General features: G+C 37.1%; 1 protein-coding gene across 2 annotated transcripts; it reads right to left on the bottom strand.

Annotated features, from left to right (window-relative positions):
- Positions 1-16,605: 16,605 nt before the first annotated feature.
- LOC129042574 (carbonic anhydrase 1) lies at positions 16,606-67,412 on the bottom strand. 2 transcript variants are annotated; one of them, XM_054498777.2, is made up of 8 exons: positions 67,356-67,412; positions 30,537-30,597; positions 27,162-27,359; positions 25,856-25,974; positions 22,431-22,526; positions 21,402-21,464; positions 18,603-18,758; positions 17,256-17,665 (listed from the first exon to the last, which is right to left on the bottom strand). In XM_054498777.2, exons 2-8 carry the CDS (start codon positions 30,571-30,573, stop codon positions 17,549-17,551), a joined length of 786 nt encoding a protein of 261 aa, XP_054354752.1. In that variant the 5' UTR covers positions 30,574-30,597; positions 67,356-67,412; the 3' UTR covers positions 17,256-17,548. The 2 variants fall into 2 exon arrangements, with proteins under 2 accessions (XP_063525529.1, XP_054354752.1); XM_063669459.1 differs by lacking the exons at positions 25,856-25,974; positions 27,162-27,359 and having other exon boundaries at positions 16,606-17,665.
- Between the last annotated feature and the right edge of the window lie 4,677 nt (positions 67,413-72,089).

The following is a 72,089-nucleotide window of genomic DNA, read 5'->3' as shown; positions in this document are numbered from 1 at the left end:
TATCTTTTAAGTGGGTTCTTGAAGTTTCCTATACCCTAGTTCTCATCTAAACCTGAAACAACTTTCTCGTTTTCTCTTAAAAGTACCTCTTCTAAAAGACAATATTTTTTTCTTTTCTTTCCTTCTTTCTTTCTTTTTCTTTCTTTCTCTCTTTCTTTCTTTTTTTTTTTTTTTTTTGATGGAGTCTCGTTCTGTTGCCCATGCTGAAGTACAGTGGCATGGTCTTGGCTCACTGCAACCTCTGCATTCTGGGTTCAAGTGATTCTCTTGCCTCAGCCTCCCGAGTAGCTGTTACTACAGGTGTGCACCACCACTACCTGGCTGATTTTTGTATTTTTCGTAGAGACAAGGTTTCACCATGTTGGCCAGGCTGGTCTCAAACTCCTGACCTCAAGTGATCCACCTGTCTCGGCCTTCTAAAATGCTGGGATTACAGTCATGAGTCACTGTGCCTGGCCAGACAATATTTCTATTTAATAGATTCAACAAACATTTGTTGGATATAAACTCTGCATCTGGTCTTTTATATGTGGTCCCTCAAAATATTCTGTAAAAAACAATGTTGCTCCAGAATACTTCAAAAAGTATCACCAATTTGCACATAGGAAAATGATGTTCAGAACGCACTAACCTTTAAAACTGGTCAGCCTTTGCACTAACCAGTTTTTCCTCCTCCCATCTTGTCCAACTCTTATCTATCCTTTTCTTTGCTGGTCATGTTACTTTAAGTGGACTTGTTCCACAAATACAGGTTAGGAAGTGGAAGATTTTATAAGTTAATAATAATAAAAAATCCAGTGCATTGTCTATGTAAGCCTTGCATTCTGATTTTATAATTCTGGTTGACATTGTTTATATTATTCTCATAAGTCTGCTTCTTTTTCCTTCCTCTAAGAACAACAAAATTTCACTCAGAACAAAAACAAAACAAGCTTGTCTTATTGACAAATGAATTGTCTGTATCAGTGAACAAATGTTTATTGAGTAGCTACTATATGTAAAGCAGTTAGAATATGATAATAAAATGATGAAGTCCCTGACCTCATGGGAATCTCAAACATCAATTAGTAATTATTAGTGTTATACATGCTGGGAAGCAGAGTAACATAGGAACATCTATTGCTTTCTTTTTTTCTTTTTCTTTTTAATAGCTCACCCTAAAAGTTAATGTTTCTATTTGTGCTTATGTGCATCAAATGAATTATTAAGAACTATATAATGCATTTATATAAAGAGTACAAAGTATGTGCAGAGAATACAAAGGCAACAGCTTGAGGCAGGAAGAATATATTACATTTCAGGAACTGTGATCTTGGAATCTCTCTGTCCATGTTATCTATTCTTTGAATGCTAGCAGCCCGTTGCCTGTTTAATTTTTTTCTTTTCTTTTCTTTTTCTTTCTTTTTTTTTTTTTGGAACAGAGTTTGGCTCTTGTTGCCTAGGCTAGAGTGTAATGGCCTGATCTTGGCTCACTGCAACGTCTGCCTCCTGAGTTCAAGCGATTCTGCTGCCTCAGCCTCCTGAGTAGCTGGAATTACTGGCGCCCACCAGCATGCCCAGCTGATTTTTGTATTTTTAGTAGAGACGGGGTTTTACCATGTTGGCCAGGCTGGTCTCGAACTCCTGACCTCAGGTGATCTGCTCGCCTTGGCCTTCCAAAGTGCTGGGATTACAGGCGTGAGCCACCACACCTGGCCTTGTTTCATTTTTTCCTGTTGGTTAATTATCTCTGTATGGATTTAGTAGAGATCTATGACATTTCTAGTATGACATTGCCGTCTTGATCAAATTTACTTATAAGTACTGTTCTTGCTTCAGCAGAGCAAGAGATTTACCATCTTTCTTTACATGCTGATTCCTCCATTACCATTTAATCTATTTCTTAGTATGTTTTTCTGACTATACTGTCGAGTTTAAGCTGCCTAGGTAAACACAGAATTACACAACATCCCGAGGTTTGTAAACTTAAATCTCTGTCATTTCTGGCCTTGTTAACAGTGTGGCTTATGAAACTGTGCTTGTTAATTTTATTTTATTAGATTACACAGTTCTTGAAGGTAGAGATCATCTCATGAAACATTGATAAACTTGATAACATAAAATACAGTGGAAATACCCTCAAGTCCTGTGAAGTCATTTAGTAATATTTTATTCCAGGAAGAAAGAAGTATTATTGTTTCTGCTCCAAAAATGACCAGAGATAAGTGATTTAATTTCAATATTTAAAATCAGGCAGGTATCTATAATTCTCATGTACTTTCTGTACCATAGAATAAATATGAGTGCTTATAAAATGCTGCAATATCTGAGGAGCATATTGTATTTCTAACAGCTAGTGACATACATATTTATGCTCATTGCTTTTAGACATATTAAGCAATCAAATATATACTCTTTATTGACTTATTGCTCATCTACAGTTTTGCTGTTTAGATGCAAAACACATTTTTCTTCAAAATTTTAGAACATTATGACAACTTCGGAAAAATTAAACATAATTTGGCTCTAGGAAAGAGTACTATGTTTTAATAATTTATTTATTTTTGAGACTGAGTCTTGCTGTTTTGCTCAAGCTGGAGTGCAGTCACCCAATCTTTGTGCATTGCAACCTCTGCCTCCCAGGTTCAAGCTATTCTCCTGCCTCAGCCTCCTGAGTAGCTGGAATTACAGGCACATACCACCACATCCAGCTAATTTTTGTCATTTTAGTGGAGACGGGGTTTCACCATGTTGGCCAGGCTAATCTCGAACTCCTGACCTCAAGTGATCCACGCACCTCAGCCTCCCAAAGTGCTGGGATTACAGGCATGAGCCACTGTGCCTGTTTTAATAATTTATAGATACATATATATCTTTAAAGTGTATCTTGAAAGAAAGTTTTTTTGGCAGTTAAGGGTTCAAACACCACCTCCACAAATATTGGAATTCTCATTCTGGCTTTGCTACTCTCCAGCTATGTGGCCTTCTACAGAAGCAGCTAGAGCTCTCTGAACCTCAATTTTCTCATCTGTAAAATAAGGATAAGAATTGTACATAATTCACAGGGTTGGTGTGATGATGAAATAAGATATGATTTCTAGTTAAGCCTAAACAAATATTGCTTGATTTCATTTAGGTATTTATTTAGAAAATACTACCCAATGTGCAGTCACAGTTCTAAGTCTTTGTAAATATTAATTAACTAATTTTTTCATTTAATACTTCAATCTTCATAACCTTGTAAGGTAGGCAATTTTATTACATCTCTTTTATAGATGAGGAAACCAAGGGGCTGAGAGTTTAAGATAACTATTCGAGGTTAAAAGACAATACCAGAGCCAGGCTAGCAACCTGAGCCATTAGGCTCAATAACTCATTTTTAATTTTTTGAGACGGAGTTTTGCTCTTGTTTCTCAGGCTGGAGTGTAATGGCATAATCTCAGCTCACTGGAACCTCCGCCTCCTGGGTTCAAGTGATTATCCTGCCTCAGCCTCCCGAGTAGCTAGGATTACAAGCAGGCGTCACCAAGCCTGGCTAATTTTGTATTTTTGGTAGAGATGGGGTTTCTCCATTTTGGTCAGGCTGGTCTTGAACTCCTGACCTCAGGTAATCTGCCTGTCTCAGCCTACCAAAGTGCTGAGATTACAGGCATGAGCCACCGTGCCCAGCCAATAATTCATATTCTTAAACAATGCTCCTTGTTTTATTTATATATTAATTCAACCAATGTATTTAACTCCTACCATGTGTCAGAAAATGTCCTAGGCACTTGTATTATAAAGATAAAGATGTCTCCACCCTTGACAAGATCATAGTTTAGTGGTAAAAAAAAAACTTGTGAACAAATAACTATAATACAATGTAGAAGACATGTGCAGTGGGCTATGTAAGCACAGTGGAGAGAAAGTTTATTGGAAGTTCTAACCTCCACATTTGAGGGACTGTGGGAGAGGTACACATGGACACACGCATTACATATGCCCAATAACTTAAACATTATAAATCAACTTTTACACAGCTACTCTTATAATGACAAAATTAAAAGTACATGTAAAGTTATGTTTTTTTGTGACCAAAAGTCAGTACAGTGTCAAATACAACTGATTTAAATATTCGTGGATAAATCTGTGTATTCAATTGAATATTTGGTAATGTTTAGGTGAGTAATAAAATAATTCATAAATAAATTTTATTTATTTCACAAATATATTTTTCTGGCCTTAATTTTAGCAAAATAGTGAATTATAATTTATAATCGAGATTTTTACATAATTTGTGTACTGTTGACAGTAATAATGTAAATACCTAAAATATACTTGTGTTCACAATGCATATAATTTTAACATTTTAAAATCAAATTTTGCCAGATGTGGTGGCTCACGCCTATAATCACAGCACTTTGGAAGGCTGAGGAGGGCAGATCACTTGAGGACAGGAGTTCGAGGCCAGCCTGGCCAACATGGTGAAACCCTGTTTCAACTAAAAATACAAAAATTAGCTGGGCGTGGTGGTTGCATACCTGTTATCCCAGCTACTCAGGAGGCTGAGGCACGAGACTTGCTTGAACATGGGAGACAGAGGTTGCAGTGAGCCAAGATCATGCCAGTGGAACCCAGCCTGGGCAACAGAGACTTTGTCTCAATAAATATATAAAGTAAAATAAAACAATACACAAAATTAAAAATTTGTCATTTTCATATTTTTTAAAAAATTTATTTTTATATCATCTATTAAAAATAAAATGTATGATATAAAAGTATTAAATAAGAAATTTAGAAAAATTAGTTAAACCTGAAATTTATAATTCAATTTTTTGAAAATTTAATTCCTTAGTATTTTTATAAAAATAAAACAATTCCTAATTCTAGCAATCAATGTCCATCTAGTTGCCAATTGGATTGATGTGTCACACATGTTACATCTAGACCAACTTACATGCACATTTAAGAGTAATACGAATTGCTTAAAATTTCAAAATATTCCTCAGCTGCCATATGCAACTGCTATGAATACTCATTCATTTTTGAGTATCTCTGGAACCATAAATTTGAGCACATAGACAAGAAAATGTGTACTTGGCTCTCTCTTCTGAGAACTGGGAATAACAGTTTATTTTGTAAGAATCTATTGCACATATGCTGTTTGAGGAAAATGATTACTGTGTCCTCTCTCTTGCCTAAGTGCTATTACTGCTTAAATCCTCCCCATACCCTGCAGCAGTCTCCATCTCCAGTATTGGCAGTGGCAGAACCCACAAAACCTTGCCTTGTTCAGACACAGTGGCCTTTTGTTTCAAGGACATAGGACTAAAGACTTGGAGAGAGGTATTTCCTTGGGACTGAATCATTTTAGTCATGACAACAGATATTTAGGGTTATGAGTTCTGCTGTGCCAGTCTGAGCATCAGATCCAAAAAGACAGTTATGTTTATATGTTCCTCAAGAAATTTATTTTTGTTTGTTTATGATGTGTGAGGTCCTCTGAAGTGCAGGGTTAGGTCTAAGGGTCTGTGTAACTATTTCTTATGGGACCAAGGAATTTTTTAGAATGAGACAGATATTTAGTTGCGTCTTGAAGAAGATATAGCACCGTGAGACATGTTACTGACTGTGCAAAGGCACTGAGGTATGTAGTGATGTAATCTGTTAAAGGAACTGCAGACATATCTGTGTGGCTGGAGCACAGGTTGCTTGAGGGAAGTACTGCGAGGTGAAGCAGGAGAGATAAGTTAGGACACATCCCAGAGGTCTCAAGAGCCATTTTAAGGAACTCGGAGTTTGTCCTAAATCAAAGAGGAACATAAAGGGTTTTATACAGGGAAATAGTTGATTATATTGAACCCTGGATGGGGGAGTATAATTAAGAGAAGGGCAACCATAGAGGCAGAGGCACCAATTAGGGTGGTGATTATCCCTGCAAGAAGCAAGGATGACTTTAATAATGATGTGTTAGTGGACTTGGAAATGATGAGGGAAGTTAAGAGGGATCCGGGATAAGTTGAGAGGCTGGGTGTCTGCATGAGGGTGGCACATTTTAGTTGTTTAATAAATGTTGTTTGGGTGAAGTTTGCTCGTTTCCAGTGCCTCCAGCATTTTAACTACACTATCACATACCCTTGTTAACTGTGGTTGATTTGCATACATTGTTTCAATACTTTGAATTGCAAAGTGGGTACATTCTTACCACTAAGAAAAGATTCATTCCAACAGAGTGGTGCCACAAAGTTCTCAGTGAAGCTGGTCTGTTACTGTTACACAGCTGTGTTCATTCCCATTATGAGCTCCTCGGGTCCAAGTTCATCTCACGGGTCCGTCAGGTCATAGATAACTGTGATATAATGTACAATGCTCATCAACAAGTTTTCTGTACACAGAAAAAAACCTGCCGTTCAGTTACCTTTCATAAGATTCTTTGTCCACATTGCCCAGTGGGGAACATTTGGAATCCTTTTAAAATTTTCCAAATAGACTGTAACTTCACAGAATGTTTCCTTTGTTCTTTAAAGTGCTGAATCATTTATTTTAAAATCAGGTTTAACCTAACACAACTTTAGATTTGGTTTGCTCTATTTGATTTCAAATAACCTTTCAAAACAGGTTGGGGGCAGATTTATAATAAATGTAGCTTGAACTTGGCTTGGAAATCTGATAATGGAAGGAAAAGGGACTATGTGGTTCTTATATCTCTTTTTAAAAGCCCTCCTTATTTACGCCTTTTCATAGCTGGGTCGACTACACTACTTGATGCAAACTCAATCCAAAATATAACCTGAGCTTAAACAAAGGGATTTGAGAAGCCTACCCTAACAACTAGGAACTCCACACCTAGCCAACCCTCCTACTGCTATTGACCATGTGATCTGGTTCTAATAACTGCTTCTGTCCAATTCTGTGTATCTGAGTCCAGGAATTGTTAACCAAGGTTGTCTAAAATATGGACAATAACACACTTTTATCTATTTTTTTTTAAATACAGCAATTGAAGTCTGGTTCCTCAATCCCAACTTTGGGACTGGGACTCGATTTTGTGTCTACATTCTGTATTATCCAGCTGGTCTTGGCTTTTTTTCCAGGGCACACCATTATCTTGTGTCTGAATTTTTAACATGGACTTACCACTTTTTGTCTGTTGCATTATCTTTTACATATTTTAGTTTGTATGACAAGATGGTTTTTCTTCAATGGTATCTAATCTTCTTAAGTTAGGCCTATTCTTCTTGTGTATTCCTCATCCCAGGAGAAACGGCTGACAACAGCTTTCAAACCCTTCTATAGCATTCCAATTTGTTGAGCAGATTGATTGTATCCTGGAAGAGAGGCAAATTTGTAGCTCATACACCAGTAGAAAAACCTTGCTGGATAAATAGCAACAGGAAGTCGAAGTTAAATAATTATTCCTCTGCCTTCCTAGCATTTGGTTGTGTACATATTATAGTATGCATTTAATTCCAATTTGACTTACAGTTATTTAAGTCTCCCCCAATAGGATTGTAAGGTCCTTTATGACAGGGTCTATTCTTATTTGTTGCTGTATGCCCTGCAGCATGAGGGTAGTGCTTTCTAGGTGGTAAATGCATAGTAAATGGTTGAAAAAATAAAGACATAGAATAAAATTAGAATGTGTAAGATTCTCATTAGTAGGATCAGGGTCTTATTCATTTACCTGCTATATATTAATGTAATGTTTTCCACATGGTGAAATACCTAGTAAATGTTTGAATAGTAAAGATAGAATTAGAGTATCACTTTTCTAATGCATATTTACTCTTAAATTTTTTTCCTGCATAGAAATCAGCTGTCATATTGGCTTTCTGTGCTTGTTTCTTCACACAATGTATTATTCTGTTTTTTTTCTTGAAACGGAGTGTCACTCCGTCACCCGGGCTGGAGTGCAGTGGCACGATCTCCGCTCACTGCAACCTCTGCCTCCTGGATTCAAGTGATTCTCCTGCCTCAGCCTCCTGAGTAACTGGGATAACAGGCACCCACCATCACACCCAGCTTTTTTTTTTGTATTTTTTAGTAGAGACAGGGTTTCACCATGTTGGCCAGGCTGGTCTTGAACTCCTGACCTCGTGATCCGCCTGCCTTGGCCTCCCAAAGTGTTGAGATTACAGTCATGAGCCACCGTGCCCAGCCCGTATTATTCTTTTTTTATGGTGAGAACAGCTACATCTCTGTTCAAGTCAAATACATTGAGTGCCCACTGTATGCTTTAACTTCTCAAGTTCTTCAAGAGATACAAACATGAATGATAAGATGAATCACTGCCTTCCTTAATTTTTTCCTCTCATCTGCTCTTTTTGCATTCTATTATCTAAAAGAAGAGATATAGCTATTTGGGAAGTAGTGGCAGGAGGATCTCTTGAACCCAGGTTTGATGCTGCAGTGAGCTACGATCGCACCACTGCATTCCAGCCTGGGTGACAGAGTGAGACCCTATCTCTAAAAGAAGATAGGGTCTTTTTATATGTTTATCATATGCCTTATTATAGCTAGATCAACTACACTGCTTGATGCAAATTCAATCCTGCTGGTCTCCAAAACAAGAAAAAAAGAAGAGAGAAATCAAGTGCATCAAAATTATGAAACATGAGAAAGGGAAAAAGCTTAGGTAGATGCTCATCTGATGTCCTGGGGGGAGTGCTATGCTGGGAAAGGCTTTTATCCAGCTGTGGGAACTTTCTAGAGGAGTGGCATTTGAAATCAACATGAAAGTATGGCCAGGATTTTGACTGAAGAAGTAAGAGACCATTGGAGAAGAGAAGAACATGAGTAGAGACAGAGAAGCAAAATATGTCTAGAGAATGTCAAATGGGTTTGTCAGGCTTAATGTACAAATAGCAAATAAGTGGGAGATTAGTCTTACAAGGTCAAGGTAGATGGAATACATATTATGAAATTTAGGGAACCTGTACTTAACTTGGGAAGACAGTGGAGAGCCATAACCATGTGTGCGTGCATGCATGAGAGTATGTGTATGTGTGTGTGTATGTGTGTGAGTAAGGAGAGAAAGAGAAAGATGGGGGTGAGGGGAGGGCTCCAAACCATAGCAGGTTATTAAAATCACTTGAGTATCTTGGAGAAAGATACCGAATCAGCCCAGATCTCTAGAGTGAGAATATTAAGGTGACTTCGGAAACTGTACTTAACAAAACCCCCAAAATTCCTCAGGTAATTTTTATTTCCCAGGTTTGGGAGTCAATTGTGGATTATAGATTACTGGCCAGGAGATTCTGTTCACTCATTTGTCAAAAGTCTATTGAGGCCAGGCTTGCAGTGGCTCATGCCTGTAATCCCAGCAATTTGGGAGGCCGAGGCAAGTGGATCACCTGAGGTCAGGAGTTCGAGACCAGCCTGGCCAATATGGAGAAACCCTGTTTCTACTAAATATACAAAAATTAGCTTGGCATGGTGGTGAGCACCTGTAGTCTCAGCTACTCCAGAGGCTGAGGCAGGAGAATTGCTTGAACCCGAGAGGCGGAGGTTGTCCTGAGCTGAGATTGCACCACTACACTCCAGCCTAGCGACAGGGTGAGACTTTGTCTCAAAAAATTAAAATTAAAATTAAAAAAAGTCTGTTGAACACCTACTGTGTATCAGACATTGTGTAATTACTGGAAATATAGAAAGGAAGACAACAGGCACCATCACTGATCTCATAGAATTTACAGCCTAGCAGGATTAACCAACACTAAATGAGTAATTACACAAATTATAACTGTACTAAGTACCATTGAGGAGAAGCACAGGGTACTGTGAGAAAACATAATGATGGGCCTGACAACTCTGGTTAGGGGAGATGACCCTGAGGAGGTAAAATTTTAATCAAAAGCTCAGGGGCTCAGTTAGGTGAAAGGTTTCAGAGTCACTGTAAGTAATTCAGAGTGAAATAATGACTTGAAATAGGGATGAGAGTGAATGGGGAGATGGATGAGCTTCCGTTTCTGTTTGCTTTGTCCAGTAAAATCAAGGGGAAAAATATGCCAAAGAAAATCATCAGAAAGTAAAGCAAAACGTGAGCTATCCTTTTGGCAGAACTATGGATTTCCCAAGTTTTTAATAAAATTGGTGCCATTTCCCAAGCACTTAATGCTTGGCTTGTGGGTGGTCTCTGGAATTGAGTCTTTGTTAACTTCTCCTTCAGTGCAACAGAAAATTATATTTCTGCTGAAATAAGGAATTTAAAGTTTATATACTCTTCTTGAACATTGCCAATGTACAAAAATACAAAAAAAAAAAATCTTTTCTCAATTTTAGAAAGAAAATAAATACCTGAGAGATCTCTCAACTCTAAAATATTTCTCTAGGTACAACTTCTTTATCTCTTGTTGAATCTTAGCTATCTAAGGAAGCAATAAATGTTTCCAGGAACTTCCATTTATATTCTTTTACATGTTATTTAAGCTGCAGAGCTTTCTGAGACTCTTCGTTTCTGCAGAAGTAACAAATGCTGCTGTTTAATCCATGTTCCACCTGAAAGCTTAGATTTCTTTTTGAGTTGATTTTCTGACTAACACAGTTAATTTTCTGATTAGTATAGGGATTTATTTTCCTGGAAATGGCTTAATGATTAGCTCTAGTATTTACAAAATAAAAATAACTTCCTGACCTGCTATTCAGTTCATATGGTGGGTGGAAGGAAAATGCTGTTTTTGATATTCAATTGACATACTAGGGTTCTACCATTAGAAATTTCAGGGAAAATTCAGATTTCAGAATTGGAAGTGTGTTTCTCAAATGAGCCCAGTTCTAAACTTTATCTAGATTCACCTAACTTTACTCCTAGCCCAATCTTTTTCCTCTCTCATCTTTAAAGAAGTGGTAACACATTTTAAAGTTTCCACCTGGTTCACAATGGCCTGTAAGCTGCATCTGCTCCTGCAACCTATCTTCCTAAATGTCAGTGAATTCAGTGGGATCTCCACCCCATTTCCAACCACAGTTGATAGGACCATAGCTGGGTCCCATCCAAGCCAGCTGGGGTCCTTTTCCTGGGAATATGGAACTGGGACTAGAAATACATCTGTTTCTTCATGTGGTAGGTATCATCATTGCTGTAAAAGAAAAATGTAGGAGGTAGCTTGTGACATAGGAAGTTTAGTCCAAGAACACTGCTCTTGATAATACAAAAAATGAGGAGGATAATGATAAGAAAAATATTATGTTTGAAAAATTAGAAGGAAGGGGTCACATCAGTCTCAGTGGTGACATTGATTAGGGCCATGGTTTATGGATTTCCACCATGACAAGCAGTCCCTGAGTTACAGGAAGCTCCTCCTGCCTCATCATTTCTGTGCACAGTGGGGCTGGTGGGAACCAGCTTTGAGAGAGCATCATGACCCGTGTTTTGAATAGTTTGAGATGTTCTTGTGCCATCTAAATGGAAATATCAAATAGGCATTGGACGTGGGCATTTGAAACAGTCTTGCATAAAAATGTAAATTTAAGATCATAAACCTGATAAAAGGTTACATAGCCTTTGAAGCCAAAGTTATGGATAAGCAAACCTTATTATAGCAAGTTTAAAATTTTGCCACTTAACTCTTTTTTTTTTTACATTGAACCTATGGTTTTTTGTTACATGATTTTTTATAATAAGACTTCTTCTGGAACACACCCTTTGTATTAATAGTGAACAGATGGTACCAATTTATGCTCTTCTCAGCAACTTATGACAGTTCTTATTTCTTTGCATCATTGACAGCACTGTGTATTATTTAAAAATCTTTAGTGATTTAAAGAATGTAAAGATTGATAGAGCATTATTTTAATCTGTACTTCTTTAAGTTGGGTCATTTAAAAATGTATTTATTTATTATTTGTATTTCTTCTTTACTAAATTGCCTCTTTATGTCTTCTTGACATTTTCTCTTGGAAATTCAATTTTTATGTTAAAACTTGTGAAAGCTTTTTACATAGTGAGGACATTGTTCCTGTAGATGCCATTTATATTGAAACATTATTCCCAGTTGTCATTTTCCTTTTTATTGAATTTTTTTATTGTTGCTGCTTTTACCAACATATTTAATTTTTCACAGTTAAATCAATTATTCTGCCATTTCCTGGGTTTGCCTTTGGTGTTTTTGAATAAAATTCTCCTACCAGATATTATTTAAATATTTATGTATTTTCTAGCATATTAATGATTTCCTTGAAAAATTTAACCCGTCTTGGACATATTTTGATATATGAGATCAGGTTCTAACTATTTTTTTTAAGTAGATAAATGTTATTCTAGCAGAGTATGATTCTGTTATGCATGTTTGCTTCTGCTGGTGATTTAGATAATCTAATAACATAGTAGAAGGTAACATACCCAAATAGCATAACATGCTTCTACCTGTAAGGGGTATTAAAATATTTATTAATGACTTGGGATAGATATACTCTAGTTTTTGAGAGAAAAAAATAAAGCCATTTAAAGTTTGTTCCTCTGTAACATAACTGCTATTTCTGTCTTCTCATAGTTAGGGGATTAGCATACAAGATGCCATTGTGAGAAAACTCTAGTTATTGGGGGAACCTGCCCCCAATATTTCAACGTAGGTTCTTTCTATTTTCCATAAGTGTCAGCTGGCTGAGAAACAAAGAGAAAGAGTACAAAGAGAGGAATTTTAGGGCTGGGCTGCTGGAGGTGACATCACATATTGGTAGGACTGCAATGCCCACCTGAGCCTCAAACCAGCAAGTTTTTTTATTAAGGGTTTCAAAAGGGGAGGGGATGTAAGAACAGGTAGTAGGTACAAAGATCACATGCTTCAAAGGGCAAAAAGCAGAACTACTAATAAAGGTCTAACAAAGATCACAGGCTTCTGAGGGAACGGGACAAAGGGCAAAAGCACTGATAAGGGTCCAACAAAGATCACAAGGCAAAGGGCAAAAGCAGAACTACTGTTAAGGGTCTATGTTCAGCAGTGCACATATTGTCTTGATAAACATCTTAAACAACAGAAAATAGGGTTTGAGAGAAGAGAACCGGTCTGACCACAAATTTACCAGGGTGGAGATTTTCCCCACCCTAGTAAGCCTGAGGGTACTGCAGTATCTCAGTCCTTATCTCAACTGCACAAGACAGACATTCCCAGAGTGGTCATTTATAGACCTCCCCCCAGGAATGCATTCCTTTCCCAGGGTATTAATATTAATATTCTTTGCTAGGAAAATAGTTTTACGATACCTTCCCTACTTGCACGTCCATTTATAGGCTGTCTGCAAGAAGAAAAATATGGCTCTTTTTGCCCGATCCTGCAGGCAGTCAGACCTTATGGTTGTCTTCCCTTGTTCCCTAAAAATCGCTGTTATTCTGTTCTTTTTCAAGGTGCACGGATTTCATATTGTTCAAACACACATGTTTTACAATCAGTTTGTACAGTTAACACAATTATCACAGTGGTCATGAGGTGATGTACATCCTCAGTTTATGAAGATAACAGGATTAAGAGATTAAAGTAAAACAAGCGTAAGAAATTATAAAAGTATTATTTGGGAACTGATAAATGTCTGTATTAAAATGAAATCTTCACAATTTATGTTCCTCTGTCATGGCTCCAGCTGGTCCCTCCGTTCGGGGTCCCTGACTTCCCACAACATCTAGGAAGTGCACCTGTGATCTGAGCATTCTAAAGTCTTCAAACACAATCCCTTTGTTCACCAGTTCACTGTTTTGGTACATGGTGATAGTGTGCACATATTTTTAAGACTCTAAGGTAACTCCTTATAACTTACTTCTTTATTGAAAGCAAGATTTTGTACAAGAATCCTATGGCTACTTCTCCACATTTCTTTCAAGCATGTTATATTTCTATTAAAATATTTTTTATTCTGTTTATTTTTTTCCTTAGCTTTAAGTCTAGGAACACAAAATCAGCTACCTTTTGTTAATTGGTTAAATACCCACATCCATAGTTCCATTTTGCTGAAGTAGATATACTCATGTATACAGTAGCTATGTCTGTCTGTCTGCCTATCTCTTTGTGTATCTACTGAGATTAAGAATTGGTAAATCTATTAAGAGTAATAAGAAAATCTGTGCAGTGTCTCATGAAGATGAGTGGGTAAATAAACATTTGGGGTTTACAGATAATCAAGAAGATAATGCTTATAAAATAAGTATTTCCTTATGCTTTCATGGTCTTGGATGCAGAGAATATTGATGGCTTTTAAAATGATTTTGGCCCTTTATTTATCCAATGATATCTTCCTCAATCAAACTTTCTCTTCTATGCCCTTTTATTCTCATTTGTAATCTTTTATTACCTACTAATAAACAATTCACTAAGGTTTGGGTTCTCTTTCTGAAAAAAATCTTTTTATATCTCTTCTACAATGAAACCTTATATTAACCCAAAGTAATATTTTTAGAGGAAAAAGAAAAAAAAAGATAATTCATGAATGATATCAGAAATATACTGTCACTCCATTTGTAGGTATGTGTTATGAAGGATGACACAGAAAAGCAAAAATAAATATTACACTAGGATGCAAGATCAAGAGAGACTTGGAGTCCATTTTTAACTTTTTAAATAGTTTAGAGCAGGTGTCTTTTCCTGAGGTCCAGGAATGACTTTGTGATGGGGAAGGAAGCAAAAGGCTGAGTTTCTAAACATTCTAAGACTCAGTGCAAAATTTTGGCTATATTTGATTATGTAACATTTTTGGTAAGGGAGAGAAGTTTCATAGCTTTAATCACATATTGGTAGGAATCTGCCACCACAAAACAGAGAAGGACCAAGGATAGGGAGTTCCTAGAGTTATAATAAATAGATATCTGCTCTTTTGAGTCATGTAAGGAAATTAAATTTAATGAAAATATTTCTTTTTCTTTCTTTCCTTTGCCCTAATTCCTATTATGATGAATTTAATGTATTTTGAGTCATTTTGCTAAACTTTACTTAAATGAACAAAGTAGAAAATATTTTGGTCTACTTGGACTCACAATTCAGCAGAAGGGTGCCATAGTGATAAGGGTACATCAGGGTGTTTCTGAAGGGCAAGTGAAAAGACAGAAAACAGCATGGAGTAGGAGCACTCTTTATCCTTGAGCCCACGCTGGGCCTCACCAGCTGGCTTATCATTCTAGATGCCAATAGATGTGGTATAAAGAAGGTCAGCTGCCAAACATCATGGAAAAACCAGAGAATCCTTGCAGGATGTTTAAATTCTTTACGTAAGTTGACAAAGGATGAGGACATACAAGAGGAGGGTGAGTCAGTGACACATATGAGTTACACTCTCAGATGATCCAGTGCCTAGTTTTCATACCTTCTCTCAAGAGCTGTTTTTATCAGCTACTTCAGAGAAATTAATAATGCATCTCATGAGTTCTGCCAAATATATGAAATTCTGGCAGAGGCAGTAAGGAGAAACATGCTCCCCATTTGGCATTTGCGTTAGGGATAATGTTTGATGGTCATCATGTATTTTTTGTCACATCTTTGCCCTGTCCATAATAAGACTTACAGACTTATATCTAAATGCTGGAATCCATTTTAACCTTCTTAAAAAATATATGGACCATCAGGTCAATTGTTTTTCAGATCCTTCCTGTGAAACTTATTTCTAAATTGTTTAATTTCTTTTCAGAAAATGTTTTCAAATGAACATCTTTTGCAAATGTGTTTCTCAACTTCAACTCATATCTCTCTTTCTTTGGGTCTCACCTTTTGAGAGACTTTTATAACTTTGTAATTAAAATCCTATCAATACAACTCATGTGAAGTAATAGGATCCTAGGCCAGGTATAAGTGTTGCAGGCTTTCTCAGTATTTGACAATTACAGAGTATCATACACAGTTGGATTCCTTTGCAAATAAAGTATTTTATATTTAGAGATTGCATTTGGGGGCAGAGCTAATGTGTTAGTTGACTCCATTATATTTGTATTTATTTTTTTCAATTAATAAATTCTATATTTCCCATCTTTGTGTAGAAAAACAAATCAATTTTGATTAAAAATAAAATAAAAACAAATTACATTTTAATAAAGAGGATTCACCTAAATTCTAGGCCCCAAGTCAAATATTTCAAAAGAAGTCTCTTAGTATGGTTTTTAGGTGTAAAACAAACACAGCCTTTGCAGAAAGGCTTATTAGGGCAGTGAAGAATCTGCTTAATGTTTTTAAAGTAATTTTACTAAAACGTACAGAAATGAACAACTGGGCTTGGTCTCTACTAGTTCAAATGAGATAACTAAAGTAAATCACAAGATTAAACACCGGACACAGGATTTGTAGAATTCTGGATGTAGATATGGCTTCGGCAAAATAGGAGGAATAAGTTCTAGTGTTTTACAGCATAATAGGGTGACTATAATAAACAATACTTTATTGTATATTTTAAAATAGCTGGAGGAAAGGATTTTGAATATTCTCAACACAAAGAAATGATAAATGTTTAAGGTGATGGATATGCTAATTACCCTGATTTGATCATTACACATTGTATACATGAATCAAAATATCACACTTCTAGCCTGGGCAACATAGAGAGACCATGTCTCTACAAAAAAAATTTAAAAATTAGGCTGGCATGGTGACATGCATCTCTAGTCCCAGCTACTCAAGAGGCTGAGGTGAGAGGATCCCTTGAGCCCAGGGGTTTGAGGCTGCAGTGAGCTATGATCCCACCATCGCATTCCCCCTGACTGGCAGAGTGAGACCTTGTCTCAAAAAACAAACAAACAAAAAACACCACACTGTACTCCATAAACATGTACAATTATTGTGTGTCAATTAAAGATAAAAATAGCATAAGGTGAAGTGCACATCTGACTAAAAGATTGCATGATGTTTCTATAGGATTCTAAGCACAAATGACTTCTTTAGCATTTTTATAAACCATTCACTTGTGACTTTTCTTCCAATTTTAAAGTAAGGATTCTCCATGCAATCTAACTAGTTGTAATAATGGCAGAGAAGCATTGTCCTTGCTAACGTGGGGAGAAGAAGTGAAAGCAATATCTAGAAGCATCATCTTCCTATATAAAAGATAATCATTTTGATCACAGACAACACAAATGGTGGCAATGTTGGGCCAGCATAACGATATTAAATCCAGTTGTCATCTCAGCTGTATTTTTGTCTTCAGGGGTAAGCAAACTAATTTCTCAATATTTCATCTCCAGCTGCTCCTAGGTTGTTATATTTGAGGCAAAATACTCTTGCAAGTAAAGTATTTAAGATTTTTGAATGTAAATGGAGTAGAAACTTAATGGTTTTAGAAACTGCACAATAGAAAGAAAGAGATAAAATTATTTTATTGGTTCAAATAAACTGGAAAAAATAGACATACAAATCACTTAGTTGTAATTTTAAAGAATTCCTCAAACTAAACTTGAATTTAAGCATAAGCTTATGCTTACAGATTACTATTTGCTAGCTTACTAATTATTATTTGAATTAAGCAGTAAGAACTAAAATTTAAGTTTCTTAGTTTTACAGATTGATTTGAAGGCATGCTGTCTTGCTAATATTGAAATAAATTTATTTCTTAAAAATTATTATTTTACTGGATTATGTCAGAAGCAGGGCTGTGTTCTTGAGGAAGGACAAGCTTCTTCTCAGACTCATCAAAATGAAGCTCTCACTGTTCTGCCCTTCAGAGGTTGGGTTGGGCGGTTGTTGTGCTGAATGGGGACAGCATTATCACCTTCAACATTTGATAGAAGACTGCGGAATTGTGCCAGCTGGAAGGATAAAATATTTTTAAAATACAAAGTTTTTAAAGTTACATAAAGCATTTTATTTACAGGATTACCAACCACTGATATTTAGAAAACTGAGTTAGAAATTGCAGTAATATCACTAATAGGAAGAGAGTAAGCCCCAAATCCTTTATATTCATTCCTTTGAACCAGGCATTTTGCTTTAATTATTGATAACTGGGTTAAAGTATCAACTTTTCAATTTCAGCTGGGGGTACATTGGGTGAGTGACTTATTAGCTTGGTACCTTAGTTTCCATATAGTACTTACTTCACTGTGTTGTTGTGAAGATTAAATGGGTTAATACACGCAAAGCCCTTAGAATGTTGCTTGACATATAGCATGTGCTCATTAAATGTCAGTTAGCAACAGGCTGCAATGCTTGTCCTGTAGGTTTGTTATGAGAATCGGCTAATAAAATATATGTAAGGCACCTAATAAACGTGGTTGAGCAATGAATGACACTATAATCACCATTATAAACAACAGTTAATGAGATATTTTGTTGAATATTTAAAAGTTTAAACTCCACAAAAGGAATAAAAATATTTTGCCAACTATCAAGGTATGCCAGCTGGGAGCCACAATTCCCCAAAGTCTTATTGAAATGTCCAGTCACAGTTTTTCCTTTATTTCTGAAATGCTTAAGAAGATATTTAACAAGGTTGGACTTTTCCTTATTAAGGAGGAAAGAGTGGTGGGAGTCATTTTTTTTTTTCTGCCAAAGGCAAAAAAAAGTATTATAATGCATTTTTGGATAGTTTAATAAACCTATGTCCCCAAATTAATATTTTTAAGTTGGGAGGAAAAATGAACTTCTCACAAAGCTGACTGAAATAATAATCTCTCTCACTGATACTATCAATTAAAGTAATATTCCTGCTACGCATTCCCAGTTCCCATTCATTCATAGCTCTACCTGCTCTGAGCTGACACTGATGCTCTCCTTAAAGATGATCCAAGTTACACTCTCATAAAGAGGAGGATGAGTCAGAGAGCCAGGGTAGGTCCAGAAATCCAGGGATGAAGGAAGGAGAGTAGAGGGGTCAAAATTTGTGAATGGGGCTCGTTTGCCCTGGAAGAAAAGAATACATCATTACAGCATGATATAAAATACTTAATATGAATATATGTGACATATATATGCTATATTATCTTGTTATACATTATTTAGAGATTTTAGCTAAGAGTCATTGATTTTTCTACTATTTAGTATTTAATGACTGGTGTGTTTGTGGATATAAACAACAATATCAACAGAAGAAAAAAAGATGAAAAATGTGTTATATGTAAGTTTTTGACCAAGACGTTTCCTTCTTCATTTGGTTGCAGATAAGCAAAGATTCAAAAACCTTTTTTACAATCTATATCTTTAAAACATATTTAATTTCTAGTATAAAGCTTTTGTTTTTTCTCTAGGAATGATGCCAGATTCTATTTCAATGGCAAAAATCTTTATTGACATGCATATTGGTTGTTTTAGTTTTATTCTATTTATTCCTATCATCTTTTCTGATTATTACTGGTGTATAGGAAATATACTGATATTTGTATGCTAATCTTTTATGCATTCTGTATTTTAGATGATTCTTCTGGAGTTTTCAGGTGGATGTTAGTGATGATATCAACTGCACACAATGATAGTTTTTTTTTGCTATTTCAATATCTATCATAATATGTACTCTTTCATTATTTTGTTGCACTGACTAGGACCCTTATTATAATTTTCAATTGTGATGGTCACAGTGGCACCTTGGTCTTGTCCCTGATTGAAATGAAAATGCTTAAGTGTTTCACTATGAATTTAAATGTTGATACAAGTTTCTAGGTAAATTCTTTATCAAATTCAATAAGTTTTCAGACAGTTTTCTTTCATTTTGTTTCATCCTAAAGAAAGGGCATTAACATTTATCAAATGATTTTAAGCATTTGACAAGTTGATCATGAGGTTTTCTTCATCTTTAACTAGTTAATATAATGAATTAATTTAAGATTTTCTAATATTGAGTCATTCTTGTATTTTCCCAAAAATACTAGTTCAGAAACTCTACGAGTTCAGAAACTACTCTTTTAATACACTGTTGAATTTGATTTGTTATAATAAATTTTAGGATTTCCTTTAGCTACATTCCTAAGAAAGTTTATCCTATGTTTTTTGTTTTGTCTGTTTTGTAGTTTTCATACCCGGTTTTGGTATCAGATTCCATTAAATTGATGGGAAGTTTTCTGTCTGTTCCTTCATCTGGGCAGTTTAGTTAACACTGGCATGATTGTTTCTTAAAAGTTGAGTAACCCTTTTCCATGAAGTGGTCTGGGCCTAGTCTTTTTGTTTAATAGATACATTTTGACTACTGTTTAAATTTACTTTTAGGTTCTCAGTCTATTTAGGTATTCTAACTCCTTTTGAGTCAATGCCTTTACTTCACATTTTCTTGGAAAATTATCCATTTTATCTAAATTTTAAAATTTACTGCCATAATGTTATAAAAAATTTTGTCTCTTAAAATTCTCTTCTATATCTTTAGTCACAACCTATTTATTTCTAATAATGTTTCATATGTACTGCTTTTTTTCTCTTTATCCAGCTTCCCCAAAGTCTGACTTTTTTGTTGTTCTTCCAAAGAATCAACTTTTCAATTTATTGATAAAATTTTACCCCTTACTTAGTCATCATTTTTCTTTTTAAAATTTATTTATTTATTTATTTAAGATGAAGTCTTACTCTGTTACCCAGGCTGGAGTGCAGTGGCACAATCTTGGCCCACTGCAACCTCCACCTCCTGGGTTCAAGCGATTCTCCTGCCTCAATCTCCTGAGTAGCTAGGACTACATGTGTGCACCACCACGCCCAGCGAATTTTTTGTATTTTTAGTAGAGACAGGATTTCACTATGTTGGCCAGGCTGGTCTTGAGCTCCTGACCTCAAGCAATCTACCCGCCTCGGCCTCCCAAAGTGCAGGGATTACAGGCATGAGCCACCACACCCAGCCATCATTTTTCTTTCTTATTTTATTCTTTTCTGCTTTTATCTTCACTAATTATTTCCTTATATTTTCTTTTCATTTTTTTTTGATAACTCTTGAGTTGAGGGCTTATTTTTTATCTTCTGTCATTTATACTTTATAAGACACTCATTTAAGTTTAATCTTTTCTAGAATCAGCATAAATCAGATTTATTTTACATAAATATATGACAGTTCTCCATGCTGCAAAACATGACAAATCTCTGATTTATGGTTTAACTGCTTACCATTAAAACAATAAAGCTGTTTGTGTATATCAAAAAATCCATGTTTTTTTGAGTTGACAAGACTTACGGTTATCAAAGATTGTATATCAATCATATCTCAAAAGAATGCCCTTTACTTCTGAATTTTTGTACTGCTAAAAAACTAGAGATATCTTTATTTATGAAATGGAAAATTACAATTTTGTTAGATATAGTTTTTCAAGCAAATTTAAATGGCTATGTAATCTGGTTTTCTACAGGCCATATTCTGCTGAAATAAAGAAACCATAACTATGAAAAACAAAAAACCAAAACAATTCTCTGCATTAGAGACTTTCTCAGAGGTAGGCAGTATTGAAGTAGCACCTTGATTTTCAGCTGGTAGCTTTTGCTATGGCCTTCCTACTCCCCAGTTTTAATACTTCATTAAATGATTTCCATAGATCTGTAAATTCTTGATCTCTGATTTAAACTACTTAGTGTGTTTACCTTGGTTTTAATTGCTTGGAGGGCATCAAGTACTTTCTGCAGCTTTGGGTTGGCCTCACCAACCTGGAGATTTAAGAAAATAAAGTATGCGATAAAGATTATTATCAATCGAACACTGCTTAACTAAGTTTTGAATTTTTTTTCAATTAACAACTGACAAGAGGTAAGGTATTTTCTCTCTGCTTTAGAAGGGGAAATTTTTCAAGCTGTATGTCTTTGAGGGCCTTTGTACTCTATAAATTGTTTATAATATGTACCTACAGATAAAGTAGCAAACTAAAAGCTTGATTTAAACTTAATTATTGGCAATATGTTCAAAGTTATACAGGGCAAAATCTAGTAATTTATCAAAACTGACACAAAAACAAATCTCTTATTTTGGTCTGTTATATTAGTTTTCATTACTACAGTATTTGGCATATTGTAAGTGCTCAGTAAAGGTTAAGTAGAGGTGCTATAATTTCAAGAGTTACTTGGTTACCCAGGCATACCCAATTTAATAATAACTTTTTCGTGGAACTTTTCAGGGATTCTTCTATAGAGGATTTGAACAACATCTGCCATTTAAAAAATCAATTGAATGTTCTTTGCAAGAAAAAATTCTCTTACTATTTCTTTCCTAATGAGATATTAAATTGTTAAATTTCTGAATCTATGATTTCAGGTTTCCTTATTAATATTTAATAATATTTCTTTCCTGATGAGATATTAAATTAATAAATTTCAGAATATATGATGTAGGAAGTTTAGAGGAAGAGGAATTTGGAAGAGATGGAAAATAGAAATTCCTTTTTCCCTATGAACACCGTTCTATCTCACCTCCACCTGAAACTCATTTCTCTCTTTAAGAGGGCAGAGATAAAACCAAGCAATAAAATACTAGGGAACTATTTGTTCACCTGTAGTCATCAGTTAAATGGAAACTTTAAAATAAGAAATTCTAAAATATATGTTACCTTATATCCTTCTATTTTGAGGTCTAATTGGTAAGACAGTGGAAGCAGAGCTGTGTAATTATCTGTAACTCACCTTCATCAAAACACCAATAACTGCCAAACCATCAGCCTTTGAGACAGCTTCAGCAAGGCTGGAGTACTTTGCAGAATTCCAGTGAGCTACGTGAAGCTAAAAATGATACTATGGTTAATTAATTATTTATACCAGTGTGATGAAAAAAGGTAAGTTATAAGTTAACTTGTTACCATATGATGATGTATCTTGGCTTAGACACATAAAACTTATGTGAACCTTTATCCACTGGATTAGAAGAGTTATGTTCTCACTCGTAGGAAGGGTTATCTGTGTGCCAAGTAGAGATTACAAAACCTGGAAGCAGTAAGCAAAATGTCCTTTCCTATGATACTGTTATTGGATATTACGCCTTTAAATGTATCTCTCTTTGTTATGAAAAGATCAGGAAATATGACTAACTAGTTTTTGAGAAAATAATTGAAGTAATTTTCTCTCACATGAGGTACTTTATAGTAAATTTATGAGAAAGGGTTCCTGGAGTACCTGGGAGTCTTGGCCAAGAACAGATTCTTTCGGGCACATTAGTGCCCTTTCCAAACACCTCTCAAATAAATATCTCCAGCTTAATGTCTCTGCAAACTCTAGATTTGTACATCCAAGTATGTATATACGTATTCTTGATTTATTCTTGATATATCTACATGGATGTCTAATAGATATTTCAGACTTAATCTGGCCAAAATAGAACTCTAGATTTTCTTCTTGCCATACCTGCTTAATTTTACCTTCTTAGGATAAGGTTTTTAAATTGCTCAATCAATAAGTACAACAATTATCATTCATTTCTTACTTTCCCCACCTATTAACATTCACATCTTACAGATTATACTTCGTCACATGTTCACAACTTTGAGCCTTTGCATTAGCTTCTAACTTTCTCTGGAATTTCCTTCCCCATGATCTTCAAATGGCAGACTTTTGTCTTGAATTAGGGTTGAACTCAAATGCCACTCCTTAATTCTTTTCTGATCATCCAATATAAAGTAACCACCACAAATAAAAACAGTTCTAGCCATATCACTTATTTAATCTCTCTCCTTCCTGTTCTCCTTCCTCCCTTCCTCCCTCCCTCCCTTCCTTCCTCCCTCCTTCCCTTTCTTCCTCCCTCACTTCCTTCCTCCCTCCCTCCCTTCTTTCCTGCCTTCCTGCCTCTGAAATTTTTATTTTCCCTATCAAATGCAAGTACTGATAGCAAGTACTTTTTAAAAACAGTATCTCCCGCCTGTAATTCCAGCACTGTGGGAGGCCGAGGCGGGCAGATTATGAGGTCAGGAGTTTGAGATCAGCCTGACCAACGTGGTGAAACTCCATCTCTACTAAAAATACAAAATTAGCCGGGTGTGGTGGCACATGCCTGTAATCTCAGCTACTCAGGAGGCCGAGGTAGGAGAATCACTTGAACCTGAGAAGAGGAGGTTGCAGTGAGCCAAGATCGTGCCTCTGGACTCCAGCCTGGGCAAGAGAGCAAGATTCTTTCTCAAAAATAAATAAATAAATAACAACAAAAAATAAATAAAGACGGTATCTGGCATATTGCAGGTGTTCAATGAATATCTGATGAATGAAAAAAGAATGATTAAGACAATATATTAAGAGGGATCACTTATTGCAATTTCCTCTGACCATGCCAGTGTAGATTCTGTCCCTTCTTGTAATTAATTATTCTTACATCTGTATTCCCATGCTTCTTTGTGAATAGTCATACTGCCATTTACTGCTATATTTAATCACAATAATTTATGCCTATACTTCCCTGCTTGAAAAGCGTTTGCTTGTGTCTCTATGGAAATGTTAAGTAACATTATTCAGCACATGCAACATGAAAGGTGCTGGTCTAAGTGTGCTCTGTATGGGTTGACTCTTTTCATGCTGTCAACAATTATTAAGATAGATACTAATGCTATATTATCTAGATTCTCTATATAGGAATATTGGAGTGTAGAGTGATTTGTTCGAAGTTGTACAGCTAGTAAGTGGTCGAGCTTTGATTCAAACCCTGGCAGTCAGCTGGGTACTTGCAATCTTAAGCAACAGGCTGCACTGCCACTCAAACCTATTGTCTTATAGGTATCCCAAGAGGGTTTATTGAACTGAATTTAATCATATGCTAAACTTTGTGGCTGTCTCTCATATCTAGCATGGATTATATTGATTTTTCTCAATTTAGATGAGAGAGTCACTAATTTAATTTTCTTGGATACTACCAACAATCCTTCCAAAAAGATAATTCTAATTTAGGCTCTTAGTCCATTTCATTTTAATCTGCATTCAATTTTATGGAGGGGAAAACCCAATTAACAGATTTCTGTGCATTGAAAGGTGTTAGTCATGCTTTACAACACAAGGTAAAGCAAGTTTTATTTGTATACAATCTGCTGATATTCTATCATAATAAAAGATACACATACTTTGTAACGTAGCAGTCTTCCCTGTAAAAATCTATCCTACATAATTACTTTCACTAGTGCACAAGATATATGTACCGATATATTCACTGAAGCATTTTTAAATAAAAGCAAAAGAAACCAATATAACAAAAATCATATGTTGTGATTGTTCATCAATAGAAGGCAGTTAAATAAATTCTGATGCATTCACCCAAATGAAATACTATGGTGACAGTAAAAAAGGTGGAATTCAATCTTCTGATTTTTAAAAATTGTCATGATAATTGAGTAAATAGAAAAAAAGCAGATTGCAAAATTATATATATTATAGAATTCATCTGATGAAAATAAAACTAAAAAGTCAACCTGCATATATGGGTACACATGTATTATATAATTCATACATCTAAAGTAAAGAGCAAAATTTCTCCAATTTTAATCTCCCAGACCCTCTGTTGACAGTTTGGTGTACATGTCTCCATTTTTCTTTGGATATACTGATAATAATGTCCTGAAATAAATCACAAGCTTCCATGTGAGAGCAAGTTAAGAGCCAGGGAAGCTCAGACCCTCATCTAGGTGTATGCTGTTCGGTGACCATTGCTATGACCATTGCTCTTAGTAGAGTCTCATTGAATTGTCCTGGCTTGACCACAACGATACTGCTGGTGTATCCAAACTTGAACATTTAAATAAAGAGGAAATGGTGGTGTGTTCCATTTGGGGTTACAGCTTTAAAGGAGAGCAGTGCCACCCTTTGAAGCTAGCTTTGATATCAAGGTAACAGTTTTTGAGGCATTCTCAGGGAAAGGTGAATCTTGGGCTCAGTAGTTTAGCTGCCTCTTTCCACATGAAAATTTTCCCTCTCTTGCCAAACATTATGTGTCTGTGCTTGATTTTAATGGAACCTGGGAGTTCCTTACTGGAATACCCATTCCTTTGGAGTCATTATGATGTTGTCTTAGAAGAGAAGGGAGAAGCTGCTTCTGGGAGTACTCTCAGGGTAATTATCTCTCACTTACTAAATTACATTACCTCGGCAGAATATTTGACTCCATCCACTGTATGTTCTGAACCATGCTCATTTGTACTGCCCCAGTGAAAATGGAACTGAAAAAGCCTATAGCTGTCGGAGAGAGATCCACCTTTCAGCACTGGAAGTAAAGGGAACCGATTGTTAGCCTGATGCTCCACAAACTCTAGCTTATCTTTGCATTTAATATAAACTAACACTAAATTGTGTTGAGTAGAAGTGAAAACAAACATTAGTGCCTAGACTTTCATCTTGTTTTCCCCCACATCCATGAGGATGACAGTCATATGTATGGTGCACCCTTGACTGTGGCATTGATGAGATATTCCATGAATTATACACATTTCCCAGCACACGAGCTACAATTTTACCTGTTTCTAACTCCTAGAAAGCATATTGCCATGTGAGTGAATTACATCATTACAGGGCTGTCCTTGAATCTCCTTTAATTTGCAAGTTTATTCCTTCATTCTTTCAACAAAGACAGTATGCATCAAAAATCTTTAGTAGTTTATTTTGAGTAATGAACCATTCATCACCTACTATGTAACTGATGAAGACACAACAGTATATCTTGACAGCTTTGTTGAGAATCCCTGCCCAGGTACCAAGAGAGAGTACCAGTGGGGCAGTGGGGCACTTATAAAACTTTGTTTGGAGAGACTATCCAATGATAATATTAGTTAAATGCACATAATACCAGACCTAATCTAATATTAATAATGGACATAGCCCCAAGGTGCCTAAAATATAGGCCTCAGAAACTAGTAAACAAATTTAGCATTTTAAATCTGTAGAACTCTTTTATGGAATTGTCATTTAATAAAATATTCAATAAAACTTCATGAAAAGCTAACTCTGTAGCAAAATTTGTTCCAGATTCTGGAGTATAAGGATAATTCAGTTACTGCTTTGTTTTTCTTTTCTACTGTGCTCATTCATACTCATCCCAATTAGAAAATATTTTTCTTTTTAGTTGTTCTATTTGTAATGACTGGTTCACAAGACCTTTCTGGATAAATGCTGTTTATTCAGAGACAGTGAAGTGAGCATACAGATACTGGAATGACGAGAAGAGATGTGATGGTGACTTTGAAAAGAAAGACTGAAAATAGAGAGCTGGGAGTTCCAAAAATTTTCTTTACCACCTGGGAGTTTTCCAGAAGTCCAAGATGCCTCAGTAGATTACAGAATGCTGCACACAAGCACAAAAGACTTAGAATGGGTGTCATATTTTTCGAGTACTGTTTTTTAAATTTCCCCAGTAGACTGTAAGAAAAAAAATATCAGAAGGGTCCTTCAGCTCACCTGATCGGTTATCGTTGTCCTCAAAATTTACATGGAAGGAATGTCCCACATTGATAATTTCTTTGGCTGTGGCTGGGTTGTAGGAGACACTAATAGGTTTCAGAGAGGTGTCATGTTTGGCTTCACTGGTTTTAATGTCAACAGGGGACTGGTTATTTCCATTGGCAATGGGATACAGCTTGCTCCATTGTTCAGGACCTACCAGGACAAACACGTGTAAAATCAATGCTTTATCAAATGCTTGATTCCAAGTTTTAGGAGTATAGTTACCTGTTTCCTTATTAGATTAGTGTTTATTTAAGTGTATTAAATGATATTCTCTTAAGATTAATAGAAATTCTGTGTTTGAAAATGTCCCTTTTCTTTCTTTCTTACTCTCTCTCTTTTTCTCTTTCTTTCTTTTGCTTTCTTTCTTTCTTTCTTTCTTTTCTTTCTTTCTTTCTCTCTCTCTCTTTCTTTCATTCTTTCTTTCTTTCTTTCTCTCTCTCTCTTTCTTTTTTTTTTTTTGACAGAGCCTTGCTCTGTCACCCAGGCTGGAGTGCAGTGATGCGCTCTCGGCTCACTGCAAACTCCGCCTCCCAAGCTCAAGCGATTCTCATGCCTCAGTTTTCCAAGTAGCTGGGATTACAGGCACATGCCACCATGCCTGGCCATTTTTTTTTGTATTTTTAGTAGAAATGGGATTTCATTAAGTTTTCCAGGCTTGTCTTGAATTCCTGACTTCAAGTGATCCACCTGCCTCGGTCTCCCAAAGTGCTGGGATTACAAGCATGAGCCACTGCACCAGGCACCTTTTCTATGTTGTACTATAAAATAGTGTATTTGTCAATACTACTAATATAGATGTATACTTATAGTCTATAGAATCAGACCATACATATTTTATTATTAGCAATAGATTTCTAATACAAGCTTACCTCATTTTGTTGTACTTCACTTTATTGTGCTTTGCAGATATTGCATTTTTTACAAACTGAAGATTTGTAGCAACCTTGCATCAAGCAAGCTTATTAGGGGCATATTTTCAACAGCATGTGTTTATTTCATGTCTCTGTGTCACATTTTGTAATTCTCACAATATTTTAAACTTTTTAATTGTTCATATATCAATCATGGAGATCTTTGATGTTACTATTATAATAGTGTTGTGGCACCATAAACCATGTCCAAGTAAGATGATGAACTTAATCTGTAAATGTTGTGTGTGTTTTAACTACTTTACTGACTGGCTATTCCCCATCTATCTCCCTCTCTATAAGTCTCCCTATTCCCTGAGACAAGAATATGGAAATTAATCTGTTTAATAACCCTACAAAGACCTGTAAGTAAGTACTCCAGTGAGAGGAAGAGTCACATGTTTCTCACTTTAAATCAAAAGCTAGAAATGATTAAGCTCAGTGAGGAAGGCATGTCAAGAGTTGAGACAGGCCAAAAACTAGACCTCTTGTGCCAGTTAGCCAAGTCATGAATGCAAAAGAAAAGTTCTTGGAGAAAATTAAAGGTGCTACACCAGTGCACACACAAATGATAAGAAAGCAAAGCAGCATTATTGCTGATATAGAGAAAGTTTGAGTAGTTTGGATAGAAGATCAAACCAACAACCACATTCCCTTAAGCCAAATCCTAATCAGAGCAAGGCTATAGCTCTCTTTAATTCTGTGAAGGCTGAGAAAGGCAAAGAAGCTGCAGAAGAAAAGTTAGAAGCTAGTGGAGGTTTGTTCATGAGATTTAAAGAAAAATGCCATCTCCATAACATGAAAGTGTGAGGTGATGTTGCAAGTGCTGATACAGAAGCCACAGACAGTTATACAGAAGATCTAGCTAAGATAACCAATGAAGGTGACTACACTAAACAACAGGTTTTCAGAGTAGAAAAAACAGCCTTCTTTTGGAAAAAGATAGCATCTAGGACTTTCATAGCTAGAGAGGAGAAGTCAACGCATGGTTTCAAAATTTTTAAAAACAGCCTGACTCTTTTGTTAGGGTCAAATGCAGCTGTTGACTTTAAGTTGAAGCCAACACTCATTTAACATTCTGAAAATCCTAGGACCCTTAAGAATTATGCTCAATCTACTCTGCCTGTGCTCTATAAATGGAACAACAAAGCCTGAATGACAGCACATCTGTTTACAGCCTGGCTTACTGACTATTTTCAAGTCCACTGTTGAGCTCTACTCCTCAGTAAAAGAAGATTCCTTTCAAAATATCACTGCTCATTGACAAAGCACGTGGTCACCCAGGAGCTCTGATGGAGATGTACAAGGAGATTGATGTTATGTGCATGCCTGCTAACACAGCATCTATTCTGCAGTCTATGGATCAAGGAGTAATTTCAACTTTCAAATCTTATTTAAGAATATACTTTGTAAGGCTGTAGTTCCCATAGATAATAATTTTTTTTTATGATGGATCTGAGTAAAGGAAATGGAAGTTGTCTGGAAAGGATTCACCATTCTGCATGAACATTTGTAATTCATGGGAGAAGGTCAAGTTATCAACACTAACAGGAGTTTGGAAGAAGTTGATTCCAAAGACATGGATAACTTTGAGCCTTCCCAACCTTCAGCAACCACTATCCTGATCAGTCAGCAGTCATCCACATTGAGGCAAGACCCTCCACCATCAAAAAGATTAATACTTGGCTGAGTGCAGTGGCTCATGCCTGTAATCCCAGCACATTGGGAGGCCAAGGAGGGCAGATCATGAAGTCAGGAGATTGAGAGCATCCTGGCTAACATGGTGGAACCCCATCTCTACTAAAAATACAAAAAAATTAGCTAGGCGTGGTGGTGGGCACCTGTAGTCCCAGCTACTCTGGAGGCTGAGGCAGGAGAATCACTTGAACCTGGGAGGCAGAGGTTGCAGTGAGCCTAGATCATGCCATTGCACTCTAGCCTGGGCGACAGAGCAAGACTCTGTGTCAAAGAAAAAAAATTAATACTTCTGAAGGCTGAGATGATCACTAGCATACTTCAGCAATAAAGTATTTTTAATTAGAGTATGTAGATTTTTTAAACATGCTATTGCACACTTAATAGACAACAGCATAGTGTAAACATAACTTGTAAATGCCCTGGGAAACTCCAAATTTTATGTGACTTGCTTTCTTGTGATATTTGCTTAATGATAGAGGTCTGCAATTGCAACTTCAGTATCTCTGAGGTATGCCTGTATATACATATCAAACATGTTTTGTAGTCAGCCATGCCCCAAAAGACAATGCTAAGAATACGTGCAAAGATAGTATAATTATTTAAGGCAGACAGTTCAACAATTAACCTATGGCTGTACAATTACTTTAAATGCTTAATATCTCTTCTGTTGGAAATGGGAACAAGCTATCATTTTGATCTATATAAACAGGAGAACTCTTACCATTTTTGTCATCATATCCCCAGTCTGGACTTGCCATTATCTTCTACTGAGTTTTCTTTTCCTGAAAACAAAAATAATACCTGGAATAATTAACTGCAACTGTGCATGCAGGAGATGCCTTAAATCCATGCTTGGGCATTTTTATAGAAACTTATTTGCTTTTAATAGGCCATTATTTCATCATCTCTGCTTATCAGGAAGTACACATATCTAAAAAAAGGTGTTGTAAAAAATTCTACAAGGGCTATGTTAGTTTCAATTGCTTAATTTTCTTATATTGTAAAAGAGAATTATCAAATCCTAGATTTTATAAAGCCAAGTCCTGTTTCACTCATGTTAGCAGAAGATATGGCTTAATATTATAATATGTAATTCTTTAGATTTTCTAAACGAAAAATATTTTGTACACTCAAGATTTCCAACTCTACCTTTGTTAGTTACTTAAGCAGTATAAGCAAAAGTAATTTATCAGGAGAATAATTTGTGTGTTTACAGGCTGATCTGAACTAGTATCTTAATGTTAATTTAAAATCAGATAATTAAATTACTAATCATTTGTAATATATGTTATTTATAATGGCACATTTTATAGATATGCAGGGTAAGAATAAAGTCCATTTTGGAGTAATATTGGAATTCATAAATGGAGAAGATTTTATTAATATTAAAGTTAAATATAACACAATATTTATTTTATAAATCAAATAGGTCTACTAGAATAAAAGTCTTATTTTTAAATAGCTCTATATAATTTATAAACCCCTTTCTTATTATTTTATTTCACATCACACGTACATACAAATGCTATATAGTAAGAATTAGCATTTGTAATTGAGAAATGTTGAGGTACTTTGCCACAACTGGCAACAAGCCAAGAAGCCAAGACTTCAGCCTCCTAATCCAGTTCCCTTCTTCACTATACCTCCACCAAATGCCACACTAATTCCCCTCCTATGCTCACAATACTCTTAAGTCCAAGTTAATCCTGGACCAAGATGAGAACTGATGCCAACTGAATGATGAGAAGGTACACAGGACTTTTCAGGAAGGCAAAGAAAACTGATTAGGATGTGCCAGACTCTGGCCAGTTCTACATGTTCAAAGCTCTAAACATGCTCAAAGAAAAGAAAACCAGAAAAATAAGCTTCCATAGTGATGCTTTTTTCATGCCATGACAGTATTCCTCCTTTCACACGGTAAGGATTGTCTGAGCTGCTGCAACCCCTGAAAGAAGAGAGGGATCATGAGCAATTTTCACCAAGGCTGACTGGAGACATGTTGTTTGCTCCTTTGCAGTTAGTGATGGTTCATTATCTCATATGCAGAGTGGGCTGTGGTCATGAACATCCACAGAGTGGGAAGAGGCTCAAGCTCCCATTCTATGGCTTTAGTAAGCATAAGAAGGTATTGTTTAAAAGGGAATTCCTTTTTTTTTCAAAGTACTGTTTATTGAAGGCCCAATAGGGATCAACTGCTGTGCTAAAAACTTTACGTGCATTAATTTATTTAATTCTTATTGTACCAAAATTGGGCATTAAAATCTGTGTTTTAGGCTGAGGTGGGAGGATCTCTTGAGCCTAGGAGGTCCAGACCAGCTTGGGCAACATAGTGACACTCTGTTTCTGAAAAAAGAAAAAAAATTGAGTTTTACATTAAAAAAAAATTGAGGCTTAGAGAGGTGAAGACACCTCAGGGTTACAAAACTTGCAAGTGGCTGCTTATATCCCATAAGCCTAGGGTTTAAACCTAGATCTGTGTAATTCCAAAGCTAATACATTTGCTTAGCCTTCCACTGTCAACAATTGTCCACTGACCTCCAGTTGATTCTATTTTCTGGAGGATTGGATTAGGTGATGTAGCTTGGTTTGGCTCAAGATGACCAAGAGTCAGCTTCATCCTTGGGCTTTCTTCACTCCAGAAGCTCATGGAATGACAGAAGCAGGCTACCCCCTGCCAGGTAATTTACCTCCTAATATTGTATACTTTGTAAAAAGTAACTTTAGCTTGAACTACTCTATTAATCAACAGATTTGAAAAACAGCAACCCCCTTTCATTACACAATTATGCGATGATTCGTCACATAAATGCTTTAACATCCATATGGAATGGGAATTTATTTAAAGTTTTAGGTGCAGAATGACACTGGACCCTCACTATTATCACCTTTTATTTTATTGTGTACCCAGGGTGTGTTATTGTACTGGCAGAAAATTATTTAGAGAAAGGATATAAAGTTTAATGAGCCTTTATAAGTCCAAACACCCTTCCCGTTTACCTTTATCCTTCTTTTTCTGCTTACAAATTTTGCTTCTCTCAGCTGAATCTATGCCAAATTCAAGATGTTTAGTTTTGTATTCACTTCACTTTCACCAACAGCCTCCTCCCAGTATACTTTTCCAGAATGATCTTTGGGTTACTTTTGCCTACCAAGAAGGAGTTTAATCTACACAGACACTGCTCTTCTAAACTAAAAGTGTATATATATATATACTTTTAAATTTTATATATAACTCTTAAATTTAGATATATAATATAATTATATATTATATATAGTATATAATTATATATTATATATAGTATATAATTATATATTATATATAGTATATAATTATATTTTATATATAGTATATAATTATTTATTATATAGTAGATAATTATATATTATATATAGTAGATAATTATATATTATATATAGTAGATAATATAATTTGAATTTATACATATATAATATATATATTAGATTATTACATTTATTTATTAACACCAATTAATTTCACCTAAAGATTTTTTAGTAACCTAAAATGTTTTTCAAAAAAGCATTTCTTCAGTGTTTTTAAGTATATATTTAAGTCAGTTTTAAATTGTATTTGAGAGCCTTAGTATTTCTTATTTTAGCTTTTGTTCTTGTAGTTCCTTTGATACTTTTCATCTAATTTTTATTTTAATATTTAAAAATTAAAAACATGAACTCTTCTGGAAGCAAATAAATTATGTTGAGTTTCAAATTTAAATTTGTACTTAGAAAATAACTCTGGTATAAAAGGAACAAAAAGTGAAAAAGAGTGCCATCCGTGCCTAGTTACGGAGGAGATCTGCTAAATGCCACTGAAAGGAAAAATCCACACCTTGGCAGGACCAAATTCCAAAAAGCCATAGCTGCTCTACAATGCTTAGAGTTCCACAACAATAAGTGGCTTTCCTGGGATTCATATTTTCCCTAAAATGAGGAATTATATATTGTGAAAATAAGTGTCATTGTTGACTATTAAATTTGGCCTGACTCTCACATTGCCTCCTAAATTCCCTGCCCCTCCAGAAATGGTATCATTTGGGGTGGCAAGATAAATCTTATTTCCAGTGGAGAAGTGGGTCATGGAAAATGGTGATGTTAGCCTAGACATTTCTGCATTGAGACAACTAGAAATTCTGATTAATCAACTGAAGTGTCAGGATGGGTTATCTGGATTTCACAGCTATCGTTTTCTCTCAGTTGGGCTTTCTCATCACCTGTAACAAAGCTGTGTTGGTAGCTTTATTCCTTCCAGGGTTTGTATTTGTCTCCATCCATACCGAGCTTGTTCCCATTTTAGGACCTTTGTGCTTGCTGTGCTGCTGTCCAGATTGCTCTGTACCCAGACCTTTGTATAGCCTCAAATATCTCCTGCTTAGAAATGACTTTCCTGAACTCCAAATTCACATGTCCTCCTTTTCCCAGTCACTCCATGATAGCATTCTGTCTTATTTCTTTCATAGCATTTGTCACATCTTGTTTGTATTGTGAAATTAATTTACTTGCTTAATGTCTATAACGATCTCTAAAATGGCGTCTCTATGATATGATAAAGTCTTGATCATTTTCTTCACCACCATGTTCTCTTCACCTATAATATGCCTGGAAAACAGTGGCGCTCAATAGACACTTATAGAGAGAATAATTAAATGGTCATTTTTAATTTAAACTATTGTATATTTTTAAAGATGTAGAAGAACAGAATGTTATCAGGGACTATGCTTACCCAAGTGCACTGGTCTGAACTCAGGTTGTGTGGTACATTGATATTTGGGCATGTGAATGAGATTTGCTATACTCATGTTTGTTTTTGGATTAAGGAAAAAGCCTTTCCCCTCTCAGTTCTATTAATGGGAGGAATGAAGTGACCCGTCTGTGTCTGTCAGTCATTACTGGGAGAATGAGAACACTGATCTTTGTAAGTGTCAAGTTTATGACACTTTGTAAGTGTCAAAATCTAACTCTTCAAATATAGTTTGAAATTTGACATATAAATTTCAAAAATCCATCACTTTTATGGCTTTTATTGCTGTAACTAAAGAAAAGTTTCAACCTTTTATTTCCTGTCTTGGAATATTTTATTTTTAACACAGTTGTTAAATCTGCTAATAGGTGTTTTTTATTAACAACCAAGTCAACTCTTTATATGTAATCATTTTAATACACAGCATAGAGGCATTCACAATGTCCTACAATTTCATGCTTTTGAAAATATTAAATTTTAAGTATATCTCATTGACTGTCATGCTTATTGAAATTACCAGCTAGAAAGACACACTGTATATTCAGAGAATGTCTAGTGAACTTTTATGTTAATAATTAGGAATCTCTTCTACTGCATGAATGGATAACTTGGGCAGGTTAATAGTACTATCCCTGTATTTATTTTTAAAATTGAGAATATACTATTTGTATCTTGTCTTCTATAACTATTTGGGAAATTAATGAGTCTTGTAGAACAGCTGATGACACTATTAAGTAACATTTTTCACCTAAAAAGAAAATAACATTCATTAATGATTTATAAAGCATAAAATTCTGCCAGGCATGGTGGCTCATGCCTGTAATCCCAGCACCTTGGGAAACTGAGACAGGTGGATCACCTGAGGTCAGGAGTTTGAGACCAGCCTGGCCAACATCATGAAATCCCGTCTCTACTAAAATACAAAAAATTAGCCAGGTATGGTGGCAGGCACCTGTAATCCCAGCTACTCAGGAGGCTGAGGCAGGAGAATCGCTTGAACCCGGGAGCCAGAGGTTGCAGTGAGCCGAGACTGCACCGCTGCACTCCAGCCTGGGCAACAAGAGTGAAACTCCGTCTCAAAATAAATAAATAAATAAATAAATAATAAAATTCTGCACAAATATAAATGATCGACATAAGCCTCAAAAAAAAAAAAAGAGTTTGATTTTAACTCTCAGGCAAATAGATGATGATATAAAACAAAATAGTTCAAATATTGCATGTGGTCTGAAATTCAAACACTTGCTACATAGATACATGTTTGCTGTAGATTAAACTAAATCTTATGTGTAAATATGAAAAGAGATAAGTTCTCAAGTGTAAATATTAAGGGAGGTGAAAGTCAGTTCTATTAGTTACATCCTTCATGTAACATCCTTCATGCATCTGTTTGGGGGTTCTAGCTACCTAAAATCATTTTAAGATTAAAAAAATGTCTTATTACTCCTGAAATCAGCTCTTAAATCCTTTTATCAAAGACTAGATTTAAAATCATTTTAAGATTAAAAAAATGTCTTATTACTCCTGAAATCAGCTCTTAAATCCTTTTATCAAAGACTAGATTTCTAAAATACATTTGTAATGACATGTCTTTTCTTAATCCAGTGGTTCCCAGTGTACGGTTTGTAAATCACCTGCTTCAGAGTCACCTGAAGTGATATTAAAACACAATGTGTGTGTCTCAACCAATCCTTTATTTTTGTGAATGGCCTTGGCCAGTTTAGATGATCAACAAATAAGCTCTTTTAGTAAGTATTGGTAGCTTTGTTAGAGGTATCTGGGAGTTAGATGGCTCCATCCTCACAATCTAATTACCAAGAGGTGTATTTCAGTGAAAGCAAGTCTTCAACAATCAAATTTCCCAAGTGTACATGTGTTATAAGCAAACAGCCAGAAAATAGTCATATGTCTTGCCTGTAATTTCAGGCAGGCTGGCTGCAAGTGAGGATCACCAACCAGCACCTTGCATGAAAAGCTCACTCCAAACAGACGTCAATGACATCAAGACCTCTTTTGGGTCAGGCAGCTGAGTTCAGTGGGGCTTAGACCTCACATAGTCCATCAAAGACATTTTAGTGCTGGGCTTCTCCACTCCTATGTCTTGTTCATACAAGACATTTTCTGGGTCCAGAAAATTTTTCCTTCGCAGTTACTACTCTTGATACCTCTAATTGTACAAAATTCTTTCTAACACCTTTTATAGTAAATAACAAAACTTTAGGTGTTGATTTCACTACAAATAGCTAAGTAGCCACTTCTGAAGAGGGCAGGTCCTGATTAGGACACTATCAAGCATTCCTATTAGGCATTAGATTATATGAACACAAGTTATTTATACTGAAGTGATGTATAATTATAACACTACTGAATCAAAATCTCTGCATGCAAGACCTGGGAATCTATGTTTTTAACAAACATTTCCAGGTAATATATTAAAAACATATTTGTCGACTTTCACAAACATTTTTAAAAATCCTAAATGCTGTTTTCTTGACATGCTTTCTCCTTTAGGAAGAATACTGAATTAATATTCACTTCAACAGCCACTTCAAAAACTACTCACTGTTTTTCTAAATTAGATTTCCCCCATAAGATTTCTTGAATTTTTAATGCTTTTACTAGTACCTAACCCCAGTGAATAAATTTTTTTTTCATTCATTTTTTGTGATACCCTTTTAACTATTAAGTCAGTATGCTAAATACAGGGTGGTGACTTGCTCTGCAGTAGTTTTTAAATCAAATGCTCAAGTCAGAGCCATGATTAAGTAAAGACAGATACAATAACTAAATGCCTTCTAGTAATGGAAATACCAATTGTTGCCTGCAGGAGATTGTCATTTTAATTTACTCTTATCTGATCTTTGTCTTAGTAGATCTACCAAAGAAAAGTGGCAAGTGCACTATTTGAACTAATGATTTTCAGAACGACTCATTACTCAAGGGCAGGGTTCACAGAAAAAGTACATTACAGAGGTCCTCTTTACTGATCTTAAAAGAGCAAACAAAGACATAGAATGAGGATGAAGTAGTATCTACAATGTTCCTTTAGTCTCTAGACTGTCTTTTGCTTCAGAGTTATTTTTAAGAATTAGCATTAACGGTAAAATTTTTTAAATCTGTCTAACCCAATTTCTTTGAGTAATGCTGTTTCTTTGTGATAAACCTGGGTTAATAAGTATAAAATACATAAAAATATTTTCTAAATGAGGATTAAGGATTAATTGCACATAGCAGATGCACAGTAAAAGATGGCTTTTATTTTTTACTGAGTGTGCTACTACTAATAGAAAACTGTGTGGGCTATGGTTGAAACTTAAATGCAGCCAGGTGTTAAGGAGGACACATGGCTATGTCTGAGCTTCCAAGGATTTGATGATGTACATTAGCTGCTCAGCCTTGAAATCAAGGGACATAATCTGACCCCCTCACCCTGGAGTTTTTCTAATAAGTGGGGAAGGAATAAACGGAATGATTACAAGTGCTTTCTGATTTTTAAAAAATCTTTTTATTTTTAGCTTCTACACTAAGGACACAACAGGTGCTTTTAAAGAAAGAAATATAAATAGTTTCTTTTAGAATAGCCCAATAGAATGAGACCATTTTACTCCAGTACTTTTTTTAATCACATGATCTTAATTTATAACTTTTAAGAAATTCAGAGGCTGAGAAAAACAAATATCAGTATTTCCATTTCAAAAGGAAGAAAGAGGCTTTCACAGATGAGAAAATTAAGCCACTTGTCCAAAGTCAGATGAAACTGTTAAAAGTGGAATGTCAAGTCTTTAAACTCTGGGTCAAGAATTCTTCCCACTATGATAAATTATAAAATCAAACTAACAATAACTTTTTTTCATTACTTTTTACTTTATTATCACAAAAGAGTTTAGTCACATGGGAAGCTATTACCTCAAAACAGTCGTTGTAGTTTCCCTAAAACAGACCCCAGAACTTTGGCTTGATTTTGTCCATGGGTGCTGGTGATGGGGTATGGACCATCTTTGGAGAGAATGCATGCTGCATGCTGTGGTTTTTGCATCTCCACAGCTAGTCTGCCCAGCCCACGAAGCTATCACATGCATCCCTACTGAGGCTCTTTCAGGGCCTACCATTTCCACATTTCTGTGGAGAGACCAAGCTACTTGTGATTTATGCTTCCTGATTCCAATGTAGCTGGTGAATGCATATTCTATATTTCCACAAAAATCTACTTTATTTCTTCCAGTCCTAAGTGTAAAGGATCAGCCTACAGGATGGAACAAAATAGGTCCTCTTCCCTTCTATTTCTAGAATAGGAAGGAGAAAAAAGCAAAATTATTTATTAGGGTCTTCACAGAAAAATTTCAGAAAAGAATCCTGTCCTCTTAGCTAAAGGCAAAATAGCAAGGTTTGAATGAAAGTCCTTCCTGATCCTGTTTCCTTTATGCAAAAGGTTACTTGGGCAATTAATTTAGCTGGTCAAGGCCATGTCTTATTCTGAATTTCCTGTTTTACTTTCTAAAAAATTTTTTTTCAAGTTGCTCCAGGCAAATGAGAGTTACCTAAACATATACAATAAGCAGATTTCTAAGATGGGTTTAGCTCTAAGTAAGTGAAGAATTTTCAGGCCTCTTAAAGATCTTTGATATCGAGTAACTCTTCTGTCCTCAGTGACTCCCACAGAAGGAGTGCAGGGCAGCTTCTCCTGTGGTTTCTTAGGGCTCTTTTAGCTTCTGGAATCAGAAAACTCTGGAGAGGCTGCTTAGGCAACAGTTTTCAAGTGTGACTTGAAAGGCTCTGCATTTCAAAACCCCAGGGTTATGAGTGAAGAGGTGTTGAATGAAAGGCTCTTAATTGCATCACCTTGCACCTAGTTTATCTGTCCCTGTGATGGAGTTCCTTAATATGCAACACTTGGACATTGCAGTAGTCCTAATTCCTTTAAGACTGTCCCAGACTCTGCCTTTAACTAGTTGGTAAAGTTCCACATAGCCTTTGTGCAACTGCCTGAGGGTTGCAAAATGAGGGGATGACATGTTGGCAAGTGCCTCAGTTTTCCGTCATCACCCAGGAGGCAGCCAGAACCAGTCTGGTGAGAAAGAACTCCAGGAAAAACACCTCCCCAGGTTCATGTCAATAATGCTTTTAAAATGGAGATCCGCAGATTCCAGAGGAGTTCTTATGGGCCTTATAGGCTAAGAACCAAGCTCAGTTAAAATGAAGCTTATGAATGTGGACTTCTTAGAACAAATAGGGCTGATTTCATGCAGTGATTCGATCTGGGGAAGAAGAATTCTTGGCAATGTTCTCAATTCCTCCTATTGGTAATTCCTAGCTTGCTAGCCAGGGTTCACGTTTGATGTTCTTACAATGCGATCTTTTGTCACTCCTATCTCAGGCTCCAAGAGTCCTCATACAGTCCCCTGCAGAGTTGGACAGCATTTTACTGCGTGGTTGCTTGCAGCTGGCAACAGCTGTTACTACACTTTTTTATCCACATTTATTTTTGTGTGTTAAGATTGTGTTTCTAGTCCTCCCCCAACTTCTGATACTACACACTTGACAAATTGTTTGCTGGTGAACATGATATTCTTAGTAAAGCCCAGTGACTTCTTCCAAGGGAGCATTGACTGTTTATGTAGTGGTTTTATGTAGCCACTTCTGGGTATGGCACTCACTGTGCCATTTATTTTGGTTAATGTTTTTAAAAGGCTCATTTTAACTTTAAAATCAGAGGTGGCAAATGAAACTTTGCTTAAGGATTCATGTCCCTAAAGTGTAATGTTGGAGTGGCAAGGAAAAAAGGAATCATCTTTTAGCAGCAGCTAGGTATAATGAAGTTTGCAGAAAAGAAAAATAGAGTGTATTTTATTAGATCCAACATTGACAGCACTGCTCTAGCATGATGGACATGCCTTCTGTATGAGATGAGTATGACATCCACTCAAAAAACAGCCCAGTGGGGAGAGAAATGCCAGCAATAATAGATGTGACCTTTTAGTGCCTTGGCCATTGGCATCACCTGAGGGTAATCCTAGATCACCCACTTTTCCATTTGGATGTAGCTGAGACTGACAGGGCAGGTGTCCTGCCTAAAGCAACTGATTTACTGATTTACGAGCAGCTTTCAGTCTCCTTCCTACTTGCCTCTTGCAAAGTGAACTTGAAAATCCAGTTCTTTTCACTACCTCTGTGGAAAACCTAGAGGCAAGCACAGGATTGATTCTTTGTTACTTGTAAGGCTGCTGTTGAAGTAATGCAAAGGTCGATGATTAAATGACATACCATAAAGATTTTTAGTATTGTTATTAAACCCAGTAGAATTAAAATGCAGCTACTGAGGAAAGACTTGAACTGCAGTGTCTCGATGAAGCTGATTCGAGCACAACTTAATCCCGTCATCATAATATGAACAAGGAACAAAACAAATGGTACCATGGCAGTTGGGCACTGTCTCAGGCACCACAACTTCTGGTTGTTGAAATTAGCTATGGGTTGATTTTGTAACTCATAGTTGCATATTACCATTAATGTCACCAATCTGTCTCCTTAAACACCAGGTCTGCACCCAAATCATTCAACCTAACCTCAAGGGATGGATGAAGACAGTGTGTTTTGAACTCAATGATCCATGGCTTCTTAGGGTGTAACATTTGGGCTAGACAGCACTGAGTGTGGGAGGGGAGAGAATCACATTTGGCCCCGCTACATGTTAAAAGTGGCACTTGCAGAATCCTGGCTCCCTCTCTCTACATCCTCAGCAGGAAAAGTGCTAAAACCATTTGAGGGGGCATACCTTAGTAACATCCTGAATAGATATGTGTGAGCCTGTCTTTTCTGGAAGCTAGATTTAGGTTAGCTTGAATGTCCAACCAACACCCGTATGCCTGCTTTCCATTCTGTCCTGTGCCATCTGGAGCAACTCAGCTCTCTGGACCATAGCCCCAGTTTTCCAATCTAGACTGTGACCTTGCCTTTGACCTGTGGTTGGTCTTATTTCACAGCCACTGACTGCTGCCTGTGTCAGGATGCATGCCCCTGCTCTGCCCATCCCCTTCCTGCCAGCTCAGCCCCCAGCTCCATTTTTTTTTTTTTTTTGAGACATAATCTCACTCTGTTGCCCAGGCTGGAGTGCAGTGGTGTGATCTCAGCTCACTGCAACCTCTGCCTCCCAGATTCAAGCGATTCTTGTGCCTCAGCCTGCAGGTAGCTGGGACTACAAGCATGTGCCACCATGCTTGGCTAATTTTTGTATTTTTAATAGAGATGGGGTTTTGCCAAGTTAGACAGACTGGTCACAAACTCAACCTAGCTTCTAATCCAGGACCTCTTACACCATCCTATTCCATGATCTGATGCTGACCACTAGTTGAGTTCAGGCTCAAGTGACTGCTTAGACCAGAGGCTGAGAGTTTAGGCCTGAGAAGAATACTGCCGAAGGACCCACGTCCCAGAGGGGAGAGTACAGGCTGCTTTGAGCCAGAAACAAAGGGCACTGTGTGCTCTCCAGTGGTCAAAAATTTGAGGAGAAATATCTGGTTTAAGTGGGAGAAAAGTGAAAGCAAGAAGAACATGAGCCAGTAATCTTGTGCTACACTAATAACTAACATGAGGCTATAAACTTGCAACTCAGCTCACTTGGGTAGCATTTGCATCTTGAGTTTCTCACACATTGTGAAAAATCACTCAGGGATATTTTTATTTATGATCTTAATTTAATTTTGTTGGACGGGTACTATGTTCATGTGGTTTCAAATTCAAAGGTATAAAAGGGTAAAAAGTAAACAACAATCTTCTCCCATTTTCTGTCCCAGTGAAAACTAAAGTTATCAATTTATTTCATACATTTAAAGAGATATTTGATGCATATACACGGGTATAACTGCATGTATTATTTTGCTCTTTTGAAAAAAATACAAATAATACATACTGTATATGCTTCTTTTGTCCCTTACTTTTTCCCCTTAATACATTAGAATTTGGCCCTATTACTATACAAAGAGTAATTTTTTTTCTTTTTGTTTTACATGTTTTGTTTTACTTTTTTTCCTTAACTCATTATCTTGGAATTTGGCCATTATACAAAGAGTATTTTTTTATTTGGCTTTGCAATGTTCTTTTTATGGATTGCCATTGTTTATTTAGCCATTCCTCAATCAACGGGCATTTAGGTTATTTCTCATTGTTATAAACAAAGTTGAAATGAATGGTACATTTTCTTGTATATGGAGAGGACTTGCCCTGGATACAGGAAAAGGGGCCTAGTAATATGAATACCTTATAAATAAATACACAGATTTTTGTTCTTCTCAATGACTTCTCACTGCTTAGATTCTAATAACTATCCTGACAGGGAGGGAAAGGTAATACATACTTTTTTATTTCTTTTCTTTTTTTGAGACAGAGTCTTACTCTGTCACCCAGGCTGGAGTGCAGTGACTTGGATCTCGGCTCACTGCAACCTCTGCCTCCTGGGTTCAAGAGATCCTCCCAGCTCAGCCTCCCAAGTAGCTGGGATTACAGGCCCGTGCCACCACATCCAGCTATTTTTTTTTTTTTTTTTTTTGTATTTTTAGTAGGGATGGGGTTTCACCATGTTGGCCAGGCTGGTCTCAAACTCCTGACCTCAAGTGATCCGCCCACCTTGGTCTCCCAAAATGCTTGGATTATAGGTGTGAACTACTGTGCCTGGCCCATTTTTCTTTCTTTTATTCTTTTTTTTTTTTTTTAACATAAGGAAAAACATATCTAGAGAGAGGCAAAGGTAACAGCTTTCTTTAAAGGGAAAGTTGAATGGAAGGAAATTCATCTCTTAGATACACCCCAGAGTACCACTTTTTAACAGAGAAGTCCATTCTTCCTTCCAGAAAAAGTGCTAAGACAAAATCTTGTTGGGATGATCTATTTTTAGAGTGCTTTAAAAAATATCTGTTTCCTCATACATATACAAAGTAAAGGAAAACAAATAGCTCATAGAACAAGGATGACTTTTACATGATTGATAGCAGATTCAAGATGGAGTCACCAGTGGAAGTCACTGACACAACAGAGAAGAGAGATCTTTCAAGGTGGCGAACCAGCTTCTGATTGAAAGGTGTGTGTGGTGGTGGGGAGGCAGGAGCAGTCTCATTGTCCTTATAAATAGCTCTACAGGACAACTTTTGTGTTTGATATAAAGAGAGAAAACAAGTTTGTGAGCACAGTCTTAAAACCAAGGGAGCATACCTTAGTTACATCCTGGAATAGATATGTATGAACCTGTCTTTTCTGGAAGCTAGATTTAGGTTAGCTTCAATGTCCAACCTGTACCTGTATGCCTGCTTTCCGTTCTGTCCTGTGCCATCTGGAGCAACTCAGCTCTCTGGACCTTAGCCCCAGTTTTCCAATCTAGACTGTGACCTTGCCTTTGACCTGCGGTTGGTCTTATTTCACAGCCACTGACTGCTGCCTGTGTCAGGATGCATGTCCCTGCTCTGCCCACCCCCTTCCTCCCAGCTCAGCCCAGCTTCTACTCCAGGACCCTCTTATCTCACCCTTTTTCATGGCCTGATACTGACCACTAGTTGAGTGCAGGGTCAAGTGACTGCTTGAACCAGAGGTTGAGAGAAATGCAGCCAATCAGAGCACTGAGATCACTGACTGCTGTGCGAGAAAAACTGTAGCTGCAAAGGAAGAAATGGTACACATGAACACTGAGAAACATCACCCCAAAATTGTTTTTCTCTAACTGAGGTATGAAGGTGAATATACAAAGAAAGAAACTTTAAAGCTTAGTGAGAAAGCAACCAAATTTACCTGTGCAGTTATTTTTTCATTTAAAAATTAAAAACAAATTTTTAAAAGACAGGGTCTTGCTCTGTCATCCAGGCTGGGTGCAGATCACTGCAGCATCCAGGTCCTGGGCTCTAGCGATCCTCCCGCCTCAGCCTCCCCAGCAGCTGGGACTACAGATGCATGCCACTATGTCTAGTTCCTTTTTTTTTTTTTTTTACTTTCAGTAGAGACAGAGTCTTGCTATGTTGCTCAGGCTGGTCTTGAACTCCTGGGCTCCAGGAATCCTCTTGTCTTGGCCTCTCAAAGTAGGGGCATTATAGGCATGAGCCACTGTGCTTGGCCCAGATTTAAATTTTTACTTTAAAAGTATATATTTTTTATTTTAAAAAAGTGATTAAGTGTATTTTATTTATTTTGTTTTAATGTAACTTGAAGCTAAACTTACTGTGTGAACCAAGCCATTTTGATCAGTGATAAATGGCAGGTCTAGTTTTTTTTTCTTCTTCTTATTGAAAGATCAAGAACCTCAGCCTGCCATGACTTTCTTGGCTTCCTTTACTAGCATTTATTCCTTCTAGTATTTGACATAATTCCCATGACAACGTGCGGACTGAATATAATGTCCTTCATTTCACAAATGAGGAGATTGAAGTTGAAATATTTTGTCACTTGCCAGAAGTCAGGGTGGCAGTGTTGATATTTGATCCTACTTTTTGTGCCTCCAGCCCAAGAGTTTTTTCCATGACAATCAGGAACCTTGAAATTAAAAACACATTGAATGTTGTCATATGTTGGTAAGAATAAAATACCAAGAAGTAAATGCCTTCTACACACAGCTTTTCTCATGTACTCACTCTAACCTTCTATTTGTGCAATTGGAAGCAAATATGTCAGCCTCATTGAGCTTCAATTTTCTTGTTTGTGAGGTAGAAATAATAATAACAACCTTAAACAGTTGTGAGGATAAGTAAATAGTATATATAAAGTGTCTCATGAAAAGATAGCACTCAGTGAATGGCAACTTTCCTATAATGATAATAATAATAATTATTGTATAGGAGATCAGGTAGGTGAAAATGTTTTATAAATTGCAAATTAATAAATGCAAGGTACTCTTATTATAATTGTTTTCTTACATTTAAAAATATTTATTCACTATTTTTAGAATACGTTTTAATGGTTGGATCCATTTAGTGTATTCACTTTAGTGCTATTCTAAGCCATTATTTTAGGAAATTAAAAATTTAGTTATTTTAACTGAAGTGAATACCAGTGCTTCTGAAAAGTGCTTTCCTTTTTTTTCATTTCACTTAACCTTAAAACTAAATGTCTTTCTGCAAGAAGAAATAACTTGAGACTTCTGTTGGGATCAAGTATGATTAATAGCCTGAAATCAGGAATAAAGCTGCTTTATGGAAGAATAAGAAAATAAGGTGCAGATAAATCTCCTAAAGTACTCTTTGTGTTCTAGAGGTAAACAAAATAAAATTTCCTCAACCCTTAAAAACTCTGTGAGCTCTAAAACCATTCACAAACATAATTTATTATTACAGAATCCCAGTTGCACACCTGAAAACCCTGGGGCCACATGTGTTTCAGAATTCAGAATTTCTCAGATTTTTGGAAAGCAATACAACACAAACACTATATATGAATGCCCTTATCAGGGTCTGGGGGAGTACCCTGTAATTGAACACGTTACTATTTTTGGAGCAAATGTATGAATAGTCATAGTACATGGAATAAATAAAGACTAAAAATAGCTTCGTGTCAGGTCAGGTTAGGCCCACAGATGAGTTCAGGTCACATCAGGTCATGTGTTTTCAGGAACAGTTTTGGTTTTCAGAAATTTTTGGATTTCAGAGCTGGAGATAAGAGACAGTGGAGCTGTATTTTTATCCCCACTGTGGAGTGGGTCAACACAAAGGCAACATGTCTGGTAGGAAGATCATCAGATCTGGACTCAAGTAGACCTGAACACCTGATCTACCTTTTAATCCTCGGATTTATTGTGGAAATTATTTCACCTCTATAAGCCTCTGTTTCCTTATCTGAAAATGGGGAAAAGAATCCTATCTTGCAGGATTGTGGTGAGGGTTAATGATAATATAGGCCAGGTGTCTAGTTACCTGGTACTTACACTATGATTGATAGCTGCTATCATTGTTCATGAGAGGTGGTATCTAATGAAATAGAATAAAATCTCTTCTTTTATTATTTCAAATTTGAAAGTAGCAGGGAAAACGGGTAGAAATTTTGTATATGAATTCCAGCAGACTTCCTAAAGGGAAAAGGGGCAAGGCCCCAAAGCTTTGTCTCTGGGACTTAACATTTATTGAAACCTATTAGGCTGGACAGGATAGCAACTGTTCTCAGCTCAGAGTCAGGGAAGCTCCAAAGAGTCCAAAGAACCCTTGAAATGAAACCCCCAGGAGGGTAGAAAGAACTTGCACAGTGGGTTGGTCCCAACTGAGAGACAGGCAAATGTAGTCTGGGCCCATGAGGAACTGGACATAGGAACCTGTCTCACCCTGAGCATCTGTGGTCATGTGTTCATGACCTGCGCTAGTGACTATGTGAATTCATTTATTTATTCATTTAGCAATTGTTTTTGAATGTCAACTAAGCATAGATCTATGAAAATATCCAAGAAACATACAGAAACAACTCTATCTTCATTAGCATTATAGTTTATGAGGGACTTAAACAAGGAGCAACAGCAAAAAAGGGCCCGGTGCATTCTAGGAAATAAAATGAGGCATTTGGGTCTTGTTGATGCTAATGGCCTCCAATGAATCCTGCCTTCTGTTATCCATGCCCTTATGTAGTCTCCTCCCTTACTCACTCAGGGCACGGCCACATGACTTATTTGGCCAATGGGACATCAGCGAACAACACAAGCGAAGGCTTGATACGTGCTTGTTCAGAACACAGATGAGCCATGTGAGAAAGTCCTGCTTGGTCTGGTCTCCTTCAAGAGGAAATACCACTTGGAGAGCAAGGTGCTGGCATTCCAGCTGTCCCAGCTGAAATTCAGCCACCCAGCTGAAATGCGCTCAGTGAGTAAGTCCAGGTAATACAAATAGAAATATCCACCCATCAACCCCGTAACAGTGAGAAGAAAAAAAAGTTGTCACTCTAAGCCACTGAGTTTTTGGGTGGTCTGCTATGTGCAAAAAACCTGAAACAGAGCCGAGGCATAGAGAGCAGGCGAAGGTAGTATTAGATGGTTTAGAAAGCAAAACAATCATTCAGAACCTTACACACGTCAAGTTACTGTATGTTAAACACAATGGAAATTAACAGGTTTGAAGGAAGGGAAGACTTATTACTGAAAAGATCAGTTAGGAGGCTATTCCAGATATCTTTTGCTGCTTTGAGTAATGGGATATGGTGGAAGAGACCCGGCACCAGTTCCCAGGCTTAGGCCTTATCAGACTGGTAGCCTCTACTTCCCTTCTTTAGGAATGCTCTCTGGGAGGCCTGAGCATCTGTTTAGAAAGCTAATTATTCTGCTGGAGCAATTACATGGAGAGGCCCATTTACCTGGCTCTGCCCCGAAATTCAAGAGGAGGAGATATACCTTATCTTTCTATGGGAAGAGTGCAGTCCACCATAAGTTCCTGGATATTGTCTCTTAATCCTCACAATACCAGTATAATGTAATTAATATCACTCAATTTTTTACAGATGAGAAAAATGAAGTTTAAATGATCTATATAGCTTTGTCCAAACTTTCACAGAAGTGGAGGCGGCATTTTAACTTAGGTCTTCCTAATTCCAAAAGCAAGCTATTTCCAATATAAGATCTGGATGGGCTCTGGGTTGGCAATATATGAGAGTTTTGGTGGCAGAAAGAGAGGAGGTGAAAAGTTGTGTTAGAGTTAGGGAGAAGATAAAAGGAAAGAAAGCGATATTCCAGGAAAGCAACTTTTTCTTCTTACTACTCTTCTGCCAAATTGTAGATGACCCTCTGCGACGACCATAACTAAGTATGAGCTCTGAAGAACAACACATCCTTATTCTATCTGGTTGGTGTACAAGGGTAATTGCCATTGAACATAATGGCAGAAACCATAATTACCCTTTTGCACCAACCTAATAAGTTTTCCACACTTACTATTGCTTCAAATCCATTTAAAAGGAAAAATACTTATTGAAGCATAGTCATTAGTAGCTAAAAACTAGAAACCACTTGCATATCAGCAACAGGAGAATAGACAAGTACACTGTGGCATTGTTATACAGTAGAGTATAAACAGAACTATATGCTCAACATACATAATTCTCAAAAACATAATCAAGAAAAGTTAAATTGGAGAACAATGTATATAGCATAATACCAATTTTATAATGTTTAAAAATATGCATAGCAATGCAACATGTAACTTACAAATTCAGACTACGTAGCAATCACATGAACAATACACTCGAGAAAAATAACTACCTGTTCAGGTGATCATAGTTGCCTCCAGGAAGGAAAAAATAAAGCAAGAAAATGGGAAACCTAGATTAAAGCTTTAATGGTATCAATAATTTATTATTATTATTTTTAAATGAAGCAAATATGGCAGGGAGAAACAAAAGGAACTCTTTTCAAGGTGATTTTGGTGAGATCAAAGGCCAAAGCAAAGTTGTGTGAAGGCTTAGGTGGTAATTTGCAAAAATTTTAGCCCATTAGTTCACCAAGTACAACATAGGACGTTGAACACAGTGAGAACTGAAAGAAATGAAGTGTCGCTCTGTACCTTGATGCTGTGCAGTTGGGAAGGCACCCACACACTGTACCCTACTCAGCAAAGCCATATTCTCTTAATGGTTTTCAGAAGCCAAGGTAGAGAGGAAGTGCCCTTTAAAAATAGCTTTTGAGACAAGAAAGGCCATAACTGGAAGGCCAGATGGAAGAACATGAGCAGACTTGTTTCTGAGCACATGAAACATCCAAGAATTAACATGGTGGGTTTTGACTGGAGTGGAGTATGGGGAGAATCTATTCCTGCAGGCCAGATCTATGAGTCAGTGACTTCGTTTGGTGGATGAGTCCTAGGGAAATTCAAGTAACTCTTAAAAATAGAAAGACCTGGAACTGCTAACGAATGAAAAATAAGATTCAACCACTTGTAAATGATGATATCAGGACCCTTCTTGTGTTAATTGGTGGAGAGGGTTTGGAAGAAGAGACACTGAACCTTGAATAAAAAGGAAGCCCTGCATGGAAATGACATGAGACAGGACAGGGCAGCTGGAGAAACAAAAGACTAATTTCATCAACGGTTATTTTCTGTTTATCTTTGTTTGTGCAAGAGCACAGAAGAAGCTGCTTGCAACAGTCTTTCACATATTGTTGATAACTTGGTAGGTGTTATAACAAAGGCTTATTCCACTAATGCACCTAAAAATGTAGGCATGTATCTTATCTCTGTGCACTGGCCTCTTTGATATACTCTGGGACATCCAGATACCCTGAAACCTGAGTCCCGGAGCTTAAAACCCACTTATTGGTATTGTGTATGATTTACCAATAAGGAGACTAAATTCCCTGGAAGACCATGGAAAACATGTGCTGATGTTCCAGACAAATTATGTTTTCTGGTTGTAGCATTTGGTTAAAAAGAAGACACTGAAAAAGAAAGCTATGAACATATAGAAAGAACGGTTCAAGTCCCATTGAATCTTTGTTAGCCAGTCTTTGGGAACAAATTCCATAGCCCTTCTTCCATAAATCCTTCTAGAAAGATAAAATATGAGATTTTGTAGTCTTTTACCTCCTCTAACCCTAACTTGCTTGAAATATCTAGTAATTTTTCATATCTGAAATAGAAAAATCAAGCCAGCCAGATTTTATTTATGAGAAGATGAAATACCAGTTTTCCCTGAAAGTAGGCCTAAATGTGAAACTAAAGACACTGCTGACCTTTCCTTGTCAATCTAAAAGGTAAAAAATTTTTAAAATGGCCTGGGCACTCAACAGTAAAACCTTTTTAGAAAACAACACAAGCATTGGCTGGGTGTAGTGGCTCAGGCCCATAATCCTAGCACTTTGGGAGGTCAAGGCAGGAGTATCACTTGAGCTCAGGAATTCCAGACCAGCCTGGGCAACATGGCAAAACCCCATCTCTACTAAAAAACGCAAAAATTAGCCAGGCGTGGTGGCATGTGCCTGTAGTCCCAGCTACTTGGGGGACTGAGGCAGAAGGATTGCTTGAGCCTGGGAGGTCAAAGCTGCAGTAAGCTGTGTTCGCAGCACTGCACTCCAGCCTGGGCGACACCCCCTGTCTCTAAATAAATAAATAAATATATGAATAAACAATTAAAAATGATACAAGCATAACTCTTGTTTCTCATCTCTGGTAACTGTAAATGGCATTATACCATCCCTATTTCTTAAGGAAGAAACCTAGGAGTCCTCTTTGAATATTTCCTTTCACAAAATCTATTTATCAAATCAGCAGCAAGTTTAATAGCTTCTTCCTCCTAAACGTAATTTAAATCATCTACTTTTGCACCACCATCTGCCATCAACCATTTCTCTCTTGCAGAACCACCAGGCCCTGGGGAGACCACACTCCTGGAGAGAATGTGGGTTCTGCAAGAAGTAATTGATCCTTTCAGGAAATGCACCTTTTCCCTCTAAACACAAAGCAAACCCCCCCAAAACTGAGAACTGGACCTTAGAGGCACATGGTGTCCCATCCTGAGAGTGGATGCCAATAATAACTCTGAGGCTCAGGCCACTGGGAGGGGAAATCTGAATCTGTGACTCTTCTGCTCAGACACTCTCAAGGGAGCTGAACTGGTCCATGGTTGCTGATGACCACTGGCTACTGATCTCTTTAAGGAAAGATTGTCCAGTTTAGGAATTTAGGACTCCCCCAAATCATCAAATAATGAGTTTATGAAGACCACCAGATACCCAAGAAGATAAGCACTGTATGTGTCAAATACATTTGGAAAGATAATAAAGAAGAAAATGTTAAAGAGATATCAGATGTGGCCAGGCACCATGGCTCACACCTGTAATCTCAGCACTTTAGGAAGCCGAAGCAGAATGATTGCTTAATGCCAGGAGTTTGAGAACAGCCTGGCCAACACGACGAAACCCTCTCTCTACTAAAAACACACAAGTTAGCTGGGCATGGTGGCAGGCACCTGTAATCTCACCTACATGGGAAGCCGAGACATGAGAATCACTTGAACCCAGGAGGCAGAGGTTGCAGTGAGCCATCACACCACTGCATTCCCTAGGTGCAATGTGAGATGCCCTCTAGGTGACAGAGCAAGACTCAGAGCAAGACTCTGTCAAAAAATAAAATAAATAAAATAAAATAAAATAAAATAAAATAAAATAAAATAAAATAACAGACGTGAAGTATTGAGCTTGATGTCTAACACTCAGTGGGGCTTACTATGTGGAAACTCCATGTGGATTGCACCTCATCCTTTCTTCACTGGACCAGTGCTATTAGCACCAATTCACCAGCTACTATCATCTGAAGGTACACATCGATCATGCAAGTTACCTTCTCTGGGCAGGCAATCCACAACTTTATGGTATTGAGTTTATGGCAGACCATACAGAGAGGTAATATAGTAGTTTTCTACTGCTGCTGAAACAAATCACCAAAAGTTTAGCCTCTTACAATACAAATTTATTCTCCTGACACTTCTGGCAGTCACAAATGCAAAATATGTTTTTGGGGCTAAAATCAAGGGGTTGGCAAGATTGCATTCCTTCTGCAGTCTCTAGGGGAGAATTTGTTTTGTTGTCTTTTCCAGTTTCTATATGCCTCCTACAGTCCTTGGCTTATGATCCCTTCTCCATCCTCAAAGGAAGCAGTATAAAATCTTCTCTCCTTCCTCTTTTCTTCCTCCTTCTTATAAGAATCTTTGTGATTATATCAGGCCCATCTGGATGAATCAGAATAATCTCCCATCTCCAGATCCTTCATTTAATCACGTCGGTGAAGTCCCTTGTGTTGTGTAAGACATTTTCAAAGATTCTGGGGATTAAGATGTGGACATCACTGGGGCCAGTTATTTAGCCTACTACAGGTAGAAAGCAAGGGGAAACTTCTCAAGGACTCGTTTAGTGATGGTGGCGTTTGAAGGTGGTGGTGGTTGGGGTATTGAGGAGGAAACAGGCCAAACAGGAAATAAAAGATGATTTTTGGCCCTGGGTGTAATTGAATTGGCATGTTTTGAGGGTTTGGGATTCAAGGAAATTAGCTTCACTGAGAGCTGAAAAAGATTCAGGGATTTTGCTTTCTAAAAAGCAAAATTGGGAGTATAATTGTGGTGTGTAGGGGGAGAGCAAGGGGAGTTAGTGATGGTTGAAATAATAAAATGTACAAATAGTTTCATTACTAAAGCTTATCATTCTCTGGATATTGATGGATATCATTCAATTGGCTGTAGTTGATGTAGCAGAAAAGAGTCATCCATCGATTCTATTGATTCTATTGAAATTTTTAGGCAGATAACTTATCATATATTATTTTGATGAAAATATCAGTGCTGATATTAGCAATAGATACATGAGAAGAAGCAATTAAAAAGAACTAAAGATGTGTAGTTTGGCAGAATGATTATCAATATAGTCATCTATGTGAACTGTTTGCCTGCAATTCCCTTGTGGCACAATAGCACGAAAACAAGTCAGGGTGATGTGAGTTTTATAAGGGCTGTTAAGTCTACATAGGTTTGCTCAGTCATCATGGTTGCTGTTTTGTGTCATGTCCATTCACTTATAATTTAAAGAAAAAGTAAAGGGAACATGTTTCTTTCTCAACACTTTTGCTTTTGGCAACCTCTTGTTGCTTTTACTACTAATGAGAGAAATTCCAGTTCTTTAAGAGTTAATTTTAAAACAAAACATTGTCCGCATCTTTCCAATTCCTGGAATACCATTCACAGGAGCACAGCACAATAAATAATTCTGTTCATGCAGGTGATAAATGCTGTTGAGGGCTCCGCTTGCTAACCATTTAAGAAATACAGATTTACATATTTTCAAGGCATATCTGTGAAAATGTCAGTTCTTTAACTAAACACTCATCTATACAGCCTTTCTGCTGAAGGGAGCACCACCTGAGTGACTTGCCCACACTCTGAGCTCTTCCTGCCTCCAAATGAATTGGTGATTGTTCCCTTCCTGCCTCCAGTGTGTTGGTTACTGTTGCCATCCTTATCAAAGGTAAGGGTCTAGGCCCACTTGTTTGGAGTTATCTGTGTCTCCTTCCCTTTCCTTAGGCTCTCGTGGTAAATGCTGCCAATTCTATCTTCACAACCCCTCTGGTGTTCTTTCCTTCCTTCTCCTTTCATCACCATTGCCTCTTACCTGCTGACATCAAATCACATCCTAACTGATCTCATTGTCTAAGCCTTTGCTCCCTCATATCCAGCTAAAGACCTACTGCAAGAATGATAGCCCTGAAGCCCTGTTCCAGTCAGCTCATTCATGGTCAGGGAATTTTCAACAGCTTCCCAGTGCTTTGCATAAAAGGCAAACACCACCACCTAGCAGGCAAGGGCCTCAGATCTACTTTTCCAGATTTTTATTTCAATAGTTTCCTTTATGCTGTTTATTTTTCAGTAAAGCAGGACTATATGTTGTCCCCAAATTCCTTTCCTTTCCTTTCCTTTCTTTTCTTTTTTCTTTTCTTTTTTTTTTAAATAGAGACAGGGTCTCACCATGTTGCCCAGGCTGGTCTTGAGCTCCTGGGCTCAAGCGATCTGCCCACCTTGGCCTCCCAAAATGCTGGAGTTACAGGCGTGAGCCACTGCACCTGGCTATTAACCACAAATTTATTCTGTGTCTTTCTCTCTTTACCTTCACACTTTGTGATGTGCTGTTCTTTAATGTGAAATGCCCATCTCTTGTCCCAAACACACATATCCACTTGTGAAAATCTAACCTATCATCAAAAATACAACTCAGATGATAGGTGTTTCTTGAATAAAGTCTTTCATCTTTGCATTGCCATAGAGTTTGTTTTACATCTTTCTTATGACAGCACTCACACGTTGAAACCTTGGTTGTATTTATGTGTATACTTGTCTCTCCACCAGATGGATAGTAAGACTCTTAAAATCAGAGTCTGAATTTTATCAATCCTAGGAATCTTCCATCCTCTTCAGTAGATAATCAAAAACTTTTGTTAAATATTGGAATGAATAAGCAAGTGAATTGATTTTGTTAATTTATTTCTAGGGAACATTAGTGATGTGGTGAACAAACACTTTGAACACATCCAAAATAAAAACCATCTGGAACTAGAGTAACAGAATTTTTAATCAAGCTACACTGCTATAATACCCACTGAGCTATGAAAAATCTCATGCTGGAAAAGGTGCCAGAATCTTAGTACACTATTTTCAGGAAAGAGATACCATTTCTTTCCCTAAGACATGACCTCGTCTTAGTACCAGAAATGTGAAACCTACCTGGAGAATAAATAAGTTTCAATTTTTAATAGCTCATAACTCTGACAGGGCTGGGAGTATCAAATTAACTTGAGCATTATCCACCCTGCAGTGCCAGCCGAGGGGCATGTGGAGAGAAAGGTGCTGAGGGTGGGTGTGGGTGTTCAGCTTCTAGACGGTACTGGCAGCAACAGCTGTCTCTTGGCTCTGGAGGCAGCCCTCTGCTCTCCCTCTGTGGGCAAGAGGTCCAGGATGAGATGGGGAGGTGGGTGGTCAGATGGGGTAGGGGCTTAAGAGGAGGCCTCAGGCCCTGGTTGGAGATACAGCTGAGCTATATGAAGCAGAGTAATTAGTTATGGCTTCACCGGTATATAAAAGGGTGAGGGAATCTCAGAATTGAGTTATAATACCTGCTTGTGAGACAATATTACATTAATGATGACAAAGGGTGACTTCCATGAACTTCCAGAAACAAAGGATTATCTGGGGAGTAAACTTAACAGGCACTTCATTTCAGAACAACATGAAAAAATTACAGGCACATAAATCTAGAAGTAGGTAGCTCCGTCTCTACCATAATGGATGATGAAAGGTGAGATTAAATGATTCTGGACTTTGCCTGACATGATAAACCTCTATGACTTAAGAAAGTGAGCACTGCTTGGCTGGACAGAGCCTCCCTAATATTATTATGGTAAAAGGAATCTCTCACATTGCAGGCTGGGGAAGCCAAAGACGGACTTTGTGCCACAGTGTTCTGCACTCGTTCGTACACAGGGCTTTTGCTTTAAAATGAGCATTTGGAAGAACTGGTAAATCATTTTATGCACTTTGCTTGTGTTATGTTCTAAATAAATTTATAAATGGTTGATTCCCTTTAAAACTTATTTTAAAATCATCTCCTCCTCACCTTCAGTATAGCCTGTGCTTGTTAATTTATTTTTAAGTTCAGGGAGAACAACTGTGGCCATACACATGAAGAAAACACAAAATATTGGGACAGATGACAATTTCCTTGCATATCCATGACCCCCCTCTTTTTGCTAGTGCCCTGCTGGCGAGAGTCAATCAGTAGAATAAGCAAGGCCTAGGGACCTCCAAAATAATGAAGGCTTTTATAGACCCAGGCAGAGGGCAGTGTCTCCTCTAGGTACAGTGTTGATGTTTTGCCCTGGGATAAGGAACTCAGAACCCTTGGCTCCCTGAGTGAGTGCAGTCAGTGAAACCCAGTAGATGTCTCTCTGTCTTTGGAGAAAAATTGCCTTTGCCAATGTCCTATGTACAGCTTGCTTCTGCAGGCCAACTTTAGCAGCCCTGGAGAGGAACTGCAACTTTGAGAAGAACTATTGTTAATCCACACAGTTAAGGAGGAGAGAAGCCCCACCATGCTCTTTCTTTTTTTTTTTTTTTTTACGATTTTTTTGTAGAGATGAGGTCCCGCTATGTTGCCCAGGCTGGTTTCAAACTCCTGAGCTCAAGTGATCCTCCCACTTCAGCCTCCCAAAGTGTTAGGATTACAGGTGTGAGTTACTGTGTGCTACCCATCATGCTGTTTCTCACCCTGAGCTTCAAAATGTCACTTTTCCCCCTTAGCCTCCAAGGAAGACTTTTAACCTTTTGCTCACAAAATAGCCAATGGCCAACAGTGTGAGAAAAGATCATCTATGTGACCACTGTTTAGAGAAACGTAGATCAAAACAATGAGAGACCATGGGAATGGGAGGCAAAATTCAAAAGATTGATAATATTCCTGTAGAAACACGAAGTACTCCAATAATTCATTTGCATCATTTAATTAAATTATAAATGGACATAGAGTTAGATTCAAATATTCCCCGTTTAGGAGTCTGTGAAATTGAAAAATTAACAAGAGTAATTGGAAATAAATGTGCAAGGATGCTAACTGAATCAATGTTTATAAGAGCAGGCATTTCAAAATAACCTAAAGGGGAATGGAATTAAATAGTGATACTAGACAAGTGCATTTGTGATACTTTAAGTGTAAAAAGTGAATTGAGCAATGGCATAATATGATCCTGATTTTACATATAAAATTGTTTTGCATCTACACACTTATGCATTCAGTGAAGAGAGATTAGAAAGAAACACCAATCTGGTAACATTTGTTGCCTTGAAGAGACTATGACTATAAAAGATGACAGATTGTTAATTGTTACTTGATTTACATCTGTATTGTTTGATAGTTGCAAAGAACATATATCATTTTTGTAATAAAATTATTTAAATTTTTTCTTAACCTCATATTTAAAAGTTTATAAGATTTTGAGATATTAATCTGAAGAATTTCCAAGAGACAGATTATAGAATTTAAAAATTAAAAATTTCTTGCCTAAGAATAAGCCAATATTTTAATAAAATCTTGTTTTAACCAATAAAAAAAGTTTATAAGAGGAAAAGAACCATTTCTGTAGTTTCTACATGTCTACTGACATGTCAATATAGCTATTGTGCCCCCTTTTGAATACTATTTTATTGCCTTATAAAATTGGAAATCTCCTAAGCAGATGAACACATGGAGAAGTTATTTTATTTTGTACGATCTACGTGATGATTATACTCCTAAGAGGAAAAGAAATGTACTTGTTTGAAAAAAACCAAGGGAGTCAGGGGAATCTCACTCAACTCTGTGGCATAAGAGAAAACATCTAAATTAAATGATTGAAAAGAGAAAAACAAAGCTAGGGATAAGTTCTGAAGCATGTAAAAAATCTTTGCCTTGTGGTTCCTTTAATTGAGTGGTTCTGAAACATTTCTGTGCATCAGAGGGCTTTGTTAAAACACAGATTGCCCAGCCTCACCTTCAGAGTTTCTGATTCAGTAGGTCTGGGATGGAAGCTGAGAATCTGCATTTCTAGCAAGTCCCAGGTGATGCTGATACTGCTGCTCTGAGGAACACACTTAGAGAGCCACTGCTTTAGAAATATTCCTTGTATACCCTTTGCCAGAAATGGCTAAGATTTCCAGAAGCAAGAATAGGAATAAAGGCAAGATGTACACAAGTGATATCTGATACTGGGGTTGAGATTATGTATTATATACAATTTTTTGAAAAGTAAGATTATGACTAAGCTGTCTATTACACTACATGTGCTGCGGTAGTATTTTGTATGTTGTATAAAACAAAAGCACTAAATAAATAAAAAGCATTAAAGAATAAAGAAAATTATTTATATATATTAAATCTCACTTATTTTCTTTTCATTACTTATAAAAGAATATGAACTGTACAATTTTCCAGCTAGTTATACATATTAGAATATAAATAAAATATTGAAAGAAGAGAGGACAGAATGTTTACGAATCATTTGTAATTTTAAAATTAAAAAATAAAATAAAATAATAATAATTATTATTTTGAGGCAGAATCTCACTCTGTTGCCAGGCTGGAGTGCAGTGGCACAATCTCGGCTCACCACAAACTCTGCCTCCCAGGTTCAAGCGATTCTCATGCCTCAGTCTCCTGAGTAGCTGGGACTAGAGGAGTGTGCCACCATGCCCCGGTAATTTTTTTGTATTTTTAGTAGAGATGAGGTTTCACCATGTTGGCTAGGCTGGTCTTGAACTCCTGACCTCGTGATCTGCCCTTCTCTGCCTCCCAAAGTGCTGAGATTACAGGTGTGAGCCACCGCACCCGGCCAAATTTAAAATTTTAAAAATTCTACCTGTCTTTAGTTGTGGTACATGATTGCTTTAACAATATGGAGGGTTTTTTTTTCACATTTTCTTTGTGTGAAACATAATATCTTTTTAATGATTGTTTCATTGTGACTGAAGTAGCTGAAATGCACAGTGTGCTCTTTTGAGTTTCCCTATAATTGTTCAAGATTGATTTTTCATTGTTCTTAAAATTAAACTTTTTTTTGGAGAAAGAGAAACAGGTAAAAAAAAAAGAGAGAAAACTTTAGATAAGTGTAACTTTATACTATCTTGGGGGCAATGCTTCATTTCTAAAGAAGTTCAAGCACTGTGCATCAGAGCCAGGAGGTTCCAGACTTGTCACTGTCATGTCAATCTTGTAACTTTCCAACAGGTCCTCCTTCCCAGAAACCAAATCAGATTTTCTACTTGAAGCAGTACCAAGCCTCTGGACAGAGTTTCGAGGGAAGGATTTTGGGGTCATGGGTTTCTTCCAGGGAGGCTCGAAAAAAGCTTCCCTTGCAGTTTGAGTTTGAAGGCTGTAGCTCAGTGGCAGATCAGGACACCTAGGAACATTTCTTAACATTACTTAAGAGAAAGCATGTGAACAGGGTTCTCTTTTAAAAGTGTACTCCAAATGGCTACCTGAAGGGGAAATGAATGGGAACCCTGGCACTATGGTGGGTTAATCTTGATGTTCTCCATTCATCCCTTATGCCTGTTACCCATGTTAGTCTGTTTCTTATTAATTGGAAATTACTTTTACTTATGATTAAGAAACTGTTATAGTCCTGGACTTGTATGTAGAGGATAGGATTACAGTTCAACAAGTAGCCAAGTAATATATGACCAAATAAGATCCCTGGAATTTGGCTATGTAGGGTTTAATGTGTCCAGCAAACTTTTTCCTCTGTAGTGAGAAATAACATGACACCAAACCTTTCGGAATCAGGCCAGGAACTGAAATGGGGGGATGTTGAACCAGCTCTCTTTGAAGCTGAACCCTGTCATTAGGGGCTAGATGGCACAGCCATAGAATAGGTTAGGACTGTTCTAGAGAACTAGTGATTGTTGTATATTAATACCTGTAATTTATAAGCCCATAAAGATTTATGCTTCTTGTATTTTATATGTTTATTTGTACTGTTTTTCCTTCACTTTGACAGTCTCAGCCTATCTCAGAATGGCAGGAAATCAATTGAAGTAAACTTTTGTCAGACTTCATTCAAACCTCTGGGGATACAAATGGTAGTGACTGGTTATCATGGGAAGAGTGAAATTAAGAGGAAATTGAATCAAAACTCTCTAAACTTAGGCATTTTTTAATAGTACTAAGACATTGGATTTTTTTTTAAAGTTTTAAAATCTTTTAGCTTTGTTCTATTTTATTTTTATTTTTTAGAAAGAGATACGGGAACTTTATGATCACCTTGGGTGATTTTATTGTAGTTAGAGAGTAAAACATTCTAGCTCATTTCTGTAAATATGGAACTCAGTAACCATGTCTCAGTAGAGATGCTTTTTATTTACAGAGAGTAAATACAAAGTAATTTCAATTTTCTAAAAATTACAAGTACTGTCAAAATGTATGACAACCTGTAGTATAAGTATGTATGGATACACCATTTTAAATTTATGTCTTAGATTTTCTTTTCTCAGCTAATATTTATTTTTATTGACTTTTCTCAGAAATTATTTTATTCAGTCCTGTATTAAAAGATGCACAATTTCAAATTTCTTCTTATCAGATTAAGACACAAAATAGGTTAAAATATAATTTGCCATTGTGTTTAAATGGATCTTAGAAGTGCTAAATTTACATTTTCATACTATTCTGGATACTTCTAAGAATTTTAAATTTGATGTCATAATTCTATCACCTTTGGTTGTCTGCATTTAACATATGACACACTGTGATATTTGAATGCCTCTCTGAATAGCTCCCAGCTATAATGACTACTGCCATCTTTAGGATGGATCCACAGATTCTGGATCTAACTTATGTGCAGGTAGAGGGAGTTTAAAGGAGATCTAAATTGCCCTGCCAACTCCAATGACTCTTCATCCTTGGAGTTTGGTTAGCTGATTCTGTGCCTTGGTCCTAGTAATTGAGGGTTCTAGCTCCCCTAAAGATCTGAACTCATACCACAAATTCTTTCAAAACCTGTTTCTTTTCCTAAAGGTAAGCCTCTGGCTTGATAATGATTCTGCCACCCTAGGCTTTCTAGGTCTGTTAGTCTTAATTCTTTTGGTCATGCATTCCTTTGAAATTATGACAAAAGTTAGGTTTGTTTCCTTTGAAAGTGCACATATTCTCAGGTGTGTGTGCGTATACACACATGCTCACAATTTTGCATACAGTTTCTGGGCTTTCATGAATCCTAAGGCAACCCCCAAAGAATGGGGTCTCTGAATATTGCAGGCTTTAATGCCATGTGTAGTACACCTAAGCAGAAATCAGCCCTGCTGGGGCAGCATCCTAAATCACATGCCATTGAAACTTTCTTGCCCTTTGGTGCACCAGAATCTTGTCAGCAGTAGTCAGGTAGGGTCCACCCAATACAAATATTTGTCTAAAGCAATACCCAGAGAGGTAATATGATTTACAACTTAATGAGAAAAATAAAATCATTTGCTGAGCGTGAGTGAAGCTACTTTAGAGAATGAGAACAGTAAAGGTTTTACTGTGTTGATAAAGACTTGATTGCACTCAGTGAATCACAGAGCAGCAAGGTTCTGATATTTACTTTCAGTTCCTCTTCACTGAGGAACTTTTGAACTTCTATATGCATTGTGACTAAAAGAATTGTGGCCTGTCTTCTATGGATAATTTTAAGCTCAACCATCAAACATCCATTAAACACCAAGTATATGTCAGGTCCTATGCTGGGTGTTGAGGATAGAAAATGAGTGAGGAGCTCATAATGTTGTACAGGAGAAAGACAAGTAAGTAAATAATAATGAAAGGGATTGCTACTTTTTAAGTGTAGACTACGTGCTAATGGTTTCACATATATTATTTCACCAAATCTTTAAAACAATCCTAGAGTCATGTTTATTTTTATCCTCATTTTACAAGCGAGGAAACAAAATCATGGACGATGGACCATATGCCATGTAGAACTAAAATTCAGACGTGAGCACAGAGAAGACCCAGGTTTTTGGGAGGCCCTCTTTAAAAAAGAATGCACTTTGTACTCATCAGATGGCTACTACGAAACAAAAAGAAAACCAGCCAGACAAAAATACAGCAGAAAACTAGTGTTGGTGATGATGTGGAGAAATGAGAACCCTTGTGCATTTCTGGTGGGAATGTAAAGAGCTGTCGCCATTGTGGAAAGCAGTATAGTGATTCCTCAAAGAATTAAACACAGAACTACCTTATGGTCCAGCATTCCACTTCTGAGTATATATCTGAAAGAACTGAGAACAGGGGCTTCTACAGATATTTGTACACCTGTATTCATAGCAGCGTTATTCACAATAGTCCAAAGGTGGAAACAAACCCAGTATTTATCGTCAGATGAATGAATAAACAAAATGTGGTACTATATATACAGTAGTTTCCCCCTTAACCAAAGCTTTGCTTTCCTCTGTTTCAGTTATGTATGATCCACCACAGTCCAAAATTATTAAATGGAAACCTCCAGAAATAATTAATACGTTTTCAATTGCATGCCATTCTGAGTAGTGTGATGACATCTCACAGCATCCCACTCCATCCTGATGGGGCCGTGAATCTTCCCTTTGTCCATCGTATCGCCTCTGTACACACTGCCCTCCCCTTAGTCACTTAGTAGCCTTCTCAGTTATCAGATTTGCTGTTGCCATGTTGCAGTGCTTGTGTTCAAGTAACCTTTATTTTACTTCATAATGGTCCCAAAGCCCAAGACTTGTGATGCTGGTAATTTGGATAGGCCAAAGAGAATCCATCAGTCCTTCCTTTAAGTGAAAATTTGAAAGCTCTTGGCTTAATAAGGAAAGGAAAAAAGTCATATACTGAGGTTGCTAAGATCTATGGTAAGAACAAATCTTCTATCCAGGCAATTGTGAAGGAGGAAAAAGAAATTCATGCTAGTGTTGCTGTTGCAACTCAAACTGTAAAAGTTACAGCTACAGTGGAAGATGGGTGTTTCGTTAAGATGGAAAAGACATTAAATGGGTGGGTGGAAGACATGAATAGAAAACATGTTTTGATAACAACCTGTTGCACCAGAAAGCACTGAGCATCTGCGAAGACTTCAGCAAGCAAGAAATGAGTGACACCACACCGAAAAGGGCTGGTTACACAGATTCAGGAATAAGGAAGATCAGTAGTAGCCTATGGCTACATCACAATGCTTACATCATTCACCTCCTGTCATCTCATCACAGAGACATCACAGCATCTCCCATCACAAGAAAGGTGAGTACGGTACAATGCAATATTTTGAGAGAGAGAGACTACATTCACATAACTTTTATTATGATATATTGTTATAGTTGTTCTATTTTATTTTTAGTTATTGTTGTTAATCTCTTCCTATTCCTAATTTATAATTTAAACTTTATCATAGGTGTGTTTGTATAAGGAAAAAAAACATAGTGTTTATAGGGTTCGGTACTAGCCATGGTTTCATGTATTGTCTTGTAACGTATCCTCACAGATAAGGGGGACTACTGTATATACAAGGGAATATTATTCAGCCTTAAAAAGAAATGATACATGCTGAAATATGGATGAAGATTGAAGACACTATGCTAAGTGAAATAAGCCATATACGAAAGGGCAAATACTGTGTGATTCCACTTATATGTGATAACTAGAATAGTCAAATTTATTGAGCTAGAAAATAGAGTAATTGCTGCCAGAGCTCGGGGAAGGAAGGAGTGGGGGTTATTGTTTAATGAATATGGAGTTTCCATTTGGAAAGATGAAAAAGTTATGGAGATGATGCACGATGTGGGTTGCACAGCAACATCAATGTACTTAATGCCACAGACCTGTATACCTTAAAATGTTTAAAGTAGTAAATTTAATTTTACCACAAAAAGAATACAAAATTAATAATAAAATTAGTGACAAAAGTGAATATCTATTTAGAACAAGAAAATGATTTATAATAAATCAAATATTTTACAAAGTTAAATATCAAAAATATCACATAATCAAAAAAACAATATTTTATATTCAGCCACTGCCAGACACAATTCTCTAATAGCTTTTATCTATATTTTAATTTTATAATTCTGGATTATCTCTTCATATAACAAAAATTTTATATTATTTTCTGTAGAGAGAATAGAAAGATATTTCAGTCTTATTTCAAGCACAGTTGATTAAAATTTGTTTGTTCTTATTAATACTGGGATTCATAAAATTTCACACACATTTGAAGTACTGCTATAGGTTTGCGTCTTAATACACAGGATTCTTTAATTTTGTACTATTTTCATCAAAAAAATTTTGTAACGTATGATGTGGTTTTAATTGTGCATAAGACATTATCAGATACATTCCTGACAGAACCTGTCTTAACTAGGTTTTCTGGTCAAATTCTAAAACCAAATTCTCTGTCTGCAGTTTTACACACTGGATGATTGAAATTAATTTCCCTGGATTAGCTTTTTCTCTGTGCATTTCACCATCTGCTTCTCTTCAATAACCTACAAATTTCTGAACCTGGGAGCCATTAGGAAGCACACTTTCACTTTTTGATATGACTTCTGGCCCTGCATATTTGTTTTGTCATAGTGGATGCTACCCTGAATGGCTAGCAATAAATTATCAATATACAGATATGACTGACACCCACATAAATATGTCCCACTAAAGCCAAACTGAAATTATTCTCAACTCAACTTCCCCCATTTGGGTCTCAAAAATGCCCACAGACCCTCCAATACCACCTGATACAGGAAATATGATGCCGGACAGTCAGAGTAAAATGATAATGGGGTTGACTGATTGTGGTTAAATATCTTTTGCAAATTTTATTTAAAACATATGATTGTGTGAACACATTTCTTGTGCCCTTCTGGGATCTTGGAAGTAAATCAAGCAATGAATAGTCTTACATCTTAAGCATCATTATTTTTACAATATTGCCACCTCTGCCTAAGTCTGTCTCACTCCAACATTTTTGCTTCTCTCCACTGTGCTATTCCACCTTAGATAACTGTAAAACATTAGGACAAGGGCAACGAGAGAAACCTAATTAGACAGGAAGGACACACTAAGGAAAGACACATAAAACAGCCTGGAAGGAAGGCTTCGGAGGGAAGAACTCACCTATCTCATGCTGGCCTGTCCTGGCATTGCACTGTTTTATTTTATGTATTTTGTTACCACTTTCAGAAAATTAACAGCACAGCTCTGCTCAACTAGCACATCTAATGCCATGTCCCACCCACCGGCCCTACACTGACCAGTGGTGCCTAAAATACCTGTTTTTTTCCTTTTCTTTTGAAAAAAAAAATAGAACAAATAGAAAGATTAGAACAAATGTTGGCATGATAGAAACAAGGAATAAAATAGGCAGAAACATCCCAACTGAAGATCTACATGCTCTAAATGAGTTTGTGTCTCTTGGAGAGAAATAAAATCCAGAGCACAGAGAAAGTTCAGATAAGATGGATGAACCTCAAAATAACTTGAGGTGCAGTGAAGACTCAGGCAGAACAACTGTATCCTGGCAATTGCTATCCCAAATTTCAAAAATAGAATGGTCGATGTAGGTGAGCTATAGATCATGAGCTTGATGCAAATGTGGGTAATATTCTAAGATACAGTATTCAGTAGATACTGTTAATCACGTAGGGAATGGTCAATAAAATGACAAAAGGATTCTTGATATTGAACTGGATATATAACATGTAAAACGCAAGTTGACTCCAATCAGGCAATAAAGAGATTAAATTCAGTCCAGTACTGAATAATATCCTACAGAGGGAATTTCAACTATCAGATTACACAGTTATAAGTTATAAAAGAAGCTGGGCATGGTGGCTCATGCCTTTAATCCCAGTACTTTGGGAGGTCCAGTCTGGTGGATCGCTTGAGGTCAGGAGTTTGGGACCAGCCTGGCCAACATGGTGAAACCCCATCTCTACTAAAAATACAAAAATTGGCTGGGCGTGGTGGCGCATACTTGTAATCCCAGCTACTTGGGAGGCTGAGACATGAGAATTGCTTGAACCGGGAGGCAGAGGTTGCAGTGAGCAGAGATCGTGCCACTACACTCCAACCTGGTTGACAGAGTGAGATTCTGTCTCAAAAAAACAAAAAAGTTATAAAAGAGGTAAGTTTAAAAATTGGGTAAGGGGGCCGGGCACGGTGCCTCACACCTATAATCCTAGCACTTTGGGAGGCCGAGGCAGGCGGATCATCAGAGGTCAAGAGATTGAGACAATCCTGGCCAACATAGTGAAACCCTGTCTCTACTAAAAATACAAAAATTAGACAGGCGTGGTGTCACATGCCTGTAGTCCCAGCTACTCGGGAGACTGAGGCAAGAGAATCGCTTGAACCCAGGAGGCAGAGGTTACAGTGAGCCGAGATCACACCACTGCACTCCAGCCTGGCGACAGAGACACTGTCTCAAAAATAAATAAATAAATAAATAAATAAATAAATAAAATAAAACTAGGTAAGGATACACATGATATACTAGACTGCATGAAACATTGTGAGTTTGGAAAGCTCTGTTACCTCAAGGAGATGTCCAGCAGATTGACTTTTGGGTTGTGTAGAGGCACCCTGGGCATGTGTGGTACCTAATTAGGTCCCTGACCCTCTCTCAAATTCTTTAACTGACACTTCAACCCTGGCCTTGATTCTCTGATACAGTATCCTCAGCCCAATCAGATCATACATCTTTCTATTCTCTTTATTTGCATAAGTGGCTTTACAATACTGGGAGAAGAGAGAAATAACTATAAGAATGTTGAAGTTAGTCAAATCCACAGTATTAACACATTTGTATTAACTTTAGAAATTTAATTATTTAATCCTTGAGATAACCTATGAAAGATTGTTTGTTAAGTTACTTGAAGCATTTAATATAACCTGATATAATAGAAAATCAGATATATGAGCCATATAATTTCAATTTTAAAGTACAAGAGCATTTTCTTCAGTCTATACACAGTGTTTGAATGTTCAAGAGAACATAACTTACTACTGCATACATTTGGTTTATTACTTTTACTGGAATTGCTTTAATTATTAGAACCCCCTCCCTCCTTTTGTAAACTTGCAAGATGTATAAAAGATACTAATGTGTCAGGCATTTGAAATGTTTGAGAGATTCAGGTAGAATAAATTTGTAATTGATATAATATATAATATTTAAAGGAACTTAATTAACCAAGTCTATCAGTTGCATTAATTGTTTAGGGGAATTAACGTCAAATTGAACATTAGTCATGGAATAAGTTTAAATGGTAATTTATATTGGCCGGGTGCGGTGGGTCATGCCTGCAGTAGTCCCAGCACTTTGGGAGGCTGAGGAGGGCAGATCACCTGAGGTCAGTAGTTCGAGACCAGCCTTGCAAACACGGTGAAATCCCCTCGACTAAAAATACAATAATTAGCCAGGTGTGGTGGCATGTGCCTGTAATCCCAGCTACTCGGGAGGCTGAGGCAGGAGAATCACTTGAACCTGGGATGCAGAGGTTACAGTTAACAGAGATGGTGCCACCGTGCTCCAGCCTAGGCTGCCAAGTAAGACTCTGTCTCAAAAAAAAAAAAAGGTAATTTATATTATCCTTTTCAGATTTACAGATATCTGCTTGATAAATAAAAAAGGCTTAGAAAAACTATAAAGGCTTTTTAAACTTTACAGCTTTCATTCATTGAATAGTAATTAAGATGTAGGTAGGACTGTATTTTATAAGATTTAAAGATTCTTTTGACAGTCGGACAAAACACTTCCATGCTCAGCTAGATGAAAGGCAGAAGTCTTTGTTACTTACAGCTCCAAATGAGAGAAGGCTGCCACAGAGGACCACGGAGGGGGTTGCACCTGAGGAACCCACAAGCTGGAGGGGGAAAGGGCAGCTTATGTACAGCAAAAAGGGTGGGGTTAGCTAGGTTGAATAATTTGCATAATTTTGGCAGGCTTTGGGGCATGGGCGCTGTCCTTAATTGTCTGATATCTGGCCCGGTGGTGATTAGAGTGGGTACATAGTGGCCCCGGAGTGTGAGAACCTGATAAGGGAAGTGGTTGGGGTGTGGATTTAATCAGCTGCTCAAGAGAGGAAACTGACCAGCCTCTAGCAGAGGCCTCCATACTAGGTCAAGACAGCACAATAATCAATAAAAATACCATATATAAAATATATTTAGTCACTGACTCCTTTATATCTTGATGTCGATTTTGAACTCAATTATTTGGGGTATTTGAGTGGCCTGAATAGTAGAGGAGACTTCTACAGAATAAGGCCTAAGTTGCACCAAACAGCATAGAAAACATTTTATTATGACAATAACAAGGAAGAAACCAAGTAGAAATGTGACAAGTCCCTGAAGGCTGACTTGTAACCAGGCTCCCATTTGTTTGGTGTTGGCCGGGAGAATACATCAGTCATGGCAAGGGCCTTTAGTCATATTTTGACTGGATTTCAGAGTGTGTTAAATATGTAAGGCGTGTTTTTTTAGGGTGATGGTTTTGTGATCCAGGCTTTCTGTTAGAATGACCTCTTGACTGGTGGTGTTAACCCACCTACAACCAGAAGCTCTAATAATGTTACGAACACCTCCTTGACTAGTTAATATATAATCAAGGACAAATTTACTGTCAAAAAACATTTTTGCCAAAGCTCCCTGGTCTAGCAGAACTAATATTTGCTGTAATTTAGAAATATGATATACTAGAATTTTGGACATTTGTAGGGTAGCATCAATTATTTTTGACTGTTGGGCTAAAGCAATGGTCCTTGTGGCCATTGCAGCAAGTCCCAGAGCAGTGGTGAGTCCCAGTATTATAGGTACGAATGTGGCACATCAATGACATTTGGCTGGGTGGGGAAAGAATAATTAACATTTATATAAATAGGAATGCCAAGAGAGGCCAGAATGCATCTCGTGGCTTCCAGTTTCAGAGTAATGGAAGGGCAAAGGAGAGGGGATAAACAACCTTGTTGGTTGGGACACAATATAGTTTTGTGGCATTACCTTTAGATTGGAAAATTGTACCTTGATTTAGGTAAAGGGAAATTACTAAAGAATGGGACTGGAGGAAGACAGTGGCTTTTGTTGGGCATAAGGTGAGAATATGCAGTTGTTCATTGGGTAGCCCATCTGTGGTATGTATTGAGGAAATATGAGTGCAGTTGCCACTTGCCATGAGGGGGCACCACAATACAGGAGAAAAGGCCGTTTGGAAGTGGTTTTCATTTCTCAGTATTTTTCATCTCCGGGGAAATTATCAGTTGGGTAAATGTGTGGTGTGGGATATGTGGAAGCAGGGTGATGAGTTATGGATAGTCAGTGCAGAAGAGTCTACTTCAGTCAAATGTGTTTGTATTTTGGATGTCCGTATAAATATCAGAGAAGCTGGGGCAGTGGGTTTGAATTTTACTTATGTAGTCTTTTAGAGGGCAAGAGGAGAAGATGCTGTTAGGATGGAAGAGATGGGGGTGGGAGTAGGGATACTGACAATGAGAAAGGGAAAGGGAAGAGGATGGAAGGGAATAAATGGTTTGACAGTGGGAGACCAGCAGATGCTCCTTTTACTCCTAGGAGAGCACACAGGGTAGATACTTCAGTTAGGTTACCCTTTAGTCAGGAGAAGTGGGTGGGATTAGCAAGAACCCGAATCTTAGAAGCATTAAGGAGGCATTGGACTTGGTCTCATAAGGGCTTAACCTGGTATAGAGTGGAATTACAATCACAGGGAGCAGAACTTAGAGTTTTATAGGTGTCTGTAAAGTCTGGAAAGTTACTCCAGTTTTGTGGGTCTTGCTTTTTTAAAACAGAAGTCAGCAGTGTAACCAGCTACTGGAAAACCAAGAGCCTCTGGTCTCCTGTGAATGGCAAGACATTCCATATACTGGTGTAGTTGGCACTGCTCGTAGTTGGTTGGGAGGCAGGGGGCATGTCATCTTTAATGGCGTGGTCTTGAGCTAGGGCAGTGTCGGACTAGGGTATCCTTCCCAAATGGATACCCACTAGGGTTGATGTGGGCCGTATTTTTGTGGCTCTGTGGTGTTATAATGAGGCTGAGTCATTTGTAGAATTTGAATACAATGTTGGGTCCTGGGAGCTTGATTCGCAAATGTCTTTTAAGTCAAAGGCTTTGTGGGTGCACAGCTAGCAAAGATGCTGGCATCCAGAATACTGCTATAATTGGACCAAAGTGCCAGAATCTGAATGGTACAATCAAAGTCTCAATTAAAGGCAGCTAAATGTCCCTACAAAGGACAGGATCTTGTTCCTTTTTATGGCGGCATAGTATTCCATGGTGTATATGTACCACATTTTCTTTATAGTCTATCATTGATGGGCATTTGGGTTGATTCCACATCTTTGTTATTGTGAATAGTGCTGCAATGAACATACATAAGCATGTATCTTTATAATAGAATAATTTATATTCTTTTGGGTGTATATACCCAGTAATGAGATTGCTGTGTCAAATGCTATTTCTGGTTCTAGGTCTTTAAGGAATTGCTACAATGTCTTCCACAATGGTGGAACTAATTTACATTCTCACCAACAGTGGAAAAGCACTCCTATTTCTCCATAGCCTCGCCAGCATCTGTTGTTTCTTGACTTTTTAATAATCACCATTCTGACAGGTGTGAGATCATATCTCATTGTGGTTTTGATGTGCGTTCCTGTAATGATCAGTGATGTTGAGCTTTTTTTATGTTTCTTGACCACATATATGTCTTCTTTTGAGAAGTGTTTGTTAATGGGCTTTGCCCACATTTTAATGGGGTTGTTCATATTTTTTCTTATAAATTTGTTTAAGTTCCTTGAAGATTCTGGATATTAGACCTTTGTCAGATAGATAGATTGCAAAAATTTTCTCCCACTCTGTAGGTTGCCTGTTTGCTCTAATGATGGCTCCTTTTGCCGTGCAGAAGCTCTTTAGTTTAATTAGATCCCATTTGTCAATTTTTGCTTTTGTTGCAATTGCTTTTGACATTTTTGTCATGAAATCTTTGCCTATGCCTATGTTATGAATGGTATTGACTGGATTTTCTTCTGGGTTTTTTTTTTTTTTTACTTTTGCGTTTTACATCGAAGTCTTTAATTCATCTTGAGTTAATTTTTGTGTAAGATGTGAGGAAGGGGTTCAGTTTCAATTTTCTGCATATGGCTAGCCAGTTCTCCCAGCACCACTTACTAAATAAGGAATCTTTTCCCCATTACTTGTTTTTGTCAGGTTTGTCAAAGATCAGATGGTTGTAGATGTGCAGTCTTATTTCTGAGATTGCTATTCTATTCCATTGGTCTATGTATCTGTTTTTGTACCAGTACCATGCTGCTTTGGTTACTGTAAACTTGTAGTATAGTTTGAAGTAGGGTAATGTAATGCCTCCATCTTTGTTCTTTTTGCTTAGGATTGTCTTTGCTATATGGGCTCTTTTTTGGTTCCACATTACTTTTAAAGTAGTTTTTTTCTAGTTTTGTGAAGAAAGTCAATGGTAGCTTGATGGGAATAGCATTAAATCTGTAAATCACTTTGGGCATTTTGGCCATTTTCATAATATTGATTCTTCCTATCCATGAGCATGGAATGTTTTCCCATTTGTTTGTGTCCTCTCAGATTTCATTGAGCAGTGGTTTTTAGTTCTCTTTGAAGAGGTCCTTCACTTTCCTTGTTGGCTGTATTCCTAGGTATTTTATTCTCTTTGCAGCAATTGTGAATGAGAGTTCATTCATGATTTGACTCTCTGCTTGTCTACTGTTGGTGTATAGGAATGCTTGTGATTTTTGTACATTGATTTTGCATCCTGGAGCTCAAAACCATTATCCTCAGCAAACTAATACAGGAACAGAAAACCAAACACCTCATGTTCTCACTTATAAGTGGGAGCTGAACAATGAGAACACGTGGACACAGGGAGGGGAACAGCACACACTGGGGCCTTTCTCAGGGGTGATGGCAGGGGGAGGGAGAGCATAAGGATAAATAGCTAATGAATGTGGGGCTTAATACCTAGGTGATGGGTTGATAGGTGCAGCAAACCACCATGGCACAGGTTTACCTATGTAACAAACCTGCATATCCTGCACCTGTGTCCCAGAACTTAAAATAAAATGAAATTAATAAAAATAAAGGAAGCTGAATATAAAAGCTCTCAACAGTCCCTGGTTTTTCTAGATGTGTGATGAAAGGGGTTCTGCTGTACACAGGTTTTAAATCATATGGCCTGATTTGAGTGCATATGGTTAATAGGGTGTCAGGTTGTTTGCCAATTAATATATCTACGGCTGAGGCTGTAACTCCAGTACTAGCCTGTAGGAAGCCCTCCAATTTAACCAATTTCTATGTTCCTTTATAGTTCCTTTATAGTAATTGGTTAAATTGGTCCAGTTGACAATGAGACCGGGGTGCCATTTCTGTATTGTGGGAGAGCCCAACCAACACTTTCCTCCACAAGAGTTTACCTGAAACACTCAGACAAACAGGATTCTGCCCTACATAATAATAAAGAAACACTGCTTCCAAAGAAGTTACAGACTCCTGGAATAGG

This window comes from Pongo pygmaeus, chromosome 7, assembly GCF_028885625.2.
Source record: "Pongo pygmaeus isolate AG05252 chromosome 7, NHGRI_mPonPyg2-v2.0_pri, whole genome shotgun sequence".
Taxonomy (NCBI): Eukaryota; Metazoa; Chordata; class Mammalia; order Primates; family Hominidae; genus Pongo; species Pongo pygmaeus.
This window is presented reverse-complemented; position numbering and strand designations above follow the sequence as displayed.

Coding starts and splice junctions, on each gene's coding strand:
- LOC129042574 (XM_054498777.2), bottom strand. CDS start 30,573: ATGGCAAGTCCAGACTGGGGATATGATGACAAAAATG. Junction 25,975..27,161: donor GGACAACGATAACCGATCAG/GTGAGCTGAAGG, acceptor CTTTACTTCCAG/TGCTGAAAGGTGGATCTCTC. Junction 18,759..21,401: donor TCCAAGCAATTAAAACCAAG/GTAAACACACTA, acceptor CTTTTCTTCCAG/GGCAAACGAGCCCCATTCAC.